Below are 72089 nucleotides of genomic sequence, written 5' to 3'. Positions count from 1 at the left end.
AAGATGGAACTTACAAAGATGCTGAGTTCAGATTTCTTACTCTTTCAACAAACGAAAAACAAAAAGGTTCATGTTTGCCTAAGAAAGTGTGCCACATACTGCTAACACCACGTCAACTTATGATAAAATGAAGACAGATTAATGTGTCATTGATTTGAGATAACTGCAATTTCCCCTGGACCTAGATTTAAAATAGGAGCTCTGGACCCAGATTTACAGAGAAACAACAACCCTCATGGCAAACAAAACATAACTACAATTTAATAAGGAAGTGGTGAACCAAGATGATTTCCTCTGTTTTATCATGCAACTGTTGCCATGGATTGGGAGCTCTTGATTCAGATTTCAGAGTTCCATATTTTGTTTTTAGCAGATGTGAAGGGGCAATTCCAGTGGGTACAAACTACAATTCCACGGGAACACCACATGCATGATGATCCACCATGCCATAGTATTGCAATTGGTCATGGCATTTGGATGACCCGAGAAGATCTTTGGTAGCAAGGGAATCGACGCTATATATATGCAAGCAGAAGTGTTTTCGCCACCACACAGTGACACAATGCAGATATGGAGGTCCTTTGTTGGGTGGATGAAACTGTCCATAGTCCACACTCTTCTGTTTGTGAGATATTAGAGTAAACCAACACAAAGAGCACATTTTGGTCAATTGAATTTGCAAACCGACAAGGGAGATGGCTTAAAGTGTGGTATAAAGAATGCCGAAGCCAACCCTTGAGTGATGTGTGCTTCCTCTGCTCAATCGCAATTGCTTGTCTTTCTTCAACTGGTGGCAGCCACAAGTCGAATTGCTCCATCCTTTTGTTTTTCTAGTCGCAACATGTGGTGCTCCACAACCACTGCCTCTTTTGTCTATGCAATTAACAAGATGCATACACAACACACAACCACTTCAGTTGCAGCCATTGCAATAGCAAAATATCATGGATAATAATGCCTCTCTGATCATGCTAAAATATTTGTTTCTTCTATAAAAAAAAGGTGGAGTAATTTTTTTTGGAAAAGGGAGTTTTGACTATAAAATCCCATTATTTTATAGTGTCCTGATTCGGGCTTTATAAAATCCCAATATTTTGACTGCATTTATATATTGGTATCTGCACATGTTCAGATGGAATATTTTTTTGGAAAAGGGAGTTCAGATGGTAGGAGTATATTGGCCACATCTCTATATTACTTGGAGTATATTGGAGCAATATTCAGTCAGAAATCAGTAGCAACATTGTCAGATTGTAGTCATGTCAGAAAACTGAAGATTATCACTGAAGTTTCCAAAATTGGAGCCTGTCAAACTATCACTGAAGTTTAACTGAATTCATCTAGATAACTGAATTTTTAGCTCATTCTTCTTCTTATAGTTTAGATTAAAGCCAGAGATTGGCTCTCATTTTGATAACTTTATAGCTACTCCTTGTAATTCTTATTTTTGACTGATAGTTTTATATCTTTCTGTGGTTCAGTCCCTTCTTGGGGAACTTGTAACTAATCTGTACATAACCTCATTTTTGACTGAGAAAGAATTACTACAGCTTCTGTGAATTTCAGAACACTATAATTGACAGACACAGGACACTATAAATTTCAGAGAACTGCAGCAGTAGATTATGCACGAATCTGTGTAAATTGATAACTGGAGCAGCCGATGGAGTACAAAATGCAATTGACAATTTTATTTACAGTAGCTGACATTTTTATTTACTCCATTGAGACTATAAATTGACGAGGAGTACAATAGTTAGGCACTGTAAATTGATGGAGTACAGTAGCTGACAATCATTTGATGAAACAGAGAATGCAATTGACATTTTTATTTACTCCATTGACACTGCAATTGACATTTTTATTACCCCAATTAACACTGCAATGCAATTGACACAGGTTCAGGGTACTGTAGCTGCAGCGAACAGCAGCAGAGGCAATCAGCAGTCGCCAATAGCAGCAGCTGGGCGGGGACTCGATCTAGCGGGCGGCGGCAGCAGCAGCAGGTGGCGGGCGGGCGGCAGCGGTAGCAGCAGGTCCGCGTCGTCGTCTCGCCGCCGGGGAAGATCCGCCTGGCCCTGCCTGCCAAAGTCAGCGAGAGGGGAGCGGCGGCCGGGGTGGGCAATGGAGGCTGGGGTTGCCCCGGGCGCGAGGAACCACCCAGGGACCCGAGCAGGGCGATGAGGAGGAGGCGCCCGTCGAACTGGCCGCCTTGGAAGAGCAGCCGCAGTCGGGCGGCGCAGGTTCCCGCTGCGGAGCAACCGCAGGGACTCCCTCGGTTCCAAATTACTTGTCGCTGAAATGAATGTATCTAGAATTAAAATACATCTAGATACATCCATACGTGCGACAAGTAATTCGAAACGGAGGAAGGAGGCGACAGTGCAGGTAGACGGCGGCACAGGTGGGCAGCAGCGCAAGTGGGCGGCGGCGCAGGTGGGGGCTGCCGACGGTGGCTATGAAATGTTTTTTGTTTTTTGCCAAATTAGAAATGAACTGAGCTCGGACATTCTTTTCCGGACGGACGGAGTATGTGTTTATCACACGTACTTGTAAAATGTAAAGACAACATATCATCTGAAAAATCGGAAACACGATTATGTGTTATTGACAGTATGTGTATGTTTTTGTCAAACCTTGTAATATCTACATGATGGAAAATGCTTTTCAGCGGCCTCATCAACTCTTTCTTGGTCTAGTTTTTGCAAATGTCCAAAAACATCACCCGCAAAAAAAGATGTCCAAAAACATAGATCATGTCTCGTACCTCGAAGCACAAGAGCTTATCACAGAAGAGGGTGTCGACCGGCACCGCATCTGCTTCATTTTATCTAATAAAAACACTGGCGCTTCTTGTACGTCTTCGAAGCCCATTTAGGCATACAGAAGAACCGAAGAAGGTAGGTTCGTGGAAATTCCCCTTCAACACTCTGTTTTGCCAGTTGCATACATCTACATAGTTTTTGAGAGATAATAGGCAGCCTCATTCATACATTTCAGAACTATTCAGTACAAACTATATTCCTGATAACTTCAGGAGATACATTAAACCAGCATGACCCTTCATCATGTTCAGCAGACTTTGCTAGAACATGAGCTGCCTCATTACAACGTCGACTAACATGAGTAAAACAACAGGATAAGAACCTTGGAGCCCTACTCTTAATGTCAAAAACTACAGCACCTGTGTAAGACCTGTCATCCACTTTACTCTTAATTTTGCTGATCAAACTGGCACAATCTGTCTCCACAAGGATTTTCTGGAAACCGGAATCTTCAGCAAAAATCAACGCATGGTGTCGTGGAATTGTCACGGCAGATGTCCTCGGGTTAGGACTTAGTCGTGGAGCCATCGCAACTAGGAAGCTTGAAGGGGTTAAGTGGGACAAGGAACACGAGGGTTTATACTGGTTCGGCCCCTTACGGTGAAGGTAAAAGCCTACGTCCAGTTTGAGGTGGTATTGATTAGGGTTTCGATGACCAGGGAGCTTAACTGCTATGCCTGGCTTTCGATGGGATTGTTCTTGTCTCTAAACCGCTGCCGGGTCGTCCCTTTATAGGGAGGCTGACGCCCAGCAGCCCTCAGAGTCCCGGCCGGCTCATAAGAGTGTCCGGCTCGGACTCTCGACTATACTTGCCTTACACTACAAGTTCTACCATAATGATGATTGTAACTACGGGCCTTAAGCCATGGCCGGGTCTTAAGCCCATCTCTGGCCCATCGTCTTCAAGCTTGGCTCCGGGCTTCTGGCAACGACCATAGAGTAACCCGGCCCCTCCTGGCGGGTGACTCTAAGGTCTATATCCTCAACATTAGGCCCCAGATTGATTTGAGATGGCTCATGTCAATCTTCAATTCTTTCGACAGAAAAATCTCCGGCTTACCATTCGTGTGGAGGCCATAACCCGGCGTGACGTCATCCTCCGGACTCCGGATAATCCGCCGTGACGTCATCGTCCATTAAGCCCGTTTTTTACTCCGCCAGATCCGCAACGGATCTTTTCATTTACTGTCATCCCGAAAATCGAGGCGTTGTGAGGGGAGATAACCACGCCTTGGTCTCCTTGATTCTCGCGCCCGCATTATGAGCTCGCCTTATAAATAGGCCGGCCCGACGGGGTTCTCTGCCACTCTTCTTCCTCCTCGCGCCACTGCCTCTCTGCCCGAGCTCGCACTCCGCCGCCGTCGTCTCGCCTCCGGTCTTCGTCAACCTTGGCCGCTGCATCACCCTAACTCGGACCAGACAAACGGCGGCGACCCCCGCACCTTTTCAGCTCCGGTAAGTCCTTCTTGACCTATAGAGTAGATCCGCCGTAGGATTTGCCCACGTTCTTCGTGTTCGTCGCCATTGTCCGCAAGCTTCGGTAGTTCTCATAGTTACTGCCCTTGTTTGATCTTAGATCTGCATAAAATTAGTGCGGCGGCTGTTTGGCACTTATTTCAAATGCCAGTAGGTCTCTTTCCACTGCATAACGGCTTCGTTTGAGCTCAAGAACTCCCTCACTTCTGTTTCTAGGTCTAGAAATTTTTTCTTTTGCCCGACCACTTTGATCCAAAAAAGTTACTGTAATATGTGAAACCTGTTTTACCACACTTAGTAAAAACTGCAACCATTGAATCTTGGCGGCTTACAATTCCGGTTTAAAGAAACCACGCGCCGTAGAATCCTCCGGTTTAAAGAAAACCATGCCTCGTAGAATCCTCCGGCTTAACTGTGATAAGGCCGTAGATAATCAACTTATTCTGAATGCTCCTGCGGCTTGAATAACCTGCTGTACCTAGGTATACACCATTAGGCCCCTTCATAAGCCGCCACCTTAGCTTTGAACTATAGATCTCCTCCGGCTTACAATTAACCCGGACATTTTTCATTTTTGTCATAGACTGCCGACTTTCACCATGCCTCCCAAGGCTCCCATTACTTGCAACTGGATGAGATCCAACGTCACTAATGAGACCCTAGCAGATTTTGTTAAGTCCGAATATTTGCCCAAGAAAGACATCATGTCCTACCGTGCCCCTGACCCGTCAGAAGAGAGGCCACAGCCAAAGGATAGGGAGGTAGTGATTTTTGCGGACCACATGAGCCGGGGCTTCGCACCGCCCGGCTCAAAGTTTTTTAGGGATGTGCTCAACTTCTTCGACTTGCGGCCTCAAGATATAGGGCCCAACTCAGTGTCCAACATCTGCAATTTTCAAGTCTTCTGCGAGGTTTACCTTGGAGAAGAACCTAGTCTGCTGCTCTTCAGAGAGCTTTTTTACTTAAACCGTCAGAACGAGTGCGCCAATGGGCCAAGTCTGGAGTTAGGTGGTATTTCCATCCAACGGCGTAGGGACTGCCTTTTCCCTTATGCAGAGCCGCCGAGCCACCCAAAGGACTGGAACATGACTTGGTTCTACTGCCAAGATACGTCCTCGGCTGATGAAAGCCCGCTGCCCGGCTTTCGCCCAACACGTCTGGAGCCGACTCACCCATTGTCAAACAAACTGACTCAAGCGGAGCGCCAGCCTCTGCTCCCCACTATCAACAAGATCAAGGCTCTCCTGGGCAATGGTCTGAACGGAATCGACCTGGTCCGGGTCTGGACCTCATGGTGGGTGATCCCATTGAGCCGCCGCCCCGGCTTAATGTGTGAGTACACCGGACGAAAGGATGACCCTCAGAGACACAGCCGCAATGATCTTCCAGAAGACGTTGCAGAGGAGATGACCAAGGCTCTTTTAAACGAGAGCCTGGCAGACTGCGGAAGGACCGGGTTAGCCCCCTTCTGCAAGACCAACCCAGCCCCAGCGGTAAGCCGCTGACTTTAACCTTTTATCCTCTTCTGAATATAACCTTCATCTGAACCGTTTTAAGAATTCCTCATTGTATTTTTCAGGCTGATGACAAGTTCTGGCGGGTCAAATATGACCATGAGGCGGCCAAGAAGGCCAGGAAGGCGAAGAAAGCCGCCAAGAAAACCGCCCCTCGCAAGAAAGGGAGCAGGCCTACCGCCTCCGAGCTGATGCAATTAAGCGACAGCTCCGAGTCAGAGGTAACCCCTGAGCTTTTAAGTCCTTACTATATTCACTGTTTGTTGCTGTCCGCCTTATCAATACTTGCTCATTGACAGGATGACACCGGCGCCAGTAACCCGGTGGTTGAAGAGGTAATGTCACTTTCCTCCGACTCGGAGCCCTTGCCACAGCTGAAAGTCCGAAGGGTAACCCGGAAAGTAAGCTTTTCACATCCTTTAGCTCATCAAGACCCTCAATTTATTTTGAAGCGACAGGTTCATGAAAGCCGGCGTCACACCCGGACCAACAAGGACACCGACCTCTCCGCCGGGTTACCCGACGCAACAAGGAAGCGCCGAACTGAGGTTTTTTCCCACTTGTACCCTTTTCATCCATTGGCGGGTGTTATCCGTCAGCCACTCAATTCTTCTGACTCCAATTATCAGGAGACCTCACCTTCCTCGGGCGACTCTATGCAGTCGAGTCTTCCGACTTTCAAGACCGCGCCCGGGTAATGACAACCATCTCATATTATACTTGTCTGTACTTACTTGCTTTGTGCTGAATGTTTCTGTCCTTTCAGCGCCCAGGCAAAGCTCACCAAGAGAGCAAAGAAGACCAAGTCAGCCGGAGTGCCGGATTTACCTGAACCGGAGGTGACGGCTCAAGAACCGCCAGCTGCCTCCGCCCCCGAAGCCGCCACTCCAATGGACACGGCACCTGAGGCCACTGCCCCGACTGCCAAGGCAACGACCGAATCTTCTGTTAACCCGGAGGCCTCCAGCTCGGCTCCACCAGCAGACGACCCAGACGTGGTAATCACCCGGACGGAGTTCGTTGAGCCGGGGAGGCCCACCGTGCTGGCCAAGTGTTCCGCTAAGGGGGAATTGCTGCAGTCCCACCGGGTGAATCTAGACCTCTCCAACTACACCAACCTGAGCATTGGAGAGCTCATCTCTGGCTACATCAGTCAAGTACACAAGAGCCGGGACGCAGAGGTCGCCATGGTGACCCAGATCCAGAAAAAATCTGAGGTATCCTTCTGCTATTCTTTTACTGACTACATAGTTACCTTTAGCATGCTAGCCCCCAAGTCGACGACTTATGATTGAATATGTTGTAGACTTAGGTTCCGGCTTACTCAATTGAGCCGGCAGTACGTAAATAGATACGTTCAATATGCATTAGCCCCCAAGTGCCAAGTGTCTTTGCTTGGAAAACGCTTGGGACTTATATAATGACTGTTAACAACCCAGAAATGTACGCAGGCTGTTGGCAAGAAGCTAGAGGCGGACCTTGCGGATCTCAAGAACCGGTTGAAGATGCAGGAGATGGAGACCCGGAAGGCAAACGCCAAGTTTGTATCCAGCATCGCCTCTCAAGAGAAGCTGAAGACAGAATTTGATGCTGAGCGGAAAGCCTGGGCCGAAGAGAAGGCCGCACTGGTGACCCGGGCGGAACAGGCGGAGAAGGCTCTCTCTGAGAAGACCGCCGAGCTCTCCGGCCTAAAACGCCAGGTTTCCCAAATGGTGGCCGCCATCTTCAGTAAGTCGCCTCACCGGCTTTCATCAAGTTTAGAATGTTTATCTCTCATGATTCATCCTTGTCGCCGGCTTACCTGATTCTGTTAAACAGGTCCCAGAAGTACCAACATCAACCAGAGCGTGGTCACCAAGCTAAAGGCCGTGTATACCCTGGTGGAGCAGCTCTACACCGGGTCACAGCGTGCCTTAGCTGTGGTGGCCCTATCCAACGAGGTGCCGACTCACCTGGCAGAAGTCCTGCGCCGGCTCGCCGTTCTGCCTCAGCGGATCCAAGAGCTGCGACGGGCCTCTGCGAGAGCCGGAGCGATCGCTGCGCTGAGCCGGGCCAAGGCATTCCTGCTGGAGTTAGACCCGGCAGACATCACCCTTGGCTATCCGAGCCTGAAGGAAGACGGCTCAGCTTTCGATCAGAAGGACTTCGCAGCTTGCGTGAAGGCTGTACGCCCGGTGGCCACCCTTATCGGGAACGACACCGATCTGACCAAGTACCAGCCGGGTTATGACGCGGAGAATCAGAGGATTCCAACCCCTCGCTATGAAGCCCTCAACTTGATCCCGCCGGCTCGTCAGCACACCTTCGCCCCGGAGATTGACCCGGCCGGGTTAATTGACGAGGAAGCCCAATTCGAAGCTCTCAGCGGCATCGACTGGAAGTCATCAACCTTCCAGGTCTTGGGATCAGCCGGCGGAGAAGATAGAAACGAGCCGGAGACTTCCACTCAACGGGCATCATAACTCGGCTGGCAGTTTACCAAACAATGTTCCACCCTTTTTAAACTTTGATGAGTTTTGTAATAGAGTAGGTGCGACAGTTCATCTCTGCCGTGCCATCGTGCACGTATTGAATGCGAAAGTCTTTTGAAGTTGTCTCTTCGATGTTTCTCTCCGGGTCATAATCAATCGTTTGTTTTTCGTAACCTCAAAGAGTTGCCTTTAATTATCCTGCATAGATAGGCAAATCACAAGCCTCGGGGCGTCTTACCGTCCGGAGAATCATAAATTTTAGATAACCCGGAATATGAATCGAAAAATACTTGTCTTCAATAGTATCTTGAACATAGCCGTAAGAACATACCGACCAGCCTGCAAGTATACTTCTGGCTTAGATAATCCGGATGAAAAAGTTGGTACCGTAACTCCGGTTTACCTGCCTTATAACACCCATTGCGTTCAGCAATATTGCAAACCAAGGTTAAGCCGGAAATGTGAGACCCGGCTGTACACACCTTGACATAATCAAAGAGAACTTGTGATAAAGCAGAAGAACTTAGGGGCTTCCGGTTCGGATACGACCAGAGACCCGGCCCAAAGGGGTTAAGCTAAGATTCGGATACGATCATATAGCCCCCAGTGGGTGTGGCGATGCCAATCAAGAGGGTACCGACAGCTATGTTCTCTTTGGTTCGAATACGACCCATGTTTGAACAGGAAGCCCCCAAGTGATTTTAAGAATTGTTTAACGACGCTGATTCGAATACGATCCACGTCGGTTCTCAGAGGGGTTAAGCTATGATTCAAATATGATCAAAGGTAACCTCCCAATGAGCTCGGCACTTTGCCAATCAAATGGGTATCGACAGCTATGTTCTCTTTGGTTCGAATACGACCCATGTTTGAACAGGAAGCCCCCAAGTGACTTTACTGCTGACGGCTAGATTCGAATACGATCATAAGCCGGATCCTCCTTTAAGTCATCATGTAATCTTGTAATAAAAACAACACGTGCATATTTGGAGGAGAAAAAAGGACAGAGGTCCTGCTTTATTGCTTATCATAATATATACATGGCTGAGAGAAATATGTACACCACGAGAGCCGGTGGCTCAAGTGTAGTAAGGCCGAAGCTGAGCTATGTTCCACGGCCGACGGGTCTCCTCCTCCGACTTACGTGAATCTCTGTGCTTCCGAATGTCAATGAGGTAATATGACCCGTTGTGCAAGTTCTTGCTGACCACAAAGGGCCCTTCCAAAGGTGGGGATAACTTGTGTGCATCTGTTTGATCCTGGATGAGCCGGAGCACAAGGTCGCCTTCCTGGAAGACCCGGGATTTGACCCGGCGGCTATGATAACGGCGCAGGTCTTGTTGGTAAATCGCTGAACGGGCTGCTGCCACATCACGCTGTTCGTCCAACAAGTCAAGAGCATCTTGTCGCGCCTGTTCATTATCCGTCTCAACATAAGCCGGAGGGCAATTCCTCCACCCAACAACCCGGCGTCCGTTGTAAAGGGACCAAAAGCCGGGGCTTGATGCCCTTCAGAATCTCCTGATTAGCTCTCTCAGCTTGACCATTGGATTGAGGATGAGCCACAGAAGAAACATCAAGTCGAATATGCTCTCATTGACAAAACTCTTCCATGGCGCCTTTGGAGAGATTGGTGCCATTGTCAGTGATAATGCTGTGTGGAAAACCAAAGCGAAAGATCACCCTTTTCATAAACTGAACTGCCGTGGCTGCATCACATTTGCTCACTGGCTCCGCTTCAAACCACTTGGTAAATTTGTCAACTGCCACCAAGAGGTGGGTCTTCTTATCCTTGGACCTTTTAAAAGGTCCAACCATATCAAGCCCACAGACCGCAAAGGGCCAAGTGATTGGGATCATCCTCAGCTCCTGAGCCGGCACGTGAGCCCGTCGTGAGAACCTCTGGCAACCATCACATTTACTGACCAAGTCCTCTGCATCAGCATGAGCCGTCAACCAGTAAAAACCATGACGGAAAGCCTTGGCCACAAGGGACTTCGAGCCGGCATGATGGCCATAATCCCCTTCATGGATCTCACGCAAGATCTCTTGACCTTCCTCAGGGGAGACACAACGCTGAAATGCTCCTGTAACACTACGATGATGCAACTCGCCATCGATAACGATCATTGACTTAGCCCGCCGGGTTATTTGCCTGGCCAAAGTTTCATCCTCAGGCAACTCACCCCGGGTCATGTAAGCCAGATATGGCATTGTCCAGTCTGGTATGACATGAAGAGCCGCCACCAGTCGTGCCTCCGGGTCAGGGACAGCCAAGTCTTCCTCTGTAGGCAACTTAACCGAAGGGTTATACAGGACGTCCAGGAAAGTGTTAGGCGGCACCGGATTTCGCTGAGAGCCTAGCCGGCTTAGAGCATCAGCCGCCTCGTTCTTCCTGCGATCAACGTGCTCTACTTGGTAGCCCTGAAAGTGCCCAGCAATGGCATCAACCTCACGGCGATAAGCCGCCATGAGAGGATCCTTAGAGTCCCACTTGCCTGATACTTGTTGAGCCACCAAGTCTGAGTCGCCAAAGCACCTTACCCGACTCAAGCTCATCTCCTTAGCCATCCGAAGACCGTGGAGCAAAGCCTCGTACTCAGCCGCATTGTTAGTGCAAGGAAACATCAACTGTAGCACATAATGGAACTTGTCACCTTTAGGGGAAGCCAATACAACGCCAGCCCCCGAGCCCTCCAACTGCCTGGACCCATCAAAGTGAATAGTCCAATACGTGTTATCCGGCTTTTGCTCGGGTACTTGTGACTCTGTCCAATCATTAATGAAATCCACCAAGGCCTGAGATTTAACAGCAGTGCGTGGCACATATTTGAGACCATGAGGTCCAAGTTCTATAGCCCACTTAGCAATTCTCCCTGTGGCCTCTCTGTTTTGAATGATATCACCAAGAGGAGTAGAACTGACCACAGTGATAGGATGACCCTGAAAATAATGCTTAAGTTTCCGGCTTGCCATGAACACACCATACACAAGCTTCTACCAATGCGGGTACCGCTGTTTGGACTCAATGAGCACTTCGCTGACGTAATAAACCGGCCGCTGAACCGGATGCTCCTTGCCCTCCTCCTTGCGCTCCACCACAATAGCCACACTGACGGCTCGTGCGTTTGCCGCCACATACAGCAGTAAGGGCTCCTTATCACCCAGAGCAGCAAGGACTGGGGGCTCTGCCAGCTGCTTCTTCAAATCCTCAAAGGCGGTATTAGCTGCATCATTCCAGACAAAGTTATCAGTTTTCTTCATCAACTGATATAAGGGCATGGCCTTCTCACCCAAACGGCTTATAAACCGGCTCAAAGCAGCGATGCGACCCGCCAAGCGCTGAACGTCATTTATACACGCCGGCTTAGCCAGGGAGGTGATGGCCTTGATCTTCTCTGGGTTAGCCTCAATGCCTCTGTCAGAAACCAAGAAACCCAAGAGTTTGCCTGCAGGAACACCAAAGACACACTTGGCCGGGTTAAGCATCATCTTATAGACCCGGAGATTATCAAAGGTTTCCCTTAAATCATCTATCAGGGTTTCCTCTTTTATGGACTTAACCACAATATCGTCCACATAAGCGTGAACATTGCGCCCAATCTGTTTATGAAGACAGTTTTGTACACAACGCTGGTAAGTCGCCTGTGCACACTTGAGTCCAAAGGGCACAGACACATAGCAGAAGGCTCCAAAGGGAGTGATGAACGCCGTCTTCTCCTGGTCCTTAACTGCCATCTTAATCTGATGATATCCGGAATAAGCATCCAAGAAACTTAAGCGTGCACAACCTGCCGTAGCATCAATGATTTGATCAATATGGGGGAGGGCAAAAGGATCAGCCGGACACGCCTTGTTCAAGTCCGTGTAGTCCACACACATCCGCCAGGTGCCGTTCTTCTTGAGTACGAGCACCGGGTTAGCTAACCACTCTGGGTGGAAGACTTCAACAATAAACCCGGCCGCCAAGAGTCGGGCCACTTCTTCACCAATAGCTTTCCGCCTCTCTTCATTAAACCGCCGAAGGAACTGTCTGACCGGCTTAAATTTCGGATCAACATTGAGAGTATGCTCAGCGAGTTCTCTAGGTACACCTGGCATGTCAGAAGGTTTCCATGCGAAGATGTCCCTATTCTCACGGATGAACTCGATGAGCGCGCTTTCCTATTTTGGATCCAGATTTGCACTGATGCTAAACTGCTGGGATGAGTCCCCTGGAACAAAATCAACAAGTTTAGTCTCATCAGCCGATTTAAATTTCATCGCCGGCTCATTCTCCGTAGTCGGCTTTTTCAGAGAGGTCATATCTATTGGGTCAACATTGTCTTTGTAAAACTTCAACTCCTCTGTGGCACAAACAGACTCTGCATAAGCCGCATCGCCTTCCTCACACTCTAGAGCCACCTTTCGGCTGCCGTGAACCGTAATGGTCCCATTGTGGCCCGGCATCTTGAGCTGTAAGTACACATAACACGGCCGTGCCATGAACTTGGCGTAAGCCGGCCGCCCAAATATAGCATGATATGGACTTCTTATCTTGACCACCTCAAAGGTCAATTTCTCCACCCTGTAGTTGTTCTCATCACCAAAAGCCATTTCCAATTCGATCTTGCCGACTGGATAAGCCGACTTACCAGGTACCACACCATGGAAGATAGTGTTTGACTGGCTGAGGTTCTTATCAACCAACCCCATACGGCGAAAAGTCTCATAATAGAGGATGTTGATGCTGCTGCCTCCATCCATGAGCACCTTTGTGAACTTATATCCTCCCACTTGAGGAGCCACCACTAAGGCCAAGTGGCCCGGGTTATCCACCCGTGGAGGGTGATCCTCCCTGCTCCACACTATAGGCTGTTCGGACCACCGCAAGTAGCGTGGAACTGCCGGCTCAACAGCATTCACAGCCCTCTTGTGAAGCTTCTGATCTCGTTTGCACAAACTAGTGGTAAACACATGATACTGTCCGCCACTAAGCTGCTTTGGATTGGTCTGATAACCTCCCTGCTGCTGTTGATGACCCTGGCCAGACTGTTGATTAAAGCCCCCTTGACCGTTCTGAGGACCAGAATTTGAGCCGCCGCCCGGGCCATGAAAGCCGCCGGCGCCTGAGCCGCCGCCCGGGCCATTGTAATTCTTGAAGGCCTTCATGATTGCACAATCTTTCCACAGATGAGTCGCTGGCTTCTCTCTAGAACCATGCCTTGGACAAGGCTCATTCAACAGCTGCTCCAGCGTCGGACCTGACCCGCCGCCTCGGGGAGGGGGTCTCCCCTTGCGTCGCTGGTTATTACCTTATGAGCTGGCGTTGGCTACAAACTCTAGGCTGCCATCAGCCTTGCGCTTGCCTCCTCCTTGGTTCCCCGGGTTATGCTGAGGACCCTTGCCGTTGCCATTCTTCTTTCCCTTCCCTGCCCTTTCATCATCTGAAGGGGGATCCTTGGTACCGTCAGAATCGGCATACTTGACAAGAGCCGCCATTAGTGTACCCATGTCACTGCAGTCGCGCTTAAGCCGCCCGAGTTTCATCTTCAGGGGCACGAAGCGACAGTTCTGTTCCAACATTAAGACTGCAGAGCCGGCATCCATCTTATCTGATGAATGTATGATCTCCTTAACCCGGCGAACCCAATGTGTCGTAGACTCACCCTCCTGCTGCTTACAGTTAGTCAAATCCACAATTGACATAGACTGCCTACAGGTGTCTTTGAAGTTTTGTATGAACCGGGCTTTCAGCTCAGCCCAAGACCCGATGGAGTTCGGTGGTAGCCCTTTCAACCAAGTGCGGGCAGTCCCGTCCAACATCATGGTGAAGTACTTAGCCATGGCCGCCTCACTGACCTCCAGTAGCTCCATGGCCATCTCATAACTCTCGATCCAGGCTGCAGGCTGTAAGTCTGCTGTGTAATTAGGCACCTTTCTAGGGCCTTTGAAGTCCTTGGGTAGACGTTCATTACGGATAGCTGACACTAAACAAGGGACACCCCCGGTCCTGGTAGGGATACCCACGTCGACGGAAGTTGTCGGATAAGCCGGGGGGGTCTGATAAGCCGTTAATTGAGGCACTTGCTCCGCCTCTTGCCGCGCTTTGTCCTGGTCGGCTGCGTGAAAGGCTCCGTTATAAGTCGGGCCATGGCCAGGGGCGGGTCATGGCGTCGGACGTTACTTGAGCCGGTCGCTGAGACCATGTGCCTGCTGTAACTCGGGCTCTGGCCCGGACGAGGGGTCGAGTGGATCCTGTCCCGGCTGTAGGAATACGCCTCTTGCTGCGCCAATGCTGTTTGAAGGAGTTCCCTGACCCGGGGTTTCAATAGCCATCGGAGAGTCGCCGTCAACTGGGAGAGCCGCCAGCCGTGCGGCCGCAGCGACCATGTTCTCCAGCGGGTTATTATAATGACCCGGGGGTATTGGCACGTACTGAGGCAGGGCAGGGGGCACCTGGGGAGGCCCCATCACTTGTGGCTGAATAGGGGTCCCGGACCCGGGCACTATGACCCCTGGCGGGTTACTAGTCCCTGCACCTGGAGTGTTGAAGAGGTTGCGTGGATCGTAAACCGGAGGGAGTCGAGATTGGGCCTTTTGATGCCTCCTTCTTAGGACCTCATTGGCCGCGTTTTGATCCATTGTGAGCCGGAAGGACTGCGCTTGAATCAACTGGGTTTGGGCATCGAGAGCCGCCCGCTCCGCAGTCATCCTGATCCCTTCCGCTGCCAGATCCTCCTTAGCCTTTACCAGATCCAATTTTAACTGCGCCACCTCCGCATCATGCCGAGCTTGATCTGCCGGGTCAACCGTGGCGGTTAACAGGGCCGTCATCTTGTCCGTGAGATCCATTAGCACCTGAGCCGGGGAAGGCACCGGGTTTCCTGCTCCAGCAGCGGGGTTCTGAACAGGCTGCGCACCAGCCATAAAAACTCCAACCTGACTTGGCGGCTCAAATAGGTCCGGAATACTGTCACCATCGGAACAACCCATGAGCCTGTCGTCTTGAAGTTGGTACAACGAGTTTGACTCATCGGTGGCCGACTCGCCGTCAGAGCCGGCGGCCGTCTCATCACCAGATCCAGATCGATCAGAGAGTCCTCTATGGATACATCCCACAAAAGCATGTCTTAAGGCAGGCCGGGCCCGGGCGGGTCGCGCACGCTGAGCCGTCTCGATGAGATCGGCGCAGAGACCCGGCTCAGGGCCCGGCTCACCAATCTTGCCAATGAAAACATGAATTCCGCCGAAGGGGACCCGGTACCTGTACTCAATTGAGCCGGCGTCGGGGCCCCAGCTTGCATCGTCGATGTAGAGCTTGCCGCGACGGCTCTTGGTCATCCGGCCCACAGCGTATCCCTTGAGCCCTTTTAAGCTGCCCTTCAAGAACTCAAATCCACCGTGCGCTGGCCCCACGGTGGGCGCCAACTGTCGTGGAATTGTCACGGCAGATGTCCTCGGGTTAGGACTTAGTCGTGGAGCCATCGCAACTAGGAAGCTTGAAGGGGTTAAGTGGGACAAGGAACACGAGGGTTTATACTGGTTCGGCCCCTTACGGTGAAGGTAAAAGCCTACGTCCAGTTTGAGGTGGTATTGATTAGGGTTTCGATGACCAGGGAGCTTAACTGCTATGCCTGGCTTTCGATGGGACTGTTCTTGTCTCTAAACCGCTGCCGGGTCGTCCCTTTATAGGGAGGCTGACGCCCAGCAGCCCTCAGAGTCCCGGCCGGCTCATAAGAGTGTCCGGCTCGGACTCTCGACTATACTTGCCTTACACTACAAGTTCTACCATAATGATGATTGTAAGTACGGGCCTTAAGCCATGGCCGGGTCTTAAGCCCATCTCTGGCCCATCGTCTTCAAGCTTGGCTCCGGGCTTCTGGCAACGACCATAGAGTAACCCGGCCCCTCCTGGCGGGTGACTCTAAGGTCTATATCCTCAACACATGGCGCATTGCAATAGCTTCACCCAGCTCCGGATCATCAACATGATGAATAAACCCTCTGTTTGCTGCCAGCACCAGACCTAGATGATTTCGGCTCACAACACCAATGCCCATGCGTTTAGTCTGGGAAAAATCGCAGCATCAACATTGACCTTGACCGACTCAGCCGGCGGCGGAGACCACTTCGGGATTGACACCTGGTGCTTATGCCTATTGGATCCAGTCGACCTGAAATTGTGCAATAAGATGAAATCAACATAAGCTTTGATCTTGCCTGCCACACGTGAAGGATGAGACATTTTTTCACCATTTCTTATGTTGTTCCAGTTCTCCCATATATGCCAAATCGCCACAGCAAGGATCAGTGCATGTAAATTTGAGGCACTAGAAATCCAATCCAGTAGCCATTGTTGTATATGGACAAAGCTTTTCAGTTTTAAAGACAAGTTAAAACACTTTTTAAGCTCACCCCAGATTTCTTTAACATAGTGGCACAAACAGAGGCAGTGTTCCAGAGTCTCAAACTTGTTACGATATATGCAATCATACCTTGTTGCAATTGACCGTTTGTGGAGCTGATCACCCGTAGGAAGGCAATTGTGAGCTATTCTCCATAGTACTATCTTCATTTTATCTGGACACTGAATTCTCCACAGATTCTTCCACAACTTCTGCATAACATCTTGATTCGAGGAAGATCCACTACCGACAGAACTTCGATTGATCCAGAACTAATTTGTTCTTGCTAGACTGTAGCCTGACCTCAGTGTATAAATTCCATTTTTGGTATATGGCCAGGAGGCGAAGTCACTGCACCCTTCAGAGCTTAGGGAAATTTTAAGAATTCTTTCTGCAATGTCACGATCAAAGAGTTCTCTAACAGTATCTTCTTTCCAAGTGAGCTGTTACTAGAGATTAGAGAGGTCACTGTTTGGTTATCTTCCACTGGAATTAATGTTTGCATTGTCCCATGTATGGTGTCTGGTATCCAATTATCCCGGATGATAGAAATTTGTTTTCCGTCTCCAACTCTCCATAACAATCCTCTCCGCAGGAGCTCCTTCCCATACATAATGCTTCTCCATGTGTAAGATGCTGCTCTTGGGAATTTTGAGTTCCAAAAGTCACCATCAGGAAAATATCTCCCTTTCATTACACGGTGACATAGAGAGAGGGGCTCCAATAACAGTCGCCAACATTGCTTAGCAGGCATGGCTTGATTAAATAAGTGCATGTCTCGGAAGCCCATTCCCCCAAGATATTTCGGAGAGGACAACCACTCCCAAGATCTCCAATATGTAACTTCTTCCTGCCATCCTCCATACCCCACCAAAAATTTGAGATTGGCCTTCTTAGTTTGCCACAAATATTAAAGGGGATCTGAAAACAGTTCATCACATAAGTCGGAATTGCCTGTGCAACTGATTTCAGAAATACTTCCTTTCCAGCCCTTGACAAACACTAGTAGAAAAAGGGCCTATTGTCCCGGTTGGTAAGGGCCTTTTGTCCCGGTTTTTTGAACCGGGACTAAAGGGTCGTTACTAATGCCCTAACCCTTTAGTCCCGGTTCTTACACGAACTGGGACAGATGGGCCTCCACGTGGCCGGTGCGGCGAGCCCAGGCAAGAGGGCCTTTGGTCCCGGTTGGTGGCACTAACCGGGACCAATAGGCATCCACGCGTCAGCATTTCAGGGGCTGGGGTGTTTGTTTTTTTTGAAAGGGGGGGGGTTGGGGGTTTTGGGGGGTTAATTTAGGTGTTTCATATATTGTGGTAGCTAGCTAATTAATAGAGAGAAGTGTCCTCTCTTATCTCCGTGCTTGGTCGACGCTACGTACTATATACGTATGGAGAGGACTAGACACGCTAGCTAGTAATCAAATGAATGAAACAGAAGATCGTCATGAACATATGCATACAGAGAGAAGTGATATTGACCACCTCTCCTTCTCCGAGAGATTGGTCGAACAACAAGTTCTCGTATATCTATCCGACACTACCGGCTACATATATACAATAATTATCTCTTACAATATAATCTCCTAATTAAATTGTAAGAACACAGGGTCCACATACTATTCTCCGTTTTCAGCGATCACGTGGTCAAGGAAGAATGCCGACAATTCCTCTTGAATTGCTCGCATACGATCTGGTGCTAGGAGGTCATCCCGCTTCCGAAACATCTAATTTGAAGAAGGGGGTCAATACATATATATATGAATAAATGAAACTCAACACAAATGATGGTAATAAAATAAAATTGTGAATATTATTGCTTACGCACTTCATATTGTTCGTCAGAGTAGCCCCGCTCACAGGTCGTGCATCGGATGGACTCGCAAATGTAGTATCCACAGTAATTATTCCCGGGTTCCTGCCACAACCACTTTACAAGAAATAGAGGTCAATCAAACTAATAAGCAAGCATGCTAAATGGTATTGATGAAACTAGCGCTTGAATCACTAGGAGATGCGCGGAACATGCTACTATAGTACTTACTTTTGGGTGTTTAAATTGCAGCTTCTTCGGCAGTCCCGGAGCTTTTTTGGTGAATTTTCTCCAAACCCTGCCAGACAAAGAAAACAATTACTTGATATCAGGAAATGAACAAAGTTGCTGATATGGTGGATAATGATCGATTTAACTTACTTCTTGAGCATCTGAGTCATGTCCGCATAGTCCTGGGGATCTTTTCGTCTCGAGTCTAAGACGGTTACTACTCCCTGCTCAAGCTTAATCTCTAGGAGAATATAGTGGAAGCTGCGCACGCATGCATAAGTCATCAATTACATTACTATAACCTGGACTAATAAGGGAAACCGAATATGCACAAGACAGTAACACTCACTTGAAGTTGTAAGGAAAGAGTATTATATCTTTGTTTTCATTATTACCAACGATCGCAGCAAGTTGGCCTCGGTATTTTCGGCATGATATTTAACCTCAGTGCATCTATGAGATTTGTGTTAATGAACCCAATATCACCGATTTGTCTTTTCTTCAATTCGGCGATCTTCAATCTGCATAATATAGTGAGGATAATTATAAATACATGCAATGAAAGAGCTGACCTATATAGAGAGACTTAATGACAGAAGTAGTACTACTTACAGACAGTAGCAAGTGACCGTTGATTTATCGAGGGCCTTTTGATTGAAAAACTGGAAGAACTCCTCAAATGGAACATTCAACGGTTCAATTCCAACGAGGTCATGCTCCGGTTTAACTCTCAGCGTCAAAGTATCCCTCCCCCAGACTCTCTGCAGGTTTTCATGTACCAATCATGTAACCTTCGCATCATTGTTGTTAGAGATCTTTCATCCTTGACGAGAGGCTTCCCGTAATGGTATTTGTGTTCGTCCACCTCCAAGATATCATAATGTACATCGTCGGGCAGGTAATCTCCAAGATTGCTATAACCGGGCACCATCCTCGGATCATTAGCGACGATGTCGCTAGACACCTTGAGCGGGGGGGCACGATTGGTTCGCTTGTTCGCCGAGCTGGGCAATTTTTTTCCCAGCTCGTCGTTCTTTTAACCTTTGATCACTGACAGTACTTCCCGACCGCTCCGCTTCGGCAAATGTCTTTGCAATAATGCGCTCATAGTTGCCTTTCGGCGAAGACTTTGGTGGTTTTGTCAGGGCAGGCAGAGTGCGCTTCGCTTTCACCGGATCTACCTTCTCCTCCGGAGGTGGATGTTTATGTGCTTTCACCCCTTCAAAGAAGTTCGTCACTTCGGCTCGCACGATCTTCCTGGTTTCCTCCTCGGTCCTCTCGTATGGTAACTTCTCTGGAGTCTTCAATGAAGGACCGAATCTGTATTGCCTCCCGCCTCTGGCTATACTGCTAGACGCCGGCAGAGTAGACGGAGCGGCTGCGGCTGTCTTCTTTCCTTGCTTACGAGGCGGAGGAGAAGGACTACGATGCGCCGGAGCAGCCGGAGCGGCGGCAGGTCTCTTCCGCCCTTGCTGACGAGGCGGAGAAGGAGGAGGCTGGCTGCTCTGGCGCGCCGGCGCAGGCGGAGAAGGAGGCGGAGTGCCGCCACACGCCGGAGAAGGAGGCTGAGTGCCCTGATCACTCGCCGGAGGAGGAGGCGGAGTGCCACCACGCGCCGGAGAAGGAGGCTGAGTGCCCTGATCACTCGCCGGAGGAGGAGGCGGAGTGCCCTTACTCGCCGGAGGTATCCAGTTCGGAAGGTTGATGAGCTCCTTCCGCCATAGGCATGGAGTCTTCAGAGCAGAACCCAGCCGAGTCTCCCCTTCACCGGTAGGGTGGTCAAGCCGGAGGTCCTCAAATCCCTCCGTTATTTCATCCACCATCACCCTAGCATATCCTTCTGGAATCGGCCGGCAGTGGTAGGTTGCGCCGGGTTCAGGAGGTAAAACAGAGCCAACAGCCGCCTTGACTTTGAAGTTCTGCCATTGCATCATAAGGTGGCAATGTTGAGACTCCGTGATAGCATCCATGGGGTAGCTAGCAGGAGCCGTCAAGACATGCTCCGGCTGAAGCAGCTCGGTGGAAGCCACGTTGCTTCTCAGCTGAGATGGCGGGGTAGCTTCGGGGGTAGTTTCGGCATGTCGATTGGCGTCTCGTTCCTCTAGCGCTTGAACCCTTTCGTGCAGCTTCTGAATTTGGGTCTGCTCCACTTTTTTCCTCCTCTCCTGGCTTTTGTAACTGCCTGCTTCCGGAAAACCAGCCTTCCACGGAACGGAGCCTGGCGTGCCTCGTGTCCGTCCAGGGTGCTCAGGATTCCCGAGGGCCATTGTGAGCTCGTCGTTCTCTCTGTCTGGAACGAACGTCCCTTGCTGCGCTGCATCGATATAGTGCTGAAGCCTCTTGACTGGTATTCTCAAAAGCTCGTCCGTCCAAACGCACCTCCGTGATACAGGGTCCAATTTTCCGCCAGCCCCGAAGAACCAAGTCCGGCAACGGTCTGGCCAGTTCATTGTCTCTGGTTCGATCCCTTTATCAAGCAGATCATTCTCAGCCTTGGCCCACTTAGGCCGGGCTTTGAGGTAGCCACCTGACCCCGTGCGATGGTGAAGCTTCTTCTACGCAGCATTCTTCTTGTTTGTCGCTGACATCTTCTTACTCTTTTCCGATGTCTTGTGGGCCACAAATGCGGGCCAGTGATCTCTGATCTTCTCATACCGGCCGATGAATTCTGGTGTCTCTTCTTTGGCAACAAACGTTTTTAGCTCATTCTTCCACCTCCTGAATAGGTCTGCCATCTTCTTAAGAGCATGAGACTTGATTAATTGCTCTTTAACTGGCTTCTCCGGATCCTCCTCTGGCGATAGGGTGAAATTTGCCTTCAGCTCAGTCCAAAGATCATCTTTCTGCATATCATTGACATAAGACACCTCAGGGTCTTCCTTCTTAGGCTTATACCATTGGTGGATGCTGATCGGGATCTTGTCCCTAACAAGAACCCCGCACTGAGTAGCAAATGCTTCCTTTGTCCGGATGGGTTCAATCGGTTGGCCGTCGCACGCGATTGCTGTGATCTCAAACCTTTCATCCGAGCGCAACTTTCTCTTCGGGCCTCGTCTCTTTACCGAAGTTGTGCTCGATCCGGAGGGCTAGAAAAAAGAAGAAAGACGAGAGTTAATTAATATGTGTACATACCAAAACAATGAATGCATCAATTAGCTAGTCAGCACAGGCTTAACTAATATATTTACCTGGCCGGACTCTGTTCGGTCACCGGAGCCGTCACCATGGGCTCCTTCTTGCACCAGCATTGGGTCACCGGAGCCATCATAATCATGTCTTTCCTCCTCCACTCTTCGATCACCGTAGCCTGCTTCTTCACCCTATTCTTCCAGACCATCATTGTCGTTAAGATACGACAAGATATCACCTCCGGCTAAGATTATGTCCCCCAACACCTCTTCTGCTTCCTCGTCTCGTCCGTGCTCCATTGTTTCTGCAAATATTACAACATGACAATTATTACACAAACATGACAGCAGGTGGATATATTAGTGCAAACGTAGACCTAGCTTATTCCGGGTTTGGGGTGGCCTCGGCAACGCTTCAAGGGTAGGGGCGCGGCGGGAGGGGGTAGGAGACCGACATCGTTTTTTTCTAGGGTTTGGGTGTCCTCGAGAGTTTTGGTCGAGCGAGAGGGCCGGGGGTGCTCCCATGGTATAAGTTATCACAGTCGAAGTTATCCGGGAGGGGGTTATATCGACAACGACGACATAAATACATGGGAAAATAATGTTATCGGGGAGGGGGTAGGTCGAACCCCCCCCCTCGTGTTGAAGTTATCGGGACACGGGGTATATCGACAACGACATATCCGATAAAAAATAAGAAGACGAAGAAGAAATAAAAAGAGGAGAAGAAGATATTAATAGAGGAAAAGATTGAAGAAAAAAAGAAATAAAAAGAGGAGAAGAAGAAAGGAATAGAGGAGAAATCGAAGAAAAAAAAGAGGAGAAGAAGAAAGGAATAGAGGAGAAGAAGAAAAAAATAGAAATATCTATTTTTGAGAAGAAGAAAGGAATAGAGGAGAAGAAGAAAAAAATAGAAATATCTATTTTTTTCTTCTTCTCCTCTATTCCTTTCTTATCTATTTTTTTCTTCTTCTCCTCTATTCCTTTCTTCTTCTCCTCTTCTTTTTCTTCTTTTTTCCTCTTCTTTTTTATTACTCCTCTTCTTCCTCCCCTCTTCTTCTCCTTTCTTCCTCTTCTTATTTTCGTTTTTCCTCTCCTTCTTTTTCTTCTTCTTCCTTTCCTAGCTAGATATATAAAACTTTTCTAAAAATGTAACTTTTGCATATATAAAACTTTTCCATGGATCATCATTTCTCATATATATCTATCTATAGCCACATACATATATAAATGGAAAAAAATGCTATGAACAAAAATACATATATACTTGGTAAATATTCTATGAACATCGTTTCTCATATATATCAATGCATACATCCATGGATCATCATTGCTCATATATCCATAGTCATATATAAAAACTTTCTGTATATGAACAAAAAACTTTCTATGAACAAAAAAACATTTTTGACATATTTAGCACATTCTAAATTTTCCGAACTCTTTTACAACCACAAAAATTAACATCATTAACTCTTTTACAACCACAAATATCTAACCATCATTTTTGACATTTTTGACATATTTAGCACATTCTAAATTTTCCTAACTTTGATGTATTTTTTACAAACTTTTCTAAAAATCTAACTTTTGCATATATGTATTTTTAAAACATCATTACAATTGAAAAAATACATACATACATACAAAAAACATGTAAAAAATACATACATACATATATGAACATACATAAAAAAATACATATATCTAAAAAATACATCGGGCGAGGGCGCGGCGGCGACGAGGGCGCGGACGACGTCGGGCGAGGGCGCGGCGACGGCGAGGGCGCGGGCGACGACGGGCGCGGGCGACGGCGAGGGCGCGGGACAGGGGCGGGGCGCGTCGGGGCAGGGATGGTGCGCGGCGACGACGTCGGGCGAGGGCGCGGGCGACGGCGACGGCGGGGGCGGAGGGCGGCGTCGGGGCAGCTTGGCGGCGTCGATGTCGTCGAGGGCGTCAGGGGCAACTGCGAGATGAAGATGAAAATTTTCACAAGTGTTGGTTATATACCCAGAGCTTTGGTCCCGGTTCGTGGCACCAACCAGGACCAATGCCCCCCTTTAGTCCCGGTTGGTGCCACCAACCGGGACCAAAGGTCTCTTTTCAGCAGCCCAAAGGGCGGGAAGCGGCGGCCTTTGGTCCCGGTTGGTGGCACCAACCGGGACTAAAGGGGGGGCATTGGTACCGGTTAGTGCCACCAACCGGTACCAAAGGTGTGCATTGGTCCCGGTTCGTGGCACCAACCGGGACCAATGTCCTGTGCCTGCCAAAGCCGCGGTGCGGTGGGATGTTTAGTCCCACCTCGCTAGCCGAGGAGCGGCAGGACCTGTTTATAAGCCATGCTCTGCCATCTCCATTGAACTCCTCTGAACTGCAGGCCTCTGGGCCTAATCTTGCACTGCTATGCCTGTGGGCCTGCTGGGCCTTCTGCGGGCCTGAATCCTGGCCCATGGATGGGTTTCTAGTCGTATTCAGGCCGTCGTGGCCCAGTAGGTGGCATTTTTTATTTTTTCCCATTTTTTTGTTTTCTTTTTTGCTTTATTTATTTTATTTTGTTTCTACTTACAACAAAATACTTATTTATTTTATTTTATTTTTTCTAATTACTTATTTATTTAACTTTATGATAATTCTTTTTGCTATTAAAGTTTCTATCAAAAAAGTTCTTTATGAAAATTCTTTTTGCTTTTAATGATTTTGAACAGAAAATACTTCCATAATTTTAGTTGCATCAATTTTATATGATTTTAGTTTCAATAATACTAGAGGTTTCTTATAATGTTTTGAACAGAAAATACTTTGTTAATTTTAGTTTCATAAATTTTATTAAAGTTTATTTTATTTTGTTTCTACTTATATATTTTAATAAAGTTTATATTATTTTGTTTTTAATTACTTATTTATTTTATTTGTTATTTTTCATGCACCATTTTTCATGCATTTACTAATTATTTTGAGCTATAAGACCCTAAAATTGAAAAGCATTTTAAATGAACTCTGAAAAGGTTGAAAGTTGGCATGGTATCATCATTTCATCCACATAGCATGTGCAAGAAAGTTGAGAGGGTTACGGCAAAAAACTAGATGCACTTCGTGTACAAAACGGACAATGATATCATACTCGTCTGTTACAAAGTTGGCATGGTATCATCATAATAGTTGCGGGAGAAAGTCTTCACTTTTTCTTCGCTTGTGTCATTTGCTTATTGCGCCGTAACCATGGATAATCTTCATCGTTTATCAGGATGCTTGGGTCAGCCTTGACTTTGAAGGGAGGAATTTCATGAAACTTTTCATAATCTTCAGACATGTCTGCCTTGCCCTCCACTCCCACAATGTCCCTTTTTCCTGAAAGAACTATGTGGCGCTTTGGCTCATCGTATGATGTATTCGCTTCATTATCTTTTCTTTTTCTCGGTCTGGTAGACATGTCCTTCACATAGATAACATGTGCCACATCATTGGCTAGGACGAACGGTTCGTCAGTGTACCCAAGATTGTTCAGATCCACTGTTATCATTCCGTACTGTGGGTCTACCTATACCCCGCCTCCTGACAGATTGACCCATTTGTACTTAAACAAAGGGACCTTAAAATAGTATCAGCCTAACCGATCCAACCCTAGCCGCCCGCCGCTTCGGTCCCGCGCGCCGCCCCCGGGGCGGTCGACCTCCATGACCGCCACCGGTGGCCGCTCCGCTCGTACATATGGTTCGGTCGTGTTGACCGGCTGCCCTAGTGACTCTTTTTCCCGAGCCCTTACTCCGGGTTTTTCTCTCTCCCGCCGGTCATCTTGATCGGCGTTTTCTTTTTGGTTTTTTCGACATACGATCGGTTTACGTCGCTCACCGCCGCAGTCGATCCCCGCGCCTCTACTCTGACATCGGCGTTGACTACACCGGCCACTTCGTCATCAACCGCGCGGCAAGGCTGGATGCGCCGCCCAAGAGATGCCTTCGTGCGTCGCTGCCGGCCGCTCATCCGCGTGGTCTCTCCATTGCCGGTCCGTCTTTGTCGTCATCGCCTGGGACATCACCGACAACGTCGCCATCGACTCTGATCAGCGCTCGTCCCCGCCATGGCGCGTACAACGCCGCCGTCGGTCTGGTCAACCGATCATGCGTCTGTCTTCGCCAAGCCGTCCCCGAGACGCGCCTACCGCCGGTCGAGCCACAGGTTGCCATCACATCATCCAATCGGACCACTGCGTTGCCACCCCAAGGTCTTCCCGCCGGCCGCCCCGACCCGTGCGCCGCTCCCGTCGACGCCCTTCGGGCAGTCGCGCCGCGGCACGCGGTCGATGCCGCCGCCCCGAGATCCTCCCGCCGGCTACCCCATAGCAGCCGCCGCCTTTGCGTCGCCCCTAAGGGTTGTCGCACCGCGGCACGCGGTCCACGCCGCCTCCCGTCGTGCCGTCGCCCCCGGCCAGTGGTTCTCCCCGCGAGCCGCCGCTACACTGCCTCTTCGGGCTGTAGCACCGAGGAACGCGGTAATCGCCGCCACCCGAGGCCGTCCTCACGGCATCACCAACACGCGAACCACCGCTGCTCCCCCCCCCCTCGGGTCGTAGCGCCGCGGTTCGCGGTCCACCGCCGCCCCGAGGTCAGCCGTCGCCATGACCCGCCTGCAGCCGCTGCGTCGCCCCTTCGGGCCGTAGTGCCGCGGCCCGCGGTCCACTCTAACGTACCCACGCGTTGACTTGTCGTGGTATGCGCCGCGCCACCTCCCTTGGCGCGGGAACGCCACCATCCGCGCCAGTCTTCGTCACGCTGTCGGGTTCTTCTTCGCCTACTTCGAGCATCGCCGCCGCACTACTAACCTAGCGACCGCCGCTGCTACCCCCGTAGCCCCGACAGATGGGCCCCACCTATCGGTTTTGCTGTTTTCACGATCATATCTGAGCGTTAGTGCTCCGTGTTACGCATTAGACGTGTTTCTGGTGGTTTTTTGTGCCCTGCCTTCAATGTGGTACCATGTTGTTACCCTAGCCCAGTGTTGTGGTTTTGGGTAAATAATCACTGAATGTTGATGCCGCAGTTGACAAGTATGGTTAGATGGGAGCCATATCGGCTGTGTGCCGCAATGAGGATGGTTTATATGTGGGTTCATCAGCTCTTGCTTTCCAAGGGTTGACGGATCCTACAATTCTTGAAGCTCTAGCTTGCCGTGAAGCTCTCGCCCTAGCAAAGGATCTCATGCTGCAGCGATTCGCTGTTGCCTCGGACTGTAAAACAGTAGTATTGCACATCCACAACTGCACCATGGGCCGTGTTGCATCGGTTGTGAACCAGACAGAGGAAACTTCTAGGGATTTTTATTTCTTGCAATTTCGTTTTTGAAGGTAGGCTTTCCAATGTGAAAGCATATAGGGTAGCTAAATATGCTCTACACATTGATGAGGGACGCCATTTGTGGCTGCTCCACCCTCATGACCTTTCTGTTATTTCTGTACTTCGAGTCATGGATCAACCAAGCAGAGCATATTATCCCCCCAAAAAAGAGATATGGATGCAATCACCTCTCCATATCTTATCAGCTCAGCCGATGTTTATCTTCTCTTTTCTTGACGTGTACGCCTGCACAAACAAAACGAAAAACATCTCGTACGTACCTAGCTACCCAGCTGCCGGTGGGTCGTCTGATTAATACGTGATGTTCAGTAAAGCCGAAATTATTCGATCGCCATCTTCACATTTATCTCCCGAGTTTGCTGGCTAGATCGGTAGTAGCGGGTATTCAAATACCTATAGGCGCGCTTGCCGGTCGGTATACGGGTACTCGAAGAGATGGCCGTCCAAATTGTAACCTCTATGTGTAATGTCACGTCACCCTCTCACACAACGAAAGAAATCTGAACAAATCAGAACTTTCCATACTGGCGCAAGTTATTTAGTAATGTAAAATCAATCACGAACAATCTCTAAAGATCAAATCTAAATTAATTAACCTTACCTTAAATCACTCAATCACATTAATTAGAAAACAAATATTTGATTTTCAGAAAAATCGCTCAATCACATTAACCTTACCTTAACTCACGGATGGTAATCAATCTTCAGACAAAGGAAACAATACATCGAGGAAGCAGTAAATAAACTCCCTTTCTTATGACATGTATATGATCTTCCCTTCGCTCTTCGTTGTCGAGCGTTCTTGATTCTCGAGGCCGATGCTTGGGCTGCATCACTGGGTCGCGACGGTGCCGGAGGACGAGGACGGAGAGGCCGGGTGCCGCGGCCGGTGAAGGGGGCGAAGAAGGGCGGCTTCCCTGGCCCTGGTCGTGGCCGTGGCCCTGGGAGTTGGTGAAGTGGAAGCGGCATTTGAAGGACCCGGCGTGGGTGGCCGTCACGCAGACGCACTTGGAAGCGGGACCGTGGCCCCCGCCGGACGGCGCCGACGCCGACCCGGGCCACCTCCTCCGCGTATTCTTGGAGCTGTGGCTGGCCGATTTACATGAAATTAATTCCCTCAGTTGTGGTGGCAAATATAATACACATAATCCATATTGTTATGCACTAGCGTGTGTGTGTGAAATAGATGGATTATGGTCCCGTACCCAATAAGATGGATATATGTGTGTGTTAGAGAGAGAGAGAGAGGGGGAGAGAGAGTCAGGAAGAGGGAGGGAGTGAGTGTGTGTTTGTGAGAACATTAATATTGAACTCTTAAAGTTAATCTGGCCCCGTTGCAACGCACGGGGGTTTTTCTAGTTTATTTGGAAAGTTTTTGTCCCCACGTGATCCTAAAAAGGAAATATTATCTTTCGTGTGAATCAAAAGTGCTAAAAAGGACACTGCTAATTAATTAATCATCCCACATGATCTCTTGTCATATGATGGATGCCTGCATGCCTCCCGCTCATGTTGTCTTTTGTGTAATAATTTTGGTTTTTCAAAATTTTAAAAAGCCATATCTTTCAAACCGCGTGTCGGAATTCAGATCCGTTTTCACCGTTGGAACCCTCGTGACGTGCTCTTCGAAACTAGATCCCGCATGGGTATGTTTTGATGAAATTTTTTATGTGCAACTAAGTCCCTCTTTTTGTGCAACCACTTAGCAATCGATGTGCAACTACCTCATAGATGATGTGCAACTTTTCGCCTACCCGGTGAAAGTGTAGTTTTCATTGATGGCACATCTATCCCGAAAGTACCTCATCCTAGTGAGATGTTCAAATTCGTGTTTTGCCCAGACCAACTGCCTAGTAGTTCATGTGCAACTTTCCCCTCGCCCGTCATTGTGCTTTCACTGTTTGTTGCATCAGCCAATTGTCTAGCGGTGGTTGTGCAACTTTGGATACTGTCACTGCCAACTGTCTACCAGTGATGTGCAACTATCCCTCATACCTCATGGATGTGTAATTTCCTTAGTAGCACTCGAAACCACCCCGTCTAGTGGGATGTGCAACTTTAGCGCCCCATTTATATTCAACTTTTACTACCCTCATGAATATGTAACTTTTCACTACCCTCATGAATGTGGAATTTTCACCATCCAACTATCCCTGCTTGTGAGATGTGCAACTTTATATGTTGCTCCGGCCAACTGCCTATCAGACTTTGTGCAACTTCATTTGTTGCCCCCGCCAACTGAAACTACATATCCACAACTAGGGAGGGGAAGGAGTTGCACATCTAGTAATAGGAAGTTTGCTCGAACAACAGACTGAGTTGCACATATCTGGTAGGGAAGGTTGGGCAGGGTGTGTCAACTGTAAAAAAAACTACGCATCCACGAGTAGGGATAAGGGTTGCACGTCGACTACTACATAGTTGGTCGGGACAATAGACTAGTTGTACATCAAGTTTTCATGGTTTCTAGGTTGTAACCTCATGTGCAGTTAGATCATGCAGCTCTAAAAATTGGTTTTGAAAAAATTGCACCATGTAGTACTAAAGTTGCACAATGCAGTACTGAAGTTGCACAAAATAGCGTCAAAGTTGGCATCAAAAAATTTCGTCGAAACATACCCATGCGGGATCTAGTTTCAAAAAACTCGTCGTGAAGAATCCAACGGTTAAGACAGATCTGAATTCCGACGCGCGGTTTGAAAGATATGGCTTTTTAAAAATTCGGAAAACCAAAATAATTGCACGTGAAGTTGTTTCTTTCAAATCGCTAACAAGTGTGAACAAATTAAATACTAATAACGAGATGCACTAGCAGACAAAAAAACAACTCATGCATGGCTGTGAAGCCCGGCCGCGTTGTCTTCAAATAGTGTGTATGCACTTTTTAGATTTTAGGAAAATATATTTATTTAAACATAGATTTTCCGAAAACAGGAAACACAAAAACAAGTCAAACAAATACCATCTCACCAAATAAAGTTCAAGCACGGAGTGAATCGGACTTAATTTGCTGGAAAGTTTGCTGGAAAACATAGATTTGCCACCTGATAGCTTTGTAACACCTCAAAATATTTTCGGCCGGGTTGCTGTGATCTTGTACCGTGGCCAAGGCTATGTATTTATATTTATTTATTTATTTTCCCTAATAATCTCTATCTAATAATAAAGCAAATTGAGTTTCTGGTCGTACGTCATAAAAATACCCTCGAAGTTGGTAAGAATTACCCACCAATGCCACCCGTAAGTTAAATTAAAAAACGATTCGGTTTTTCCAAATTCGTCGTCGTACTAAGTTCTTATATACCGGTGTTACTGCACATATAACACAAACTTAGAGATGGCGCAGTGGCTCAAGCCGTTCAGTCCCACCGCGGACACCAGGGTTCCAATCCCAGGTTCTACTAATTTTCCCCACCATTTTTGTCACGCACCTCCCCTCCCCACCCAGTGCGCGTTAACGGGCCGGCCCGCAGGGCGTGACGCCTATATTTTTTTCCTTTTTTTTGCATTTCGTCTTTTGTCTTTTTTTTCTCATTTCTTTTTTTTTTGTGTTTTTCCTTCTTTAAATTAATCTGAGATTTCCAAATTTCAAAACATTGCAAATTTTTTAAAACATGTTCGAGAAATCATAAAAAATTTGTGATTTCAAAAATGTGTGGGACATCATAAAAAATTCGCAGTTTTAAAAATATTGGTGATTTTAGAAGAGTGTTCACAAATTATTAAATAAAATCAAAATTTGGAAAAAATGACAGGAAATAAAACTATGTTCATGATTTTGAAAAATAATCGTGTATTCAAAAAAATTCGTGAATATGACAAAAATGTCCATGAAATTTTAGAAAATATTGAAAAACTCAAAAAAATGCAAGTTTGTGGTCGATGAGATTTGTTTTAAAAGTTTAAAAGTGTGCCGCGCAATGGCAAGCTCATTGCCTTGGGATTTACCATGTCGACTACATTGCGATCATATGGATATCGCATCTATCATCAACAAGGGTTGGAAGAAAGATAAGTTGCAACATGGCGAGTAACTGTGTCAAAATAGAGGACGCTCATATGTCAGGGTATTGAGTCATACTTATTTGGCTAGAGTGTAATTCTTTATCCTCAGGTTCTGCAGATTTTCCCCCTCTTTTTGTGATGCACCTCCCCTCCCCCAGTGCATGTTCATTGGCCGGCACGCAGGGCGTGACTCCCCTATTTTTTTCATTTCATCTTTTGTCTTTTTCTTTTATTTTCTCATTTCTTTTTTGTTTTTTCCTTCTTAAATTAATTCGACATTTCCAAATTTCAAAACATTGCAAATTTTGAAAAACATGTTTGAGAAATCATAAAATGTTTGTGAATTCAGAAATGTGTGGGAAATCATAAAATTTTCGCAGTTTCAATAAATATTAGATTTTACAAAACTGTTCGCAAATTATAAAACATGTTCGCAACATCATGAGTCACTGTGTTAAAATAGAGAACACTCATATGTCAGGGTATTGAGTCAAACTTATTTGGCTAGCGTGTAAATTTTTTCTCTCCCGTTGCAACGCACGGACATGTTTGCTAGTAATATGAAAGGGAGGATTGTGTTTTTCCAAAAAAAAAATTAGTCATCTTCGTACGTCGTCTCCGTTTCTTTCGTTTGCTTCCGACGTGTCCCGTAACTCAAATCGTTCGCCTTTGTTCGTCCCCTTCGTACGTCTCCTTTCCGTAAAAAGGATGGCATCTCATCTGTTGCCGCTGTTAGCGTGACTCAAGCTGTCACCTGGCTGTAATAAAAGAGATAAAACGAAGCGAAACAACTCGATCGAGGTCTCGTGTTTCCTCCGTCGCCTACAAAACCGTGGCGCCGCCGTGCGCCGCCGCCGATGCTGTCGCTGCCCTGGCCGGCCACCACGGCTGCGCACTCCAGGACCGCATCGCGGGCGCAGCCGAGAGAATCAAGGAGGATGCCATTGAGGGAGAGTAGGCGGGCGTCGAGATCCGCGATCAGGTGGCAAGGCGCTGCTGGTGCTGCTAAGAGGCCGTGGTGAATCCTCTCCATCTCCAAAATAAATAAAAGTGAGGAGCAGTACGAATCTAGGTTCCCAGACAATAGAATAAGGAGGCTAGATGTTGGATAAGATGTTGAGTAAGTCTTGTTGTTGAAGATGAAGTGATTGCCAACGAGATGCTAGGTAAGAAGCAAAAAGCCGTACGGCTATGCGGCCATGGAGCAGTACAGGAGTGCCATCTCATTGAAGGTCAACGGCTAAACATGAGGAAGATGCTGCTTTTATTCATTAGCGTGTACAACATTAAGTCGGGGCAGTTTATTTTTTTTTAAATCGTGGCCATCTAACAGGGAGGAGGCCTGCGCAGTGCTCATCGTCAAGCGTCACAGCCGCTGCCGCCAACCGTCTGTTCCTGTCGTCATGTCCTCTTTGGGCCTTTGCGGTGGCAGCAGCCAGCCAGCCAATTTCTCTTCCTCTCCAATGTAGTTAAGTAGCTATAAGTGCAGCGTTGCCTATACCGTTCTCAGGTAAGCAAGGATTTTGCTGCTTCCGAAAAAATATTTTCATCTATTTTACTTCTATTGTATCTACAGGCATACTGCCTTGATTATGGTGACCCCCACCAGTCCACCACTTGGCTGGTTGTATTTATATTGTCACATTGATGGACTGTTACATGGTACATGGAAATCTCAAGTCATTTGTACATATTTGCACACATGAATGGCCAATACTGCCTTATTTTCCATTCTCTTGCTGATGTTTACATATTACTTTGCCCTTTTAAAGATACAACTGTTTTTCTACAACAAAAGGGTGCGTCCGAGGAAAAGCAGCAATGCCATATTTTCATTGTGTTGAAAAAAATCAATTTCTTGACTATTTTGTTACTAATATACATTTGTTGACCGATACAGCTGCTATAGAGAAATAAGGTTTGTTGAGTATTGTTACTTGCCTTCCTGTGTTATTGTTGAGAAAGATTTCTGCTGCTGGATAACACCCGAGGTTACGGCGTGCTCTATGTATGTGTTTGTGCATGCTCAGACTGCGGCCGTGTGTCTGTGTGGTGCGTGCTTGCTGATGGAAAGTGCGGCTTTCGGGCCAGCCCTTCATGACACTGATTGGTTGCTACTGCTGATTTTGCTGCTGCTTGATACTAACCTATACAGTAGAGAGAAGATGATATGTATGTTTAACTTTTGTTGCAAATTGAACTGGCTATTTGTTATCTTTTCCCTAATATTTCTCAAGATCAGATTCTTTTTGGAGCCCTCTATTGCAAAATTACTTAATATACAATGTGTTCAATAAAAATCATGAAACCCTTAACTCCTTATTGATTTCATTGTCCCTTTTCCTTGCAATTTTCGTCTTATGCGTGTGGCTTCCAGTTGCCTCTATCACAAAAAGGAAAATAGAATTTCAACGTCGTCCACCTATGCTCCACCTGAGGTGCGCCTTTGTACAACTTGAGTACTATATTTTATATGACCAGACCATGAATAGCCTTGAAGTAGCACGCCCCCTTGTTGTTGTAACTATTACACCGTCGTACAATATGAGTATGAGATTCTATATGATCAGACAATGTATAGCCTTGAAGTATCAAGCTCTATTGTTGTTGTGACTTTAAACATGGACTTTTGCTATTGTGTTATTACTTGACATGATTTCTGATAGGTAATTACCATATGTTTTCTATTTATGCCACGTGATGTAAATAGGTTCAATTTAAGTGATATCGTGCATGTTGTTCATTGAAATGTATGTTGTTCTTGCACATTGATCGAAGACAAGCATGTTGGTGTTGTTGCAGACTCATAGTTATATAATTTCATACATTATCCTTAATCATGTATAGATATTTCTATTTACTGCTTTAAACCATGTGTAATATCATTACAGTTCATTACCCATATCATGTCCCATAACAAGAGATTTGCTGTCAATTATCAATTGTAATGCAGATATTGAGTTCAACACTTTGGCTACCTCAACTGCACATGAGGAAAAGGATACTTGGAAGTGCTCAAAATGAGTTATTTTGCACATTTTGTTTTTAGTAATCCTCTATGCATATATCTTGGTACAAGTGAACTTAGTTTTTGTTATTATTGGGCAGGCTCTTCATTTCCCTTCCAGTGGTGCCTCTTCATTTATAAGAAAATGTTTTTGTGAATTTGAGATTAACCCATCAACATGGAATAGAAATTGTACTTTTGAGTACTTTCAATATTTTGCTACTTACAAAGCTGTTTTTGAATTTCTAGGCGCATCTTTATTTTGCACCCGTTGCAATGCATGGGTATTTGCTAGTACTCCCTCCGTCCGAAAATACTTGGCGTTGAGATGAATACAAGCGGATGTATCTAGATATATTTTAGTTCTAGATACACCCCTTTTTAACCATTTTCATGACAAGTATTTTCAGACGGAGGGAGTATATAGCTAAGGGCCCTTGCGCTGGTCTCGTACCAAACTTACTCTGGAGCCGGCCGGATACAGGTTTACAAGATCCAATCTTGCTGGTGTACTTTCATCCGGCCGAAGCCTTTCCGTCCAGCCAGGTACGCTGGTGCTGCTAGGTAGCTAGCCTTTCTTCATGTAGTTGGGGAACTGGCCGCATCTAGCCATCTACGTACATGGGATCTCCCTTGACTTTTATTTATTTGTTGTGTACGCAGACCGTGCTAGGATGGATCACGAAAGGCCGAGCAGGTTTGATCAGGGCAAGGATAACGCTAAGACCTTGAAGCATCATGCCATTGGCGAACCCGGAGGCTCATCAAGCAGCAGACGCCACAAAGATCGGTCAGCTCTTCTGCCGCCTATCCGGTACGGCAACAAGTCCAACAAGGTGGAGTACGTCCGTTCATCGCCGCTCTTGCCGGCGCCGGGCAGCACGGTGCTGCGGAGTGCACGCTCCTGACCCAATCATACTTCCAAAGAGGGAACTGTCATTGCTATTGACTGTGATGCTCCGCTTGATATCCTTGAGGTACATAAAAAACTGTCTATATACTTTTTTTTTGTACGACTATCTTCATCTTCCTGTACACAGGCCAAGCTTGAGGATGTGCTGCCGCACATGACCGTGAGTGATGGCGCGCAGCGGCTCTTTGCGCGGTGGCCAAGTGTGGCACCCGGCTCAGAGAAAACCGGAACGCCCCGTATTCCAGCCCAGAGATCGATAAAAAGTCTTCTGAAATACGGCACTGCTTAGTATAGAACAAACCAGTTTACTATTATTACACGAATATGAATACAAGGTCTCCGATATTACAATGAATAACATCGGCACGGCGACACTACGCCATCCTCAGTTGCTCTATGCAAGCAGCAGAACAACTCGAAGCAGCGGAAAAACTTCTAGCAGCGGAACAACGACAACGGTGATGAACTCCACTCCGCAGGGACTCTGGCTGGAACGCTTATCCTAGCTCGCGAATGCAGGAACAACACCAAACAAGCAAGCAATCCAGGCACGACCTGCAAACTGACATGACACGCCAGGTCAGTACATTGAATGTACTTGCAAGCTCACAATTAACCAGAAGCATTCAAGACAAACAACAGCATGGCAATTACAGGTTAATCAGGGATTATCATGAGATCATCAGGATAACATGGCATGAACAATATGAAGGACAATATATGATCATGGCATGAACATATAAATCTGATGATACTAGCATGCAACATGATGACACTACATGCACTATTTAATCTGCTCGGGTTACTACGTAACCATCGCATGCATCACTTACCAACCTCGGACATCACACGATTATCTCAGGATCAAATCAAGCTTGGTATAAACAATACCGTAGTAATCATTAAATGACCACAAGGAGCTTGATCTTTACCCACGATTCTCGCACAACATCACGAATATCCAACAACTCGGTATCCTCGATACCACGGTGATCATTCCGGCGATCACAACCATGACCAACACTTGGTCTCAAACCGTGATCCTTCCGGCGATCACAACCAACTTATCCCATCATCGAACCGGGGTTGTCATTAATCAAGTTATTATTAATACTGTTGACTCACGATGGGACCGACACGAACTGGGCCCTTATCCGCGGGCGCGGCTATCGATAGATTTAATATACACTCTGCAGAGGTTAGTACACTGTACCCACACCACGGAACCCATGGCCTCGTACTCCCATTCGGGTGGACCAACGGCGTTCCGACAAAACCGATCTACTGCCATGACACTCTCCCGGCCACTCCGACCAACTTCCCTCTGGGCTAAGTCCTGGGTGGCCCCGTGTCTACCAAAGACACAACGACCACCGTCGTGGTCCGTCCCAAACAGGGACAAAAGCGCTTATCATCCAATCTACGGGCACACAAGGTTATGTCCGCCTACCTGATCAGGGTAAGCACCCCCATAACCTTTCCTAGTTGGAGGCACCGGCGAGAGGCACGACAATAGACCCAGTTAGGACCTTCCCATATCGGCAAGTGTGCTTGCACTGGTCAGCTCGATATGGTGGCACCATGACTCAGCCAATAGTTGTTCAAGTTCAATTTAATCCGGTTAAACTTGAATGCAAATATGCTGAGCCATGATAAAATAACATGATGTAATTACAATGCATGAGCATGATATCAACATAAGCATGAGAGTACGACATAACTATCCACTATATCAACAATGAATCATATCCAACTGAGCATGGCATACTGACTAACATGAACATCACAAGTACATACTTCTCAGAAACATAACATGACCACTAGCATCAACAATAAATATCATGCAAGAACATAACAACAATGCAAGCATTTAACCAACGGGATGCAATGAAACATGCATAACAACGGCACTCGGAACAGACGATAGTCATGCACCGAAGACCATTACCGACATCAACATGTACTACTAGCAAGCATAAGCATATGAAAGGAATACTGGCAACTAGCAGGGCATGATAACCAGGTGCATAACAACATAGCAAGAAGGTAAGCACTAACCCAGAAGCATTACCGAAACAACGATAACCATATTTTAAACAAGCAAACATTTAATAAATATTCAAGTTGAAAACCATGGCTACTACATGACTATCATGCAAGTGGGTATTGTGGCTTGCCTGGAGGTGAAGAAGGCACCGGGAAGGAGTGCGGTGAAGCCGCGAAAAGATTTGCCGGAAACAGTTCTCTCTCGGAGGGGCTGTTTACATGCAAGGGCAAAAGGTCATTTTAAGAATGTTAAAGCATAGTGAAAATGATACCAACAGAACGGGCTCGACGAAACGAAGACGTGGGCTTTGGAATCACCTCATTTGGAGTTGTGGTTAAAAAGATATGAAGGGTTGAAGTTCAGGGACTTTTCTGCAAAAATATCATCACAAACAAGTCCCTGAGTGGATAAGGCAGAAGCGCAAAGTTAGAAATACGCTTTCTGTTTAAGAAAACGCATTTTGGGCTGAAACAGAGAGGAAATACGCTTTCAGTAAAAGAAAGCGTACTTTGAGCTGAAGCAGAGGGAAAATGCGCTTTCCCGAAGGTGAAAACGTACTCAACCGAGTACGCCTCCACTTAATCCAGTCAGCAGGGGCGGGGCCCGGCCGAGTCTCGCTGACACGCGGGGCCTGTGGCCAGCTGACAGGGAGGGGTCGTCTCCTTCTTCTCCTCGCTCTCGCCCGCGCCTGGCCGAGGCAGAGCCGGCCCCGACGATGATTGCCGGCGGCACAGGTCACCTCAGACGGCGCCCGACCTACCGGCGGGTTCAGGAGACCGAGGCGCGCACGCCCATGTAGGTCTCGACCGCCGTGGAGCTTGGGGAAGAGCGGAACGTCGACCGCGGCGGAGCATGCCGTCGGCCACCGGTGGGCTCGTGGCTACAAGCCACTTGAGGAGGAGGAGAGGTGACGAAGTGGTTCGGTAGTGGTGGTGGAGGCCTCGGGAAGTGGTGGAGCGGAGGGAGAAGGTCAGGGTCGCCGGAATCGGAGGGACCCGAGGCGGCGGCCGAGGCGGCGATGGAAGGGAATGAGAGCTCCTCGAGCTCGGGGAAGTAGCTAGGCGGGGCACTGGGAGGTGGGTGAGGTGAGTGGTGAGCTCAGAGAGGCTCGGGATGGCTATTTATAGCCGGGCGAGGGAGTGTCACGCTGGCGTCGCCGCGGACGCGTGTGCGCGCGCTCGAGCTCGGGGGAAGGCGACGAGGAAGTGATTCAGAGCTCACGGAGACGAGGCCGAGCTCGTTGACAAGAGGAGAAGAGGCCGAACGCCATAAATGCCCGGTCGGCTATAGGCTTCCCGTGGGCGCGCGACGACGAGAGCTGACGGAGGGGAAGAGGGCTCCAGGAGGACGGCGACGACGCAGGCCAGCTGTTGGACAGGCTCACGAGCGCCAAGGCGACGAGAGGAGGAGGGGCCGGAGCTAGAAGACGCCCTGGATGCGGCCAACGCCAGCAGAGCGCGCGCATTGCATGCCAAAGCTCGTGGTCACCGCGTGCACTGGTGCACACAGTGGCACACGGCCGGCCAAACAATGTCTGGGGGCTTGTCCTTCCTGGGGAGGTTGCAACTGCGGTGGTAGTTTGGTTAAAAGTGACATGGTTAAATGGCAGTTAACACCTGAAGTTTACTGCAGTAAACTTTGATGAGCACTGGTGATCCACAAGAGAGGGATTGGATCAAATGGAGTTGTCTGGGAGGGTGAGGTAAAGAAGAACTTTCACCCTGGTCACTTGGAGAAGATTAGGATTAAGATTTAATGTAGTTGCTTAACAACCACATAAACTGGTCCAGAAACTAGATTAGGATGATGCACTCTGATGAAGCATCAACTTGAGCTCAAATTGGGCAAGGCAGAGTCATTTGGTCTTATGAAGATGCTCAAAAAGTCTCATACCAATTGGCCAAGCCAAACTGGTACTTGCTTCACAAACATCTCCTCTGGACAGAAACTTGCAAAACTTCTAGAGGAATAATGGCTTGATGAACCATGCCCAAAATGGGTGGAGGTAAGTTATATGGATAATAGAAGGCCTAGAAAAATTGGCAGCCATAATGGAGCAAGATAAAATATACTTGCTTCACAAACTGAAATTTTGGACAGAATCAAAGAATTGAAGATGAGCTCACATGGAGGCAGGACATGAGCTCTACTTTGGTGGAGGGCTATGATAGGATGATATGAGGGATCATGCAAAATGGCAACTCATTTGGATATGCTTAGCTTGCACCTCCTTCACAAAGCTTCTTTCTGGATAGAAACTTTGGAAAATCATAATTAAATAATTACTAGGCAAATGAGGTTGCATTTTGGCATGTGGCAATGATATGGACAGGAAAAGGTGTCCAAGGAGTTTGAGGTCAATTGGGAAAAGGAAAATAGCACTTGCTTCACAATGTGCCATTTAGGGCAGAATAGGAAATGAATTATTTGAGCATGATGATAAACATGACAAATGAAATATTTTGTCATATTTGAGAAAGATATGACCCAAATAATTTATGAGAATTATTTGGGAATTTTAGGAGTGATGGAAATAAAGGTTGCTTCACAACCTAGGGCAATTTGAGTTATTCCTTTAATAGAAAAGGAATATTCCCAATAAAAAGAATATTGGGATTTGGGCTAGGATGAAAATGACAGGGTCTAGGGAAGGATTTGGGTATGACAAGCCACTCTCGAAGCAAAGAAGAATTCATCTTCTTCACTTTCCAGACCACAAAACCACGGAAAAAAGAAAACTCAAGCAAAAACCTCAGAAAAACAAAAGAAAAAGACAGGGCCAAAAATCAGGCTGTCACACCGGGATGATGGATTGGTCTGCTTTAGGAGCAAAGTCCACGTCTCCGGCATGGGATGCACCCGTGGTGTCGCTTTCAGCATCGTCGGTGCGTGATCAGGTGACGAAGTCCGCGCCTCCGACAACATGCGGTCGGGCGGTGAAGCCCTCGTCTCCGACATCCTTGACCGGCACTAATGAAGTGGACAAAAAGTAGTCATCTGGTGAAGTGGATGCTGGGCGGTCTCAAAGAGGCCCAGGTCACCGCCAAGTGGTACGTGTAGCTCTTGCCACCTTGCATGTCGTTTGGATCAGAATCCTATTTTTTTTTTACCCTTTTTCTATATATTTTTCTTGTCGCGAGTAACGTGACCAACTTAGTCGACTTTTGCTCTTGTGAAGCAAAATAACTCCAGGCATTGGAGAAAAAGCACCAGAAGATCCTTAGCAAGGAGAGCGTCGTGTTTGAGAGTGTTAAGGCTCCTCCGGCTAAGCAGACTTCTGCACCCAGCCTTGTCCTCCCGCTTGCCAGCAAAAAATACATCTTCTATGAACTCACAGATATCCAAGCAGCGCTGAGGGAGCGGGCCCTTGACAAGGAACAAGTGATAAAATGATCACAACTGGGATAGGCCCCTAGAAAAGCCGCTATGGGAGTGGGACCCCGCCTTATTTGGAGGTCCTGATTGGACACCTCCATGCTGTGGTGGCTCGGCTTTAGAGGGCAAGGCGACTCCCCTCTTGAATATGCTCCCACAGCCGAGCGAGTGCCCCTCTGATCGGTAAGCTTGATGCAGCTCGTGCGGAGATTGCTTCCGGACACTGCCGCATTGAAGAGGACAGGCCACGCCTAGAAGAACGCCTCGCCAACCTGATGTCCGTCTGCAACCGGCAGGAGAAACATGTCGAAGATCATCGAAGGATGGAGACTGACATCATAGGATCGCTAAGGACAACAAGACCCTTGCGAAGAAGCACGCGAAGCTGGCGGCGCAAGCTAAAAAGCGCGTGGAAGTCCTGGCTGAGATGACGACTTCTTGCTCCCGACATCTTGAACTTCATGAACATGCAGTCCGGGTTTCTTCGCAGGAGGCTAACTTGTATGCAAGACGTCGTGAAGAGGCGGATGCATTCTTGGCGGCTGGCGGCACTCCACCAGAGATCGCAACTGTCCGACCTGTTGAGTGAGGGTCCGGTCCAGCGCCATCATCTTCTGCTCCTCTAATGAAGGGTTGCACATTAGTTTCGGATGAGTTTTTGCTTATAGCGAAATAAAAATAGAACAGGAGATGATGGCACTGGACCGGTTCCATCACTCAAGAGGCCGGTAAGATAGAACGGTCGCAATTTTCTAGGGGAATGCTGCCAGCCGCCAAGAATGCATACGCCTCCTCATGACGTTTTGCATACAAGTCATTCTCCTCAGAAGAGATCCGGACTGCATGTTCATGAGCTTCAAGGTGTCGGGTGCAAGAAGTCGTCATCACAGCCAGAACTTCCGTGCGCTTCTCAGCTTGCACCCCAGCTTTGTGTGCTTCTAGGGAAGGGCCTTGTTATCCTCAGTGAGCCTACAATGTCCCTCGGCCATCCTTCGATGATATTCGTGTTGGGGATCGTAGCAGAATTTTAAAATTTCCTACGCATCACCAAGATCCATCTATGGAGTATACTAGCAACAAGGGGAAAGGAGTGCATCTACATACCCTTGTAGATCGCGAGCGGAAGCGTTCCAATGAACGGGGTTGATGGAGTCGTACTCGCCGTGATCCAAATCACCGATGACCGAGTGCCGAACGGACGGCACCTCCGCGTTCAACACACGTACGGAGCAGCGACGTCTCCTCCTTCTTGATCCAGCAAGGGGAAAGGAGAGGTTGATGGAGATCCAGCAGCACGACGGCGTGGTGTTGGAAGTAGCGGGATCCCGGCAGGGCTTCGCCAAGCTTCTGCGGGAGGGAGAGGTATTGCAGGGGGAGAGGGAGGTGCCAGGGGCTGTGTTCTTGCTGCCCTCCCTCCCCCCCACTATATATAGGGACCCCTGGGGGGGGCGCCGGCCCTGGGAGATTAGATCTCCAAGGGGGGGCGGCGGCCAAGGGGGAAGGGGGGTGGCTTCCCCCCCAAGCCAAGTGGGGCGCCCCCACCCCCAGGGTTTCCAACCCTAGGCGCAGGGGGAGGCCCAAGGGGGGGCGCCCCAGCCCACTAAGGGCTGGTTCCCTTCCCACTTCAGCCCATGGGGCCCTCCGGGATAGGTGGCCCCGACCCGGTGGACCCCCGGGACCCTTCCGGTGGTCCCGGCACAATACCGATAACCCCCGAAACTTTCCCTGTGGCCGAAACTGGACTTCCTATATATAATTCTTCACCTCCGGACCATTCCGGAACTCCTCGTGACGTCCGGTATCTCATCCGGGACTCCGAACGACTTTCAGGTTTCCGCATACTAATATCTCTACAACCCTAGCGTCACCGAACCTTAAGTGTGTAGACCCTACGGGTTCGGGAGACATGCAGACATGACCGAGACGCCTCTCCGGTCAATAACCAACAGCGGGATCTGGATACCCATGTTGGCTCCCACATGTTCCATGATGATCTCATCGGATGAACCACGATGCCGAGGATTCAATCAATCCCGTATACAATTCCCTTTGTCAATCGGTACGTTACTTGCCCGAGATTCGATCGTCGGTATCCCAATACCTTGTTCAATCTCGTTACCGGCAAGTCACTTTACTCGTACCGTAATGCATGATCTCGTGGCTAACTCCTTAGTCACATTGAGCTCATTATGATGATGCATTACCGAGTGGGCCCAGAGATACCTCTCCGTCATACGGAGTGACAAATCCCAGTCTCGATCCGTGTCAACCCAACAGACACTTTCAGAGATACCCGTAGTGTACCTTTATAGTCACCCAGTTACGTTGTGACGTTGGGTACACCCAAAGCACTCCTACGGCATCCGGGAGTTACACGATCTCATGGTCTAAGGAAAAGATACTTGACAGTTGGAAAAGCTCTAGCAAACGAACTACACGATCTTTTATGCTATGCTTAGGATTGGGTCTTGTCCATCACATCATTCTCCTAATGACGTGATCCCGTTATCAATGACATCCAATGTCCATAGTCAGGAAACCATGACTATCTGTTGATCAACGAGCTAGTCAACTAGAGGCTTACTAGGGACACGTTGTGGTCTATGTATTCACACATGTATTACGATTTCCGGATAACACAATTATAGCATGAACAATAGACAATTATCATGAACAAAGAAATATAATAATAACCATTTATTATTGCCTCTAGGGCATATTTCCAACAGTCTCCCACTTGCACTAGAGTCAACAATCTAGTTACATTGTGGGAATCGAACACCCATAGCGTTCTGGTGTTGATCATGTTTTGCTCTAGGGAGAGGTTTAGTCAACGGATCTGCAACATTCAGGTCCGTATGTACTTTACAAATATCTATGTCTCCATTTTGAACACTTTCACGAATGGAGTTGAAGCGACGCTTGATATGCCTGGTCTTCCTGTGAAACCTGGGCTCCTTGGCAAGGGCAATAGCTCTAGTGTTGTCACAGAAGAGAGTCATCGGGCCCGACGCATTGGGAATCACCCCTAGGTCGGTAATGAACTCCTTCATCCAGATTGCTTCTTGCGCTGCCTCTGAGGCTGCCATGTACTCCGCTTCACATGTAGATCCCGCCATGACGCTTTGCTTGCAACTGCACCAGCTTACTGCTCCTCCATTCAAAATATACACGTATCCGGTTTGTGACTTCGAGTCATCCAGATCTGTGTCGAAGCTAGCGTCGACGTAACCCTTTACGACGAGCTCTTCGTCACCTCCATAAACGAGAAACATATCCTTAGTCCTCTTCAGGTACTTCAGGATATTCTTGACCGCTGTCCAGTGTTCCATGCCGGGATTACTTTGGTACCTTCCTACCAAATTTACGGCAAGGTTTACATCAGTTCTGGTACACAGCATGGCATACATAATAGACCCTATGGCCGAGGCATAGGGGATGACACTCATCTTTTCTCTATCTCTGCCGTGGTCGGGCATTGAGCCGTGCTCAATTGCACACCTTGCAATACAGGCAAGAACCCCTTCTTGGACTGATCCATATTGAACTTCTTCAATATCTTGTCAAGGTACGTACTCTGTGAAAGACCAATGAGGCGTCTTGATCTATCTCTATAGATCTTGATGCCTAATATATAAGCAGCTTCTCCAAGGTCCTTCATTGAAAAACACTTATTCAAATAGGCCTTTATACTTTCCAAGAATTCTATATCATTTCCCATCAATAGTATGTCATCCACATATAATATGAGAAATGCTACAGAGCTCTCACTCACTTTCTTGTAAACACAGGCTTCTCCATAAGTCTGTGTAAACCCAAACGCTTTGATCATCTCATCAAAGCGAATGTACCAACTCCGAGATGCTTGCACCAGTCCATAGATGGATCGCTGGAGCTTGCATACCTTGTTAGCATTCTTAGGATCGACAAAACCTTCCGGCTGCATCATATACAATTCTTCCTTAAGAAAACCGTTAAGGAATGCCGTTTTGACGTCCATCTGCCATATCTCATAATCATAGTATGCGGCAATTGCTAACATGATTCGGACGGACTTCAGCTTCTCTACCGGTGAGAAAGTCTCATCGTAGTCAACCCCTTGAACTTGTCGATAACCCTTAGCGACAAGTCAAGCCTTATAGATGGTCACATTACCATCCGCGTCTGTCTTCTTCTTAAAGATCCATTTATTTTCTATGGCTCGCCGATCATCGGGAAAGTCAGTCAAAGTCCATACTTCGTTTTCATACATGGATCCTATCTCGGATTTCATGGCTTCTAGCCATTTGTCGGAATCCGGGCCCGCCATCGCTTCTTCATAGTTCGAAGGTTCACCGTTGTCTAACAACATGATTTCTAGGACAGGGTTGCCGTACCACTCTGGTGCGGAACGTGTCCTTGTGGACCTACGAAGTTCAGCAGTAACTTGATCTGAAGCTTCATGATCATCATCATTAACTTCCTCCCCAGCCGGTGTAGGCACCACAGGAACATCTTCCCGCGCTGCGCTACTTTCCGGTTCGGAAGGGGTGACTATCACCTCATCAAGTTCCACTTTCCTCCCACTCAATTCTTTCGAGAGAAACTCTTTCTCCAGAAAGGACCCATTCTTGGCAACAAAGATCTTGCCTTCGGATCTGAGGTAGAAGGTATACCCAATAGTTTCCTTAGGGTATCCTATGAAGACGCATTTTTCCGACTTGGGTTCGAGCTTTTCAGGTTGAAGTTTCTTGACATAAGCATCGCATCCCCAAACTTTTAGAAACGACAGCTTAGGTTTCTTCCCAAACCATAATTCATACGGTGTCGTCTCAACGTATTTCGACGGAGCCCTATTTAAAGTGAATGCGGCAGTCTCTAAAGCATAGCCCCAAAATGAGAGCGATAGATCGGTAAGAGACATCATAGATCGCACCATATCCAATAGAGTGCGATTACGACGTTCGGACACACCATTTCGCTGAAGTGTTCCAGGCGGCGTGAGTTGTGAAACGATTCCACATTTCCTTAAGTGCGTACCAAATTTGTGACTTAAATATTCTCCACCTCGATCTGATCGTAAGAACTTTATTTTCCTGTCACGTTGATTCTCAACCTCACTCTGAAATTCCTTGAACTTTTCAAAGGTTTCAGACTTGTGTTTCATTAGGTAGACATACCCATATCTACTTAAGTCATCAGTGAGAGTGAGAACATAACGATATCCTCCGCGAGCCTCAACACTCATTGGACCGCACACATCGGTATGTATGATTTCCAATAAGTTGGTTGCTCGCTCCATTGTTCCGGAGAACGGAGTCTTGGTCATCTTACCCATGAGGCATGGTTCGCACGTGTCAAATGATTCGTAATCAAGAGACTCCAAAAGTCCATGTGCATGGAGTTTCTTCATGCGTTTGACACCAATGTGACCGAGGCGGCAGTGCCACAAGTATGTGAGACTATCGTTATCAACTTTACATCTTTTGGTATTCACACTATGAATATGTGTAACATCACGTTCGAGATTCATCAAGAATAAACCATTGACCAGCGGGGCATGACCATAAAACATATCTCTCATATAAATAGAACAACCATTATTCTCGGATTTAAATGAGTAGCCATCTCGAATTAAAACGAGATCCAGATACAATGTTCATGCTCAAAGCTGGCACTAAATAACAATTATTGAGGTTTAAAACTAATCCAGTAGGTAGATGCAGAGGTAGCATGCCGACGGCGATCACATCGACCTTGGAACCATTCCCGACGCGCATCGTCACCTCGTCCTTTGCCAATCTCCGCTTATTCCGCAGTTCCTGTTTTGAGTTACAAATATGAGCAACCGCACCGGTATCAAATACCCAGGAGCTACTACGAGTACTGGTAAGGTACACATCAATTACATGTATATCACATATACCTTTGGTGTTGCCGGCCTTCTTGTCCGCTAAGTATTTGGGGCAGTTCCACTTCCAGTGACCACTTCCCTTGCAATAAAAGCACTCAGTCTCAGGCTTGGGTCCATTCCTTGGCTTCTTCCTGGCAACTGGCTTACCGGGCGCGGCAACTCCCTTGTCGTCCTTCTTGAAGTTCTTCTTACCCTTGCCTTTCTTGAACTTAGTGGTTTTATTCACCATCAACACTTGATGTTCCTTTCTGATCTCCACCTCCGCTGATTTCAGCATTGAATATACCTCAGGAATGGTCTTTTCCATCCCTTGCATATTGAAGTTCATCACAAAGCTCTTGTAGCTTGGTGGAAGCGACTGGAGGATTCTGTCAATGACCGCGTCATCCGGGAGATTAACTCCCAGCTGAGACAAGCGGTTGTGTAACCCAGACATTCTGAGTATGTGCTCACTAACAGAACTATTTTCCTCCATTTTACAGCTGAAGAACTTGTCGGAGACTTCATATCTCTCGACCCGGGCATGAGCTTGGAAAACCATTTTCAGCTCTTCGAAAATCTCATATGCTCCATGTTTCTCAAAACGCTTTTGGAGACCCGGTTCTAAGCTGTAAAGCATGCCGCACTGAACGAGGGAGTAATCATCAGCACGTGATTGCCAAGCGTTCATAACGTCTTGGTTCTCTGGGATGGGTGCTTCACCTAGCGGTGCTTCTAGGACATAATCTTTCTTGGCAGCTATGAGGATGATCCTCAGGTTCCGGACCCAGTCCGTATAGTTGCTGCCATCATCTTTCAACTTGGTTTTCTCTAGGAATGCGTTGAAGTTGAGGACAACGTGGCCCATTTGATCTACAAGACATATTGTAAAGATTTTAGACTAAGTTCATGATAATTAAGTTCATATAATCAAATTATTCAATGAACTCCCACTCAGATAGACATCCCTCTAGTCATCTAAGTGAAACATGATCCGAGTTAACTAGGCCGTGTCCGATCATCACGTGAGACGGACTAGTCAAGATCAGTGAACATCTCCATGTTGATCGTATCTTCTATACGACTCATGCTCGACCTTTCGGTCCTCCGTGTTTCGAGGCCATGTCTGTACATGTTAGGCTCTTCAAGTCAACCTAAGTGTATTGCGTGTGTTCCGAGGCCATGTCTGTACATGCTAGGCTCGTCAACACCCGTTGTATGCGAACGTTAGAATCTATCACACCCGATCATCACGTGGTGCTTCGAAACAACGAACCTTCGCAACGGTGCACAGTTAGGGGGAACACTTTCTTGAAATTATTATAAGGGATCATCTTACTTACTACCGTCGTTCTAAGCAAATAAGATGCAAAACATGATAAACATCACATGCAATCAAATAGTGACATGATATGGCCATTATCATTTTGCTCCTTTGATCTCCATCTTCGGGGCACCATGATCATCTTCGTCACCGGCATGACACCATGATCTCCATCATCATGATCTCCATCATTGTGTCTTCATGAAGTTGTCACGCCAACGATTACTTCTACTTTTATGGCTAACGCGTTTAGCAATAAAGTAAAGTAATTTACATGGCGTTATTCAATGACACGCATGTCATACAAAAAATAAAGACAACTCCTATGGCTCCTGCCGGTTTTCATACTCATCGACATGCAAGTCGTGATTCCTATTACAAGAATATGATCAATCTCATACATCACATATATCATTCATCACATCTTCTGGCCATATCACATCACATAGCACATGCTGCAAAAACAAGTTAGACGTCCTCTAATTGTTGTTGCAAGTTTTTACGTGGCTTGTATAGGTTTCTAGCAAGAACGTTTCTTACCTACGTAAAACCACAACGTGATATGCCAATTTCTATTTACCCTTCATAAGGACCCTTTTCATCGAATCCGTTCCGACTAAAGTGGGAGAGACAGACACCCGCTAGCCACCTTATGCAACTAGTGCATGTCAGTCGGTGGAACCTGTCTCACGTAAGCGTACATGTAAGGTCGGTCCGGGCCGCTTCATCCCACAATACCGCCGAAACAAGATAAGACTAGTAGCGGCAAGAAGAATTGGCAACATCTACGCCCACAACTGCTTTGTGTTCTACTCGTGCATAGTAACTACGCATAGGCCTGGCTCATGATGCCACTGTTGGGGATCGTACCAGAATTTTAAAATTTCCTACGCATCACCAAGATCCATCTATGGAGTATACTAGCAACAAGGGGAAAGGAGTGCATCTACATACCCTTGTAGATCGCGAGCGTAAGCGTTCCAATGAACGGGGTTGATGGAGTCGTACTCGCCGTGATCCAAATCACCGATGACCGAGTGCCGAACGGACGGCACCTCCGCGTTCAACACACGTACGGAGCAACGACGTCTCCTCCTTCTTGATCCAGCAAGGGGAAAGGAGAGGTTGATGGAGATCCAGCAGCACGACGGCGTGGTGGTGGAAGTATAGGGATCCCGGCAGGGCTTCGCCAAGCTTCTGCGGGAGGGAGAGGTGTTGCAGGGGGAGAGGGAGGTGCCAGGGGCTGTGTTCTTGCTACCCTCCCTCCCCCCACTATATATAGGGACCCCTGGGGGGGCGCCGGCCCTGGGAGATCAGATCTCCAAGGGGGGGGCGGCGGCCAGGGGGAAGGGGGGGTGGCTTCCCCCCCAAGCCAAGTGGGGCGCCCCCACCCCCAGGGTTTCCAACCCTAGGCGCAGGGGGAGGCCCAAGGGGGGCGCCCCAGCCCACTAAGGGCTGGTTCCCTTCCCACTTCAGCCCATGGGGCCCTCCGGGATAGGTGGCCCCACCCGGTGGACCCCCGGGACCCTTCCGGTGGTCCCGGCACAATACCGATAACCCCCGAAACTTTCCCGGTGGCCGAAACTGGACTTCCTATATATAATTCTTCACCTCCGGACCATTCCGAAACTCCTCGTGACGTTCGGGATCTCATCTGGGACTCCGAACGACTTTCAGGTTTCCGCATACTAATATGTCTACAACCCTAGCGTCACCAAACCTTAAGTGTGTAGACCCTACGGGTTCGGGAGACATGCAGACATGACCGAGACGCCTCTCCGGTCAATAACCAACAGCGGGATCTGGATACCCATGTTGGCTCCCACATGTTCCACGATGATCTCATCGGATGAACCACGATGTCGAGGATTCAATCAATCCCGTATACAATTCCCTTTGTCAATCGGTACATTACTTGCCCGAGATTCGATCGTCGGTATCCCAATACCTTGTTCAATCTCGTTACCGGCAAGTCACTTTACTCGTACCGTAATGCATGATCCCGTGGCTAACTCCTTAGTCACATTGAGCTCATTATGATGATGCATTACCGAGTGGGCCCAGAGATACCTCTGCGTCATACGGAGTGACAAATCCTAGTCTCGATCCATGTCAACCCAACAGACACTTTCAGAGATACCCGTAGTGTACCTTTATAGTCACCCAGTTACGTTGTGACGTTGGGTACACCCAAAGCACTCCTACGGCATCCGGGAGTTACACGATCTCATGGTCTAAGGAAAAGATACTTGACATTTGGAAAAGCTCTAGCAAACGAACTACACGATCTTTTATGCTATGCTTAGGATTGGGTCTTGTCCATCACATCATTCTCCTAATGACGTGATCCCGTTATCAATGACATCCAATGTCCATAGTCAGGAAACCATGACTATCTGTTGATCAACGAGCTAGTCAACTAGAGGCTTACTAGGGACACGTTGTGGTCTATGTATTCACACATGTATTACGATTTCCGGATAACACAATTATAGCATGAACAATAGACAATTATCATGAATAAAGAAATATAATAATAACCATTTATTATTGCCTCTAGGGCATATTTCCAACAATTCGTCCTGTTTATCATGCCAGTTGCGGATGGACGCCAGGCTGGCGAGCCGTTCCTCCAGGCGCAACCCGTCCTCCTCAAGGCGGCGATGTCCAGAAGCAATCTCCACAAGAGCCGCATCAAGCTTACATATCAGAGAGAGCACCCACTCGGGTGTGGGTGCATCTTCAAGAGGGGCATCTCCATGCCCTCGAAGCCGAGCCACAACAGCTTGGAGCTAGCCAATCTGGACCTCGAGATGACGCGAGGACCCGCTCACATAGCGGCTTTTCCATGGGCCTATCGCAGATATGATCATTTCTATTACTTGTTCCTTGTTAAGGGGCCACTCCCCCAACGCCTCTTGGATATCTGCAAGTACACAAGAGATGTACTTTTTGCTGGCAAGCAGGAGGTCGAGGCTGGGTCCAGAAGTCTACTCAGCCGGAGGAGATTAAGACTCTCAAACACGATGCTCTCCTCGGCAAGGATCTTCTGGTGCTTTTTCACCAATGCTCGGAGTTCCTTTGCTTCGGAATTATTTAAGTTGGTCGCATTACTCACGACACCCGAAAAAAATACGAGAAAAGGGTAAAGACAAAGGGGTTCTATTCTGAACGATGTGCAAGGTGGCAAGAGCTAGACGTACCACTAGGAGGTGACCTAGGCTTCTTTGAGACCGCCCCAGCATCTACTTCATCAGATGGCCGCTTTTTGTCCACTTCTTTAGCGTCTGTCGATGATGTCGGAGATGAGGGCTTCACCGCCGAACCGCCTGTCGTCGGAGGCGCCGACTTCCTCACATGATCACGCACCAACGACAGAGCAAGCGACACCACTAGAGCATCCCTCGCCGGAGACATGGACTTCGCCACTAAAGCAGACCGATCGATCATCTCGACCGCCTCGCCCAAGAGCAGCTGCGTGGCATCACTCACGGTCATGTGCGGCGGCACATCCTCAAGCTTGTCCTGTGTACAGGAAGATGAAGATCGTCGTGAACAAAAGACCTCAGGGACATCTAGCGGAACATCAAAGTCAATCACTGTTCCCTCTTTGGAACTGTGATTGGATCGGCTGTGTGCACTCCGCGCCACCGTGCTTCACGGCGCCGGCAAGGGCGGCGATGAATGGACCTACTACACCTCGTTGGACTTGCTGCCGTGCCTCGATGTCTTGGCGTCACTCTTGCCTTGGTCGAACTTGCTTGACCTCTCCCGGCCCATCCTAGCACGATGTGCATGCAACAGATAAAAAAGAAGTCAATAGAATATGCGTGCATGAAGATGCGCCTAGTCCCCAACTTCAAGAAGAAAAGAAAAGAAAGAGGCTAGCTAGCAGCAGCGGCGTACCTGGCTGGAAGTACGCCTGCACGATCGGGTCTCGCAAACCTGGTATTTGGCCGGCGCGAGAGTAAAGTTGGTACGAGGCAAATGCACGTGGCACTAAGCTATATTTATAGCCTTGGCCACCCGTCCAAGATCACAACGACTTCGCTGGTCGTAGAAAATACTAGAAGCACAGGCGCGCTTTGCTGCGCCGTTCCATAACACTGATGTGTCATTACATGTAGATTATTGCAAGCCTGCAAAACACCCAGCTTAACTTCACAAATTATAGTAGTTCCTATTTGTCAGGTAAGCATTTTCCAATGGAATTACAAATATGGTTCAGCAAATGATAGAACTAGGAGATGGCAGAATGGGGGTGATAATTACAGGCAAACAAATTTGGCTATTCCTCTAATATAGTGCAGTGTGTAACCAATCTATCATAAAAGAAACTACCTCAAAATAATTGTTTACATATGTCCGCCTCATGTCTCACAGAATACAAATAACGGCTTGAGAAATATCATATCTAGCTCATTGTGTGTATCTGGCTCCATTATCTCGTTTGTGCCGCAGTACGCCAAGTTAGTAACGAAGTACATCTGACTTCATGACTTATGATGAACTTATGGCAAAGAGACTGTGCATGTAATGTACAGTGAACAATTTATCCGTCTAGTTTTGAACAACTCTTTCAATCCATACATCATTTTTTTTTACCGTGGAACAGTAGGAAAGGCTCCTACTCTGAACAATCCATACATCTTTGAACTACACATGTACATAAAAGGGATCGTTCATGTCTAGTTCCCTAGTTTAGAGGAAGAGTGACAGCTAACAAATGCACCAGAAAAAAAAAGTATGTATATGGATCTTTATGTTCCCAATCCGACTCTTTTTGCTTTTCTCGTATTAGTCGCGGAAGCTCCCAGAAAAATGAACCGCTCAACACTTGTCATGTTATCTATAAGAACAAATGCATGATACCAGAAAATACAATGATCTTATTGGCATGTATACAATATACCTTCCGACAATAAGTCTATTGAAACTGAATTTTGTTAACATGTACTATATCAGTAGATCAGTTCTTCAGGAACCAACAGGAATGTAAGAAGTGTAACAAATAAGGATGTGGAGTATGTCATCGCGAGCTCCAGTGATCCCGGATGAGCACTAAAATCAGAAAAAAAATACTAAACAGATTAAAAAAACTGATTTTTTTAGAAAGAAACTTTTATGCTTTTTCTACATGCATGCAAATTTCATGATGAAATTACATTTTTGGAGGTCTATGCACAAAAACAAAATTGATGTTCCAAGAAAGTGTTTTTGGAAGCACTTTGGAACATCAACTTTGATTTTTTGCCCACACCTCCACAAATGTAATTACATCATGAAAATTTGCATGCATGTAGAAAAAAACATCAAAGTTTCTTGCCAAAAAAATCAGATGAATTTTTTTAGTATTTTTCGGATTTTATTGTTCATGCAGGAACACTGGAGCTCGAGATCATATGAGTACTTTCGAACAAATAACTAATTGTGCTAGAAAAAAATCCACGCAGTTAGTAATAACTATTAAGATGCAACCATATTATAGTGCTAGTTCTCTACTCAGCCAATACACATCCTGGCAGGACCATAAGTGAGGTCGGAGTCCATTTCATTTGACTACACTTAGGAGTCGATCCAAGTAAGGTCAGATTCCTTTTCATCCCACTACACTTAGGAGTCAGTCCAAGTAAGGACGAAGCAAGAGTATAATATGGATTAGATATAGCCACCAAATGGAAAGAGGATGAAAATGTGTGAGTAAATTTCCTTCTATATTAGTACATCATGGTGGTAGGAGCCAATATAATCCATAAAACTATGTCCACTTGTAAAGAAGAGACTACTAAACGTACAATTACTTAAGAGCGACCCTATCCTTCATGTGTTATATGTCTGCTTAAGGTAATAAGAGAACAATAACCATACTCGATAAGTGAATAGCATTGCGGCCAATATGTGCTGGAATTATGTTGTCGAATGCCCAAGAGGCCAAGACATTTGTGAGTTACTTAAACTAGAAATATTTTTCTAGTCTGGGCTCGAAACCATTGCCTAGAAATAAACAATAACAGCAATATGGCCCGGGCATGGAGTTTGAATTCACTACTAAGAAGAAAAAAAACTCGTACTTCAGACTACAGTCTGATAAGCGATAAGTTTGTGATGCAGAGAAGCTAGTCATGCGCTATAGAAATATGGCTACCAAAGATATGCCTAATTTTGGAAAGAGGAGCACCCAGGAGCGTCAAGCTATGTCTCACCCATACCAATTTCTAACGGAAACCGCCTACGGGCAGACGACAAAGTGCTGGCCCATTAGCTGTGCTGTTTCATGGCTTCGCTCGCCTGTGTACAGTCGTTGCGTTTGATCCGTTCAGTCTGGTTTAAAAAAAATCTTTGTTAATGTTTTTTCTTTGGTTTTCTTTCTTTGCCAGTTTCATATGGCTTTCCTTTTCATTCGTTATATTTCTGGCTTTCTTTGTTTTTTTAATGCTTTCTTCGGGTTTTTTCTTCATTTTACTTTGTTTTCCTTTATTTTTCTCTCGGTTTTTTTGGTTTCTTCGCTTCTTTTGTTTCTTTGTCGGTTTTCTTTCATTTTTTGAACACGTGTCTACTTTTCATACATGCAATACATTTTTTATACATGTAATACATTTTTTTACATGTTAGACATTTTTACAAAAATAAGTTTTGAATATATTTTTTAGATATGTTTTAAACATTTTATCAAATACATGTTGAAACATTTTACAAATGATAATTTATGTTTGAACTATGCTAACCTTTTTTTACATTGTAGACATATTTTTTGAAGATGTCACGAACACATTTTTGAAACTTGTGAAGATGTTTTTAAAATGCGATGTACAGTTTTTGAATGTACGCAACATTTTTTGAATTATTTTTATACATTGTGTAAACGTTTTCTTTAAATACCACGTACATTTTTCTGAAATGTAAGATATTTTAATTGTCACAAACATTTTCAGCTCACATGATTAACATTCGCACAATTTCATTACGAAATTTGTAATTACCAAACGTTCTGATTATCACAATAGGTCCAAACGATCTGATCTCCGTCCGTTTTGCTGATCCGACGGCGCGTTTTAAAATCGTGGTTAGTTAATGCTAGCGGCGAGTCTCACGCTAGGCATGGGCTACTTGATTTGCGCCCCTGGCTGACCAATTCCTGTGGGTCCAATCCCTCACACGGTTCAGAAAAATAAAGTGCGAAATGGGATTCGATCCCTGGTGCTACAATAGCACAGCTAGCCAATTAACCACTAGGACATCGGCTCGTTGCTGTTGTTTCTAAAGGATAACAGTATTTGTCACCAATGATTACTCTAATTTCCATTACATGGCCCTTGTGATTTGTTTCTCTGGTTTTCTTTATCTCCGTACGGCTAGAGACCTACATTCATATGTTTTATGTCTCTTTTCAGCAACTAGGTTAGCATTGCATTTTGATATATTTCACCGATAACTTCTTTGTAAATAGCAAGATAGTATACACTCCCGGACTTGATAACTTAGGTATAAACATCATGATAATTTTGACCCATGGAAAAAAGATGTTGAAAATATACTCCAGTAACATCGGTTAAATAACGTGATAATATAGGTTCCCGGACCTGATAACTTAGATACAAACACCATGATAATTTTGATCCATGAAAAAAAGTTGTTGAAAACATACTTTGAAAACTTTTTGTGTAAATAGCATGATAATATAGGCTCCCGGTCCTGATAATTTGGAAATAAACACCATGATAACTTTGATCCATGAAAAACATTGTTGAAAACATATCACTGATAACTTCTCGTGTAAATAACATGATAATATACGCTCTCGGACATGATAACTTAAATACAAACATCACCATAACTTTGACCCATGTAAAAAAGTTGTTTGCAAACATACTTCGGTAACATCTATATAAATAACATGGTAATATAGGCTCCCCGGACCTGATAACTTAGCTACAAACATGAAACACCACAATAATTTTGACCCGTGAGAAAAAGTTGTTGAAAACATACTTTGATAACTTTTTGTGTAAATAGCATGATAATATAGGCTCCCGGTCCTGATAACTTGGGTACAGACACCACGATAACTTTGACCCATGAAAAAACTTGTTGAAAATATACTCCGGTATGATGTGTGCAAATAAATGGTAATATACACATAGCATAAATGATAACTTATTTAGCGCGGGCGTGATAACTTTTGACCCAGAAAAAAAAGTATTCAAAACATGCCGACATGGTATTAGTTTCGAATGTCTCGTCGCGGCTGATTTTTTTGTGAAAACAGATTTTGAATCGAACAGGTGGTTTGAGCTACAAAACTTTTTGAAATTTCAAAATAAAGAGAATCTACGATGACATTAGTTTGCCTGCATTTTTAGTGCTTTTGCACGTGGGAGAAAGTAGGAATAAGTCATTTTTATGCCCGAAATTTGCCTATGTAAACATTGTGGTAACCTATATAGCACAGACATGATAACTTGTATACCCTAGGTGTGGTAACTTTTTATCTGAAAAGAAGTCATCGAAACATATCGACATGGGATCTAGTTTCATAGGGCTCGCTGAGATGATTTTTTTATGTGAAAACAGTTTTTCAGTCCAAGTGACGATTTGAGCTACAAAACATTTTGAGTTTTGAGTTTTAATGGAATCTTTTGTGATGTCATCAATTTTGTTTTTATGTGCATGCAATGGGTTACGCTGAATTCATTTGGTAATAAAATAATATTTAACGCATATTGCATGCGGCTTGTTAGCGAGATTGCATGCGATTGGGATCGTTCGGATCTATACATATAATCCGAACATTTGGAAGATATAACAGTCCATTTCATTAATGTTATACATTTTCTGTGTATATAAAAAATATTTTTCTATACACATTTTCTAAAATTAATGTAAATTTAAAGTGGTTTTAAGATACACATGTTTATATATATATATATATATATATATATATATATATATATATATATATATATATATATATATATATATATATATATATATATAGACACACACAGAAGTAAAAAGTTCGAAGGAAAAAACCAAAATAAAAATAGAATCAAGCATGACGTCAACACGATGCGGCAAGTGGTTGTGGGCCGGCCCAGTTTGGGCTCCCTGCAGACGACTCGTGCCTAAGGTATTGCCACACTTTTTAAAACATATTTTTAAATGGGAAACACTTCTGAAAACTCTGAACAATATTTAACAAAGTGCACATTTTCTGAATTTCCAAATTTTGTTAATTAACAATAGTTCTAAATTTGTGAACGTTGATTAATAAATAAATATGAGCAAAAATAAAAATTGAAAATCGTTTTCTGAATTTTATGAGCATTGATTAATAAATATGAAAAAACATAAGTAATCCGAACATATTCTTTTGAGAATATGAAATTTTTTGAAAAATTGCAAAAAATGAAATATTTTAAAATTTTGAATTTATAATATTATGAAAAATAGGAACAATAAACCGCAAAAGGAAAAATTCAAAGAAAACAAAAAGGAAAGAAAAGAGAAAAATAAAAATAGGAGAGAAGGTTAAAAAGCAAAAACGAAAAGAAAATAAAAATAAAGAAACACGGTTTAGGAACCTCCTAGATGGTTCCGAAAACGGAAAAAACTGGCTGGGAATCTAAGGTTCCCAAAATAGGGAAAGATTTTTTTACAAAAACTATTAGTGAGTTGATTTCAAACGTGTGAAAATTTCTAATCCGTTAACATATTTTTGAAAATATATGATCTTTTTCAAATCCGCAAATGTTTGGGCCATGCCAACATGAGCCCGATAGGAGTGATGTCGTTGCCAAGCTGGGGCAAGGCCTTGATCAAATCTTGTACTCCCTCTATTCCTACATGTTAGACGTTTTGGCAGTTGGAACAGAGGTGGTACTACTCAACACGAAGGAAAATGTTCTTCAGTGGCATCATCACCTCTTTCTTGGTCTAGTTTCTGTGAATGTCCAACAGCATGGAACTCGTCCTACTCCTGGATGAAAGTTCCCCTTCAGTGCTCTGTTTCGCCAATTGCGTCAATCTATATCGTTAACATATTCGCTTGCTTGCGGATTGTTTCAAAAGCCAAACTCTCCAAGTAGAAAAAGATGGACCTCACAAACAGGTGTTGTTCACATTCAGGTGGATGACAATCCCCCGATGACTTCCAATTTCTGTTTTTTACCATTTAAATATTGGAGCTCTGACCATTCGGTATGAGCGGTGAGCTATCTCAAAAGCAAAGACATTGGAGCTCTGGACCAGATTTCCCCTATTTTGTTATGCCATTGTTTCCATGGATTGGGAGCTCTGGATTCAGATTTCAGAATTTCATGTTTTGTTTTTGGCAGGGGTGAAAGATAGATTCAAGTGGGTACAAACTGCATTTCCATAGAATACCATAAGCATGATGACCCACCATGCCATAGTAATGCAAATGATCATGGCAATATGATGACCCGAGGAGCTCTTTGGTAGTAGAGGAATGGGCACTATATATATGCAAGCGGAAGTTTTTTCACCACCACACAATGCATATATGGAGGTCCTTTGTTGGGTGGGTGAAACAGTCCATATCCACTCTTTTGTAATGGAGATATTAGAGAAAACCAATACAAAGAGCACATTTTCCTCACCAAATTTGTGAACCAATACTGAGATGGTGCTAGGTGTAGTGTAAAGAATCCCAAAGGCAGCACTTGGGTGATTCACAGTTCGTCCATATTCCATCTCAATACATAAGTTTGGTATACACACCATGTGCCTCACAATCGACTACTGGGACTATAGGACCATCATCTTCCAAAAGAGGGATGTTCCTCAAACACTAGTTGGGACGCTACCAATGAAGATACTACGTACGAAAGCCATCATCAAGCTCGCCAAGTCTACGAACATGTTAGAATCCTCGGTGAGATTGTTGTGAGATTGGAGCAAGAATCGCTCAACATGAGCGGTTCGCGGTCTAAAAAAATCAACAACAGATTAGAATCACTAGCAGAAACAAGTCCATGAAACAGAGCACACATGTAAGCAGTACTTTCATGTTCTTTGTATTGGGAACAACAGTTGATGTGCCGTCCTCTGAATCAGACATTGTTTATGCCATGTTCGTCCAGACTTTAGTATTGATGACGCGTGCATGCATGGTTGTTTCGCTGGTGTGGTATGATATGTGCCTTGCTGCAAATCGATTGATATGTATCAACAAGAATGTATTACATTTTTTTCTATTTTTATTTTCATTATGACCAAAACCTGCAGGGTTCAGCCTTCTCGGCGATAACGAGCAATCCCAACAGTTAACAAATGGTGTCGCCTACTGCTAGCACCACAACAGCTTTTGACAGAGAAATAGCAGAGGGATTAATGCGTCATTTATATGAGATATGGAGTATATAAATGCAGTTTATATAAAATTACCACGGTCTGAATATCAAGAGCTCCATCGTGAATGGTTGGGTGTTATGGCCGCTAAAGAAGGCTCGATGATAGCATGTCAATGATGTTGAACAAACCTTGTACCCGGATGGTAGTAGTTTACATCTGTAAAGTGCAACAATCTAATTGCGGGAAAGCACATGCCATATATTCTTGAATTACACGCTAATCTGTGAATTGCTGAAACAAACTTCAGGCAGAAAGGATAAATCTGTTTCTTCTAGGAAAAACCTAGAGCCAACTTGATATATCGATTATCAAGGAAAACAGCAGAGTACAAGATGTATATCAACAACAGACCCTACTAAAACAGATGATCAACTGGCACAATGCCTGCAGCGATGCGGAATTGAGCCAAGCTCGTGAAAGAGCGAGCAGGACAGTGCCTTACCTCACAAAACAAGCTCGTTTGCAAGTTGGCACGTTTGTCAGGATCGGGATAGCCAACAGTATTGCTTCTTGTCAGTGGTTAGTATCAGTTGATGGGACTGTATCGTAAAAAACATGATACTGTGAGATTTTGTCCCAAGAGAATTTCAGAATGAGACGTAGGTTATACTATGAAGCAACAATGTTTTTACTTGCATTAACATAATTAGTGATCCAGATCACATACACGAGTCCCGTACAAAATGCAATTCCGGCGTTGCAAACTCAACTGAGGCTCAGTACACAGTTGCTGCACTGTGTTGGCTGTGCTTATATGTTATAATATGTGGGAAAATAGCCAGCAAACTAGAGATAAAGGTTATTAAACAAAAACTAAAATAGGCCAATGCTAGTTGGATAAGCTGGACTATCGTAGTGCACCACGATGCCAAATGCAGACTAAAAACACACCATATCTGCTATCTGTATCAGAGATATTGATATCAATCAGATTCACTCCCTTTGTGAGGCCTATATTTTTCCACTGGAGGGGGGAGTCCAAGTGCCTGCTGAAAGATTTTGCCTGATCTTGAGGAGCGCAGTATTTCCCCTTTTTGTCCGACGCTGGTATTGGGTTGGATCTGTTTAGCTAGGATGATGGGGACCTCTCCCCATACATCCGGATGGTCGATGGTGGTCTTGCCTTGGATCTGTCCAGCTCGGATGATGGGATCCCTTCTTCATCCATACAGAGGGTCAATGATTATAGTACCCACCTTCTCGTCGATTTCACATGGCTCTAGGCCAATAGCTGTGAGCTGACCGCAGGCGCTTCTCCATTCCCTCGGGTCTCTCTTATTTGACATGGCTCGACCAAGGGCACATAAGGCTAGGGGCAAGCCACCGCACCGTGACACCATCTGCTTATCACATACTCAACTAAGTTAGTTCAGGGGCAATTCTTGTTTCCACACGAATGGTATGTACTTGAATGTTAAATATACAGCCATTTCTTTACATAAATACACAAATAATCACTCCTTCCAAGTTATACTAATAATATATGTAAGTTATGAGGCACAAAATTATACCACAAGAAACTTTCTTTCAAACACGAATTCAATGGTATACTTCTTGTGGCACATAACTCATATTTTAGTGGCCAATCTGATGATCAAAATTTGAACCTTGAGTACGTGTGGGCCTTATAAATTGGAAAGGAAGGGTATATTTGATAGGCAAAATATATATACCTGCTTTGCAAGATGGTGAACTTGAGGATGATCATCGATGATTCCAATCCCGACCTTATCTTTGAAGAGGCTCCATGCATCATTTTTTCCTAGACACCACATCTCAATGATGTTGGCGGCATGACACCCCATGAGGGCACATGCAGCCCGACTCCTCGTCACGAAGATTATCTTTTGCCGCCTATGCGACAATATTGGCAAGCCAACAGCCCACCAATTAAAGGGCTCTCTTATGTCATCTAGTAACAACAAGAAGCTCTCGTGTTCGAGATAGTTGAAGATATGCATGGCTCGGGACAACTCATCTAGTGATGACATCATGGCCAAATCTAAGCCTAGATTGACGGCGATAGCATGTTGCACATTGTTCACCACAGATCCAGTTCCAGCCCCAACGAACATAATGTGCTTGAAGCAAGTGTTACCTGTGTAAGCATCACGCACGAGCCTGAGAAGAGTTGTCTTGCCCACACCTCTCATGCCCCAGACCCCCAACAATAGGGATTGGGTGCCCTTGTCTTCGATGGAATAACACACCTTATTATAGAAGCCCACCATTCCCAGGAACCGATCATCCCGAGGGTATTTCCAGCTGGATGATTCTTGCTCTGGTTGTATTTCAGGCAATAATCTGTTTCCTTCTATGTCGAAATCTCTATTGATGAATACAGACCAACCTCTACGGTAGAGTTTCCAAGCATCTTCTTCGTCCAAGCACTCCATTTTGATGGTATTGTCGTGGCTGCACCCCATCTTGTCACACAAATTCATGTTCCTTGTTGTTAGCACAACTTTACGCTGTTTTTGCCGTGCCAACCCTCCCTGAAGGGAGACTACAACACTCCCCAACGGCAAGGGTATGCCCACAGCTTCCAAATCAAGATACTCCCATAGATCATCTAACAGCAATAAGAAGCTCACATCACTGAGGTGGTCACGAATGATATTTGCTTGGGAAGTCTCATTGTGCGTTACAGATAGTCCCATATTAGTGGCAATAGCTTCTTGCACCTGACTAACTGTACATCCAATGCCAGCACGAACAGACATGATATTAAAGGAATCATCATCATACTCTGAGCGAGAATGACTAACCAGCTTGAGAAGGCATGTCTTGCCCATACCACCGGTGCCCCAAATCCCGAGCAATCCAGAGTTGTTGTCCACGGCATTAATGAAACCAATCACCTTCTTCTTGTAGAAGTTCATCGTTCCATGCAAATGACTTTTCGGGTGCAAGAATTCTCCTCCTTGCCCGAGGAGATCAATGGCTCTGTATAGCATCAGGTTCGCTTTCTTGCTTAAGTGGAGCCTCTTTGAGTATTTCAAACCGCATTCGCCATACCCAACCTTAATATCTTGCTCCAAGCGTTGCAAAGTGTCCACACTGTTCATCCAATGGATGCATTGTTTAGAACATAGGAGTGGGTCCAGACGACGGAGGGCTATTTGCATGGCACGCAGCTTTGCGACTGCAACTCCAATATTCTTCATACGACCGGAAATATTAATAATGGAGCCAATATTAGCAACGATGACCCGTGCCATTGCCAGCAGAATCATCCCATACATTCTCCGCAAAAGAAAAGAAGGCATCGTCCTATACTTGTTGATGATAACATTAACAATAGAGACGAAAACGATGCTCCATCCTACTAGCATAACCATTTTTGTAATCGTCCAATACATGCTCATGATGGGTATGAGAGGTATGAGAGTAAGAACGAAAATGATTTCCCACACTGTTGGCTCCATCTTCAAACTGCTCAATTCTCTCCTCTAAACTCAATAAATTGAGATGTAAGGTTTTCCACAGATCTGCTCAGAGCCTTCATACACCAGCATAGGACAAAGTGCCCAAAAAAGTATTCTGCAATCAAACAAGCAGATTGGCAAGCTAGGCCAGAGGAGGCGCGGGAGTTTTGCGGGAACAGATGGATAACTAAAGAGACGCATATGCAAGGAGGAAGTAAGGTAGCACTTACATACATCAGTAATTCGATAGACGCCCTAAATCGGGGACATTATTGGGATGAAGATGACATCTATGCATCCATCCTAGTTCTTGAAACTCTATAATGTCTATAGTAACTTGCTTTTTTTCTCACAAGAGAAAAGTGATATGCTTGGGTCCTTTTGTGTATTATGGCTGGTCTACTTGAATGTTACCAACTGCTCCTGCTGCATGATCTGTTCTGTACAATGTGCAACCAAGCCCACACGCCGGCCCTTTGCATTCAAGTGGCCCAGACGATTGCATTAAGCCAGGATGTAGATTAACGAAGCCAGCCATGCTGTAAAAAGAAATAAAAAAAACTGCCATGACACTGACCTATAACCGGCCAGCAATTCTAAAACAGAAGAGGGAAACAAAGCCCTTAAACAACACCTGTTGGAGGCATTGTACGGTTAGGCCGGATTCGGCTGGGAACAGACTGTGATCCATCTGTAATGAACCAAAAATTGCTGAACATGGCCAAAATATTTCTGAAACCAAAATTTTCAAACCAACTCTGAGGCCGACTCGGTCGACAAAACCAATGTGCCGGCCCAAATATATATTGGGCCATTAAGTAGCTTAGCCTAAGCCATGAAGAAGCTGTCAAGTCCAACTGTATTTTTGTGTTTGTAATTATTCTATATGTATTTGAGATGCTGACAAATAATTTGCAGTCTAGCTATTGTTACAGAAAATGTAACATACATCTTCCACGGAATAATTAATTTTTCCGTGAACGCCTTGGTTTGTCCGCCACCACCTAACCACTGGGCTAAACCCCAGACTGGTACCAAGCTATGCTTTTTCTAATGGAGTGGTGCCAAGGCACTACTGACAAGGAGAATGCAACAATTGGTAGTACAAATAGCTGCATAAAATCTGCTTTAAGCATTAAGAACTTCTGGCACAGTGCCATAGTCTACTCTACCGTCCTTAGGACCTTAATATGAATCTGGATGAACAGAATTTAGAGGAGAGGAAGGATTAAGTGTGCAGCACAGCAGCAGATGGAGCTTGACACAGCAACATGGATCAGCATTGCTGCTATCTGCGCTTCGATTCTCATGGCTATCAAGTGGTGGGATCCCATAACAGTTCATCTTGGCTATTCCTACAGCGTTCACCTCCATGTGGAGGATCTTGGAAGAAAGGTGAAGATGTTGAGCGATATGCAAATCGATCTCCGCTACCAGGATCCCTTCCCATCTTCTGCAGAACGCATTAGATGGCTCCAGAGCATAGACGGTTTGCAAAACAAAGAGAAAGAGATCAAGAATAGGCTTGAAATGAATAGGCTTGAAAATCCCATCGTATCTTATTTTAAGAGGTGCCCCATCAGTTGGGAAGCTCACAGGGAGCTCAACAAAGCCAATGATCTCATAAGCCAAGGTGACAAATTACTGCCAGAGGTAAAAGCAAGCCCGCTCCCTGTGCGCCATGTCCAGCAACAAGAGCTGCGAGCTCCATTGCCGGGGATGGAGGACTCTTATAAGAAGGTGCTCAATTTCATTAAGGACAATAGCGCCAGGTCTGCATTCTTTGGCGTTTGGGGCATGGGAGGCGTGGGCAAGACAACCCTTATCAATCTGGTAAGTGATTCTCGTTCAAAGTACCATGATGATTTCGCCAAAGTACTGTTTGTTCAAGCTGTCAAGGGATTCACTACAGTTGCTGATTTGCAAAAAGCTATCGCCATTAGTATAGCAATACCTCAGATAGGCAACCAAATTTCCCAAGCACATATCATTCATAACCACCTCAGAGATAAGAGCTTCTTATTGTTGGTGGATGATCTATGGGAGGATCTTGATCTCGACGAAGTAGGCATCCCGTCGCTTGATGCAGCACAGCCACACCGGCGTAAAGTTGTCTTCACAACAAGAAGCATGTACGTGTGTAGCAAGATGGGATGCTGCTGCCCCGAGGATACCATCCAAATGAAGTGCTTGAGTAAACAAGACGCATGGAATCTCTTCACTCAGAAGGTGGGAAGTAAAATCTTCGATGATGAGGAAATTCATGAACTTGCAGAAGAGGTTAGTACCACATGATTGCATGTTCGAATAAATAGTTCCAGATCCATTTGAGCAATAAAAGAGGCAACCAAATCCTACAATATAATTAAAGAAACAATGAGAAAACATAATTAACACATGCTATTGGTGTTAGTGAGTTTATGCTTTAATTATATGATAATTTGTTAATATTTGTTTGGGGACTTTCTTGCCTATGGAGGCGATGCTACCATTGAACTAGTATATGCTGTCTACACTATGTAAGAAAAAGATGCAACCTTAAATGAATTGATATTGCATCAGAACAGCTGGACCTGCAATCATTTACGACTACATAAGAAATCTGGCCCAGCAAAGTTAGTATTATTACAAATATGGGTAATGTGAAGGCAGATATTGTATAACTAGTTGCCACGCATGTGTAGGTTACACAGGATCAGATTTTTGCATGAAGTTTTATATGTGCTCATAGTATCACTGAAAAAAATAGCGCGCTATACCATCGTATTGAGAATTGCCTCGCTAAATATATCAGTGTACAATGTCTCGCTAATAGCACGCTATAGCGCGATATAGCACGCTAATAGCATATTTTGAGGTCGCCGCTATTTTGCTGTAGCGCGCTATTTTTTTCATTGCATAGTATACATAGCATGGATACATCAGTGATATCTTTCACAATTTTGGTGAACTCTAAAAATACAAAAATGAAGAGAGAGAATTTATATGTGGTGCAGTAGCAACTAGCTGCCAAATTTACTTTTGCAAATGGTGGGTTTCGAACAACCATGTGTATCTACAACCATTTGGGTTTAATCAAGTGCTTTTAAATTTAAAATATATCTCAAAACAATTCATGGTACTATGACATAGTGAAGTGCAATGCACATGTGAATATATTCCATACATAGATACGCCTATATATGCACCACAAAAAGACCATAGTTGCATTACAAAAGATTACTGCAATCGTTTTTTGTATAACTCACGTATGATCATGTTTTCTGCAAATTTTGCAAGTACATGTATGTATCATATTATATTACTATGACTTATTTCAATTTTTTTCTAATTGTGTATGTATACTTTTTCTCCCGCACCTGTACCAGTCCATTTCCTACAACTATTTGAACTGATATATGAAACTTGACAACAGATAGCTGAGGAGTGCAGCGGTTTACCAATGGCTTTATGCAAAATTGGTAAATTTGTGTCGGTCTTGAAAGATCCCAGGGAATGGAGAACCACCAGAGATCTATTGAAGAAATCAAAGCTCCATCAATTTACTGGTAGCCATGAAGATTTATTCAAACGTCTACAAGAAAGTTACGATAAAATGACAAGTGACATGAAGGAGCGTTTTTTATTATGCTCATTATGGCCTGAAAATGGTAACATATCCATGGAGAAACTAATAAGGTGGTGGACAGGACTTGGTTTGTTAGATGTGTCTAATGCTAGTGATATGGGCTATACATACATTAATAGCTTGGTAAATGCATCCATGTTGGAGAAAGGTGACACTACCCTTGAGTCTACAGAAAGTTCACATGTCAAGATGCACAACATGATCCGTATGATGGCTATCTGGATTGTGAATGAACATGGATACAAGAACAAATGGTTACCAAATTCTTCATATAGACCAGCCTTAGCCGAAGAGAAATGGGGCAAGGTGAGAAGGCTTGGGTATCACAGGAAGACACATCAAGATGGGGTCAATGGTCTTCCAAGGTTTATTTGCCACGGCTGGAGATGTTGGTGGCTCAACATGGGTTCTCCCTTGAACTGATCATTCGTTACTTTCAGAAGATAACTTTTTTAGACTTGGAGGGGACGAAAAGAGACCGGTTCCCTTTCGAGATATGCGAACTGACTGAGCTGCAACATCTCAATCTTTCTGCAACAACTATAGACGTCCTGCCTCCAGAACTGAAGAAGCTCTCGAAACTAAAGTATCTGTATATCAGAAATAACATGGGTCTACAAACAATACCAGAAGGACTAATATTGGACCTAAAAAGGCTTCAAGGGTTGGACCTTTTTCGTACTGGTGTCAGTTTCCCTCAGGCTCAGCATATGCTTCTGGAGGAATTAACAAACCCTAGCATAGATCTGCATATGCTTGGCTTTAGTGTGCAGACCATAGCACATATAACAAAATTGGTGCGTTTGAAAAGGGTATGTACACAGGCACTTTGCATGGACCACTTTGAAGACAAGAGTGATCTGGCTGTTATTAACTTGCAGTTTTTATCCAGACTAAAAGAACTGCGGGAGTTGGCTATTGTGGCGAGCTTCCACAGTCAGAAGGTGTTGGAAGTTGAAGGTGGTCCTACTTACAACCAATGTCTGCTTCCATACCTAGAAATGTTTGAATTGGATAATCTTCTAAAGCTAGAGAAAGTGGTATGGAAAAATGCAGGGATGAACATCAGAGTGGTTAACATCTATAAATGTGACAAACTGAAAGATGTGACATGGGTTCATCACCTTATGCGCCTTGAGCAGCTAACAGTTGCACAATGCCAGGACATGGAAAGTTTGATTGCAACTGGAGTATTGCCAGAAGGTGGCGGCATGCATCAAACAGCGACAATAATTTTTTGTCGGTTGAAAAAGCTTAAATTGGAAGAGCTGCCAAAACTATCCACGATATGCAATCAAGCTTGTGAATTTGAAGAGTTGTCTTATATTTGTGTAACCCGGTGCAATGAGATGAAGGATATCCAAAATCAAAAGTAGAAGCAGAGTATGATCAAGATAGATTGCAGCGAAGAATGGTGGAATCAGAGTAGCCCGGGGAGATTTGTTCCCTACTTTGCTCCAACATTTTCCTCCTAGCGACCCAAGGAGAAAATATATTTTGTAAGTCTTTTGGCCTCCCTTTTAACATTATCATATTATAATCACAAAAGTGCTGACAAGCTGTCAATTATGTTTCTCATGGATTGTCTATCATAAAATGACTACTGGTGGTACCACTTCACCTTTGATTATATGTAGAAATATTGCATTGAGAGACACATATACTCCACATTAATAACATAGATACATACCCCGCAAAAAAAACATAGATACATGATTGTTTGCCTATCAAAACCGTTGCTCAGTTTAGGTTTAGTACTACCTTGTATCGGTAATTAGTCTCTTAGCATCAGGAAAACAAATACATTTTCCATTTGTCTTTTCACTTGAGTTGTGTGAATTATAATTCGAACGATTTTGTGTTTGTACGCAGGGTAGAATGTGAGAGCGTGCAAGATTCGGGGCTTGAGATTTGGTTTTGCACGAAACAAAGAATCGCTCATGTGGCCAAATTCTACTTGAAGTCTACATCATGAAACCTATGTCTGGAGTTGATTATGTTATGAATAAAGGAAGCACTGCATACATGAGTTCACCAGTGCAGGAACTTGTTTCCATAAAAAAAGATCTGTCTATTTTGCCATTGCATGTTCTGCAACGTGTAAAAACCTGGACCTTTATTGTAAGGAAAACCTGAATTTGTGTGAGATACAGTGTGCTGTATGCTTGGGTTTTGCTGTTCCTTTCAGACCATGTTCTTAAGATCCACTTTTTGTGTCTTGAGATTTTGGGTATTGCCTTCGTTGCAATGAATAGAAAATTAAAACTGAAGTTGTTTGAGATGCTATATGTTGTATATGCATTTTGCTGTCTGCGTGGTAAAAGCGGACTGTGGTCCTAGTACCATGTGCCCGGAGAAAATAAAATTCAAATTAAAAACTGTAGTAGGACTGCAGCAACGGCTTCTCAACCAATGTGACAATGAGGGTCAAGTAAGTTTAACTCGCTAGCAGCTTGCTGTTAAATACAGAGGACTACAATATCACTATACATAAAAAGCAAGTGGACTGATGCCTACATCTCATCCGAAAGTTTTGTCTCGCCGAAGGAGTTATAATTGACATGACCCATATGTATACCACCTTTAAGAAATGCCAATGTTGCCGTTCTCTCACCGTCTTGATGGACAACGAACGACGCTGAGAGGGACCCTGAACGTCGAAGATAATATAACGCAAAATAAAGTCGGTGGGGAGATTGCGGATCCTAAATAGCTGATAAATTAATCGCATGTCATTGTGGATCCTAACTAAATTAATCGCAAGGTCCGAGAGGGTAACGACAACCAGCCGGCCCTGATCAACCACATGATGATGATATTTTTTTTAGGGAAATAGTAGGTGGACAACATACCGTGGAATTTTATTAAAAATAAGATCTGTACACAAAGAAAGGGAAAATTGCATGAACTGATCTAACCAAGCTTTGAGCCTGCCACATTCCTTTCATTTTCCCCTTTGTATGGAAAGCTAATGCACATAACCCTAGATGCGCTAGACGTACACCAAAAGTGAGCGGGGGCAATGAGGAACGGGTGATTTTACCTCAGATGTGAGCTGGATATGGCCGGGGTCCGAAGCTGGAAGCTCTCGAGCTCACTCGTCTCCGGCCGCTCGGTGCAGCTCCCCTTCTCTGCTCCCGGGATCCACCGTGTCGGGGGAGTCGAGCAAGGGCACCGCGTGAGACGGACGCACGGCCGGCCCTGATGGAGCGGCCGCCCCGGACACCGAATCCAAGGGGTCCCAGCTGTGCGAGCAACCCCACCTACCCCGACCGCTGGAGGCGCCATTAGAGCACTCTGTTCTTGTCTCCACGAAGAAGAAACAAGCTGGAACGTCCTTTCCCCTAGCGAACTGGGCCTTGGGCTTTTCTTCCATTAGTATCCAATTGCTGGCCCACACCATGCTGGAAACCGAGCGCACTGGTCCAGCGGAAATTACCTTTTTCCGAAAAAAATTGAAATTAGCTATCAGTAAAGGATATGTGCATGCTACCTGTCATCAAAGTATAAAAGAATGTTTTCGCTCATAGAGATGGAAAAGAAGAGCTTTGAAAGCCTTTTCTTGCTAGAGAAATTTCCACTCTATTCATCAATCATGACAGTATAAAGAACACAAGTGATAATAAAATTACAACCAGATCTGTGGACCACCTACCGACGACTACAAGCACTGGAGCGAGCCGAAGGTGCGCCTCATCATCACCCCCCCTCACCGAAGTGAGGCAAACCTTATTGTAGTAGACAGTTGGGAAGTTCTGTGCTAAGATCCTAAAGGACCAGTGCACCAGAGCAGCAATCATCGCCGATGAAGAGAGTTGTAGATTGGAAACATCAAACATGTAACCACACGAGCGAAGACGAATAAAAACTGGATCCAAATAGATCCACCGAAGACCAGCACCGACCGAATCACACGAGATTCGACGGAGAAACACCTCCACCGCATCCTCCTCCGACTCTATTCGCACCATCGGGGCGGGGATAGGATGTGGGAGACATTATTCCTACCGAGGGACATAACCCCAACCAAGACGTTGAACCTAACAACAACGAGAAGGGGCCCCTCCCACCGGCGGGGACGGGGGGAGATCCTCCGCACCTCCACAACCCAAAGGTCATCAGAGGTTGGACGAATCGGTGGCAACGTCGGCGGGAGGAGGAAGAAGACTTTTCTTGAGGAGGAGGAGGAAAGCAGCCACAACAAATTTGCTTCATAGGAGCTTTGAAAACCTGGTGCGACGTCTCGTCTATGACTGCTTCGAAAACATCACCTTCGGCATCAAACACCATTCTTGACGACTATTTTGATCGTGTTTCTATTTTCTTCCTCGCGCATTCCTACGTTCTCGACAGCACGGCACTTTCTAACCCCGACATCACATCGACATCGATCACAATGTCCCTCGCATGACTATTATGCCCATGCTCTCAACTACCTCACATCGCTTGAGCAACTTGCCGGTTTATTGTATGGTCAAAGTATCTTGTGACGTGAATGTCTCATTAGCTTCTACCTTCGGTTTTTCTGCAGTCTAATTGTCTGCGATGCTCCTATTGTTCTACTTCTACCACAACGACTGCGGGGGTGTTAGAGATTGTTTGAAATTAGATAGTAACTGATTTTATCTTATCTCTAGGAAGCTTCTTGCTCTTCAAATTTTTTTACATCTATGTATACTCGTCACGAAGCTCAATAATATACACAATACATTACATCAATTCTACCCTCTCTAAGCCTCTTACACACTGTAAGCCTATATTTATTTTGTTTTCATGTTTTGAAATTCCGGCGAATCAAAGAGGCCCTAAAGTTTAACACGCGCGTGTCGTACATGGCTATAGGCGGCATGCAGGCCGACGGCGTCCAGGAGTCCATGAAGCGTATTAAGCCTAGCACGATTATTAAAGTAACAAAGTTTAGTTTCTTTTTTTCTTGGCAGACTCGCATGCGGACGGCGCCTGCATCCCTACCTGCGTAGCATATATTCCCCCGAGCAGAGATCTTGTTTGCGTTGGGTGAATACGATTGGACATTTGGACAGACTAGCTTTTTTTTTTTGAGAGAGAGAATATTGGACAGACTAGCTGCTAGTAGTGTTCCTGTTGGTTGCAACTCACTGGATCCACGGATTAGCTAGTGTGTTTGATTAACAGCAAGGTACGGCTATTTTCATCGTCAACAACGGGGATGTAGCTCAAATGGTAGAGCGCCCGCTTTGCATGCGGGAGGCACGGGGTTCGATCCCCCGCATCTCCATTTAAGTTTTTATTTTTGTTGGTGTTGATCTGCTGGGCCGCGTTAATTCCAGCAATTAGACTCTCATTCAATTCATTTTACCCCTAAATAAACCAGCGGCCTGTTCATCCATTATGCATGAGCCGGCTATTGCCACGTTGCCTGAATCTTCGTACTTGGTGCCGCATATTGATTGCCGCCGTTTGCTTTTGTGTTTCCTAAATCTCGAAAATATAGTTATTGCACTGATGTCATATAATATTTTTAGTAATAATAAAATGTTTATGTTATATAAAGTATAAACGTTTGTAAAAATAGATAATCACGTGTTGCGAGAAAAATATATTCATGTCTATAAAAAATGCTAATCTATTAAAAATTTATTTTTATATAAGAAAAAAATCATATGTCTTAAATAGACATTCAAGTTTTTAAAATTGAAACTTAGCATGTTGCAAAAATAGTTGTGTGCCATGTATTTTTAAAAAAAATATAAGAGAGAAACATACTCCCTCCATTCGTATGGAAGCATTATATTTTGGAACGGAGGGAGTATAAACAAAGAAAAACAACATTGTCATGCCGGGTTGTGAGCCACTACTCCATGTTACTCACAATAAGCAGATAAAGGCAATGTCTTGTACTTTTGGCATCATTTTCTCGGGGAGGCGTGAGGGTGGTTTGGTGTA

The 72089-nt window shown here is 45.7% G+C and overlaps 2 protein-coding genes and 1 non-coding gene across 3 annotated transcripts; 2 read left to right on the top strand and 1 right to left on the bottom strand.

The window, feature by feature from the left end:
- Positions 1–59785: 59785 nt before the first annotated feature.
- Positions 59786–62536, bottom strand: LOC120962098 (probable disease resistance protein At1g12290). The gene is made up of 2 exons (XM_045233960.2): positions 60782–62536; positions 59786–60448 (listed from the first exon to the last, which is right to left on the bottom strand). Exons 1-2 carry the CDS (start codon positions 62534–62536, stop codon positions 60269–60271), a joined length of 1935 nt encoding a protein of 644 aa, XP_045089895.1. The 3' UTR covers positions 59786–60268.
- A 1251-nt stretch (positions 62537–63787) lies between these two features.
- LOC141020835 (disease resistance protein RPS5-like) lies at positions 63788–68048 on the top strand. The gene is made up of 3 exons (XM_073495782.1): positions 63788–64816; positions 67046–67204; positions 68037–68048. Exons 1-3 carry the CDS (start codon positions 63788–63790, stop codon positions 68046–68048), a joined length of 1200 nt encoding a protein of 399 aa, XP_073351883.1.
- A 3300-nt stretch (positions 68049–71348) lies between these two features.
- Positions 71349–71421, top strand: TRNAA-UGC (transfer RNA alanine (anticodon UGC)). The gene has a single exon. It is a non-coding gene; the product is annotated as a tRNA-Ala (tRNA).
- The last annotated feature ends 668 nt before the right edge of the window (positions 71422–72089 follow it).

Source organism: Aegilops tauschii, chromosome 3 (assembly GCF_002575655.3).
Source record: "Aegilops tauschii subsp. strangulata cultivar AL8/78 chromosome 3, Aet v6.0, whole genome shotgun sequence".
Classification (NCBI taxonomy): Eukaryota; Viridiplantae; Streptophyta; class Magnoliopsida; order Poales; family Poaceae; genus Aegilops; species Aegilops tauschii.
This window is presented reverse-complemented; position numbering and strand designations above follow the sequence as displayed.

Bases quoted from the DNA above. Each gene is read 5' to 3' on its own strand.
- LOC141020835 (XM_073495782.1), top strand. From the start codon at position 63,788: ATGGAGCTTGACACAGCAACATGGATCAGCATTGCTGCTATCTGCGCT. The intron at 64,817-67,045 runs GTTAGTACCACA...ATTAACTTGCAG, and splicing joins TTCATGAACTTGCAGAAGAG to TTTTTATCCAGACTAAAAGA.
- LOC120962098 (XM_045233960.2), bottom strand. From the start codon at position 62,536: ATGGAGCCAACAGTGTGGGAAATCATTTTCGTTCTTACTCTCATACCT. The intron at 60,449-60,781 runs GTATATATATTT...TGTGATAAGCAG, and splicing joins TTCACCATCTTGCAAAGCAG to ATGGTGTCACGGTGCGGTGG.